Here is a 72,089-nt window from a genome sequence, read left to right as displayed (position 1 = left end):
TTGAATCCTTCACTAATACTGCACTATTAGTGATGAATTTGTAATTCGTCACTAATATCCTACTATTAGTGACGAATTTGAATCCTTCACTAATACTGTACTATTAGTGACGAATTTGTAATTCGTCACTAATACCCTACTATTAGTAACAAATTAACTATTAGTGACGAATTTGAATTATTCACTAATATCCTACTATTAGTGACAAATTTGAGCAGAACCAATGTAGAATTTATAGTGACGGTATTAGGGCTCTAGTAACGATTATAATCCGTCACTAATACTGTATTATTAGAGACGAATTTTAAATTCATCACTAATTGTTTGTAGTAATCGCAGATATAGCAACTAATTTAAAACCATCACTAATGCTTATAAATTCGTCACTAATACTATTAGTGACGAATTTATAAGTTTTAGTGATAGATTTGATCCTTCACTAATATCCTGATATTTTGTAGTGTTACCAAACTTATCTAGGAGCCTTTTAGCAATGTAGAGTGTCGACACCCCAATTTTAATCAGGCCACCCCAAAAACGTCCGATGAAATGAGATTTGACTTTGAGCCCTGAATAACCCTAAGTTTCAAAACTAAGACTCTAAGTCCTTGTGATGCCCAAATTTGAGTCATTTTGATGTCAACCCGAGTTTTGTAATTTTCATTTGAGTCCTTGATAGAGTCTATTAAGTTCTTAAATTTCGCAAACAGTTTCTTCTCCCTAAGCACCCATAGCACCAACCTCAAATGAATTGTATGCTCTTCAGGACTCCTCAAATAAACCAGGATGTCATCAATGAAAACAACCACGAATTGATCTAAATACTCGTGGAACGCCCTGTTTATCAAGCCCATAAATGCTGCTAGAGCATTGGTCAATTCGAAAGGCATAACCATAAATTCATAGTGGCTATACCTAATCCAAAATGCAGTCTTCGGTACATCTTTGGATTTCACCTTTAGCTGATGATACCTAGATCGTAGATTGATCTTAGAGAAGATCTGTGTGCCCTGTAGCTGGTCAAATAGATCCTCAATTCTGGGTAACGGGTATTTATTCTTCACTGTCACCTTGCTAATCTCTCTATAGTCAATACACATCCTCATTGACTCATCCTTCTTCTTCACAAACAGCACCGATGCTCCCCAAGGTGAAACACTCGATCAGATGTAACCCTTATCTTGTAGCTCATGTAGCTGCTCCTTCAATTCCCTTAGTTTTGGCGAAGTCATACGATATGGAGCTTTCGAAATCAATCTCATGCTTGGAGTCAACTCTATAACGAACTCCACCTTATGATCAGAAGGCAATCTCAGCAAGTCCTTTAAAAACACATCTGGGAACTCACTTACTATGGGAATCTCCTCCAACTTAAGTTCTTCTCTCAGCGTTTCTTTCACAAACACCAGATTACCCTGGCATTCCTCTAGCAGTAACCTTCTAGGCTGAATAGATGAAAGGATACATGGTGCAAAACGCACATACAACCCTAAAAACTTGTATTCCTGCTCCCCAATAGGCCCAAATACTACCTCTCTCCTATGGCAATCAATGCTGGCATAACTGGATGCTAGCCAATCCATCCCCAGAATGATATCGAAGTTGTGCATATCAAATACAATTAAACTGACTGGTAGTACTCTCCTCTGAATCTCAACTGGAAAATCTCGAATCACCCTACTACATACAACTACTGACCCTGACAGTATAGTCACTGCTAATTCATCATCTAATAGTTATGCCTTTAACCCACATAATTTAACAAATCCCTGGAAAATAAAGGAATGTGTTGCTCCTGAATCAAATAGTACCATAGCTTTATTTGAAAGCATATAAATATTACCTATTACCATGTCTCCTGCGTTCTATGCATCACCAGGAGTTAGGGAATACACCCTCGCCTAGGTTGTACCTCTCTAACATTTGCCACGTGGTACCTAATATCTTCCCCGAGATAGCTACTGTGGGGGTGCATTGCTCCCTGGCGTGCCACAATCTCGTGCCAGATGCCCTGGCTTACCACACCGATAGCAAACACCAGATCCCCCCATACACTTCCCTACATGTCGCTTGTCACAAGTAGGACAAGCAGAGGAAGATGAGGTACCCTGAGATGTACCACTACTAGTTTCTTGCCGCTAGCCTCCACCACCACCATATTTCTTCCAAGTGTCCTGCCTCACACCTGAATAAGAACTAGAAGGTGTTGACCTCTTCTTCGGATTTTGGACCTCTATGTCTTTCTGTAGGCTCTCCTCTGCCACAGTGGCTTTATCCACTAGAGTAGCAAAGTTCTATATCTTTAGTATCGTTGTTTGCTTCCGAATCTCCTTCTTTAGACCCCTCTTAAAATTCCAAACTTTCCTTGCCTCATCTGGTACCATAAACGGAGCAAAGCGCAATAACTCCATGAATCTGATGCCATATTGTTGAACTATCAGCTGCCCCTGAGTCAAAATCATGAACTCCTCCATCTTTGCGTTCCTGACAGTGGTTGGAAAGTACCTCTCAAAGAACACCTCTCTAAAACGACCACATGTCATCGCCACCTATACTGGCCTCTGCTCCTCCAGCATCCGTACTGATTCCCATCACCTCTCGACTTCTCCAGTCAACTTAAATGTCGCGTAGAGCACTTTATGCTCATCCGTGCAATACAGAACAGCCAAGATCTTCTTGAACTCCCAAATCAAATTCTCTGCTCAGATCAAGTCTATACTCCATGCGAAGGTAGGAGGCTTCATTACGATGAACTGATCAATAGAACCTCCCAACTCAGCCATGGGACGATCCTGCCCCCTATAACTCTGCATGACCTCCACCATAAACTGCTGGGCGAAGTCCCGCAATACCACTATGGAGTCACTGCCAGCGTCATGGCCAGTCCCCTCACTACTACTGCCTACAGCGTTAGCAGTATTATCCCTAGACTCCATCCTAAAGAGACAATTGAGAAAATTGTTTAGAATCTTCGTACCTTACATATCGGCTACTACTACAATACTATAAGACTCATCTTAATAAACCAACGTCCCTAATGACCACGTACTCAGGGGTGGCAAAACGAGTCACCCGGCAGTGACCAGACTCGAATCCGCCTAACTCGTTTATTAAACAAGTTGGGTATAGGTTGACCCGCTTATAAATGGGTCAACTTGTATTAAACTCTTACCCGGGCGGGTCACAAGTTACCCATTGGGCTTCAACCCGTTTTGCCACCCCTACTGGTTAATAAGAAAGGTAGCAATTAAGAGCGCATCACACCCCAAAAATGATTAGGAACATTATGATTAAAGACTAAGCTACGATCACGAGTAACATCTAGAAGGTGCCGATTTTTTCTTTCTGCCAGACCATTTTGCGGAGAGGTGTGTAGTGTGTGCGCACGACATATGATGAATAAAGCTTTTTTCGATAAAGAATGTTTTGAAGTCATTATTGACATATTTTTTACCTTGGTCACTATGAAGTATTCTAATAGGGGTGGCAACACAAGTTAACGGGTCGGGCTTGGGCTCAGGCGAGTTGTAAACGGGTAAGAGTTAAACGGGTTTGGATTCGAGTTGACCCGTTTATTAATGGGTAACTAATATATAAACCCAAACTCGCCCGTTTAATAAACGGATCATAAACGGGTAACCAGTTTAAAAAATAATTCATTTATTTAGAAATTTTTTAAACAATTCATATAAAATGACATAAATTAAAAAAAAAAAAAAAAAAACCTCTCCTTTAGCCGTTGCTGCCCTTCAAAGTTCAGACGAATCAAACCTCTGCTCTTTCAAAGCACTTCGGACGAATCAAACGATGAACGTTCTACGCTTCAGCACCTTGATCTAGGAAACCTTCTACAGTTCTACGCTTGTCCTCAGGAGTGGTGCTGCCTTCATATCGAACCCTAGCATCCTCTTGCTGCCACTTGTGTGACATTATCGAAGTATAGAGCTACGGGGGGTTGACGGTGGCAGTGAAGTGGGAGCAATCGGGAAGAAGAGAAAGGTCCACGACAACCAACATGGAGATAGCAAGAAGAAGAAGAAGAAGAAGAAGAAGAAGAAGAAGAAGAAGAAGAAGAAGAAGAAGGCGGAGATGTGATGAAAAGAACTAAAATGGATTAGGAATGGTGCCAAAGATGACTAGCATGTAGCTGAGTCATCATGAAAATCAAACAAGCTAGCTAGCACCTATACCATGCATCTCACCTCCCCGCCGTATAAATAAATAAATATATATACTTATTTACCTGTTTCAATGCCTCGATGAGCGAACCAACCCAGGCTATGAGTGGTAATTAATCAAGTAGGGGTCTCCGTGTCTATGTAGGACTGGCAAAACAGGTCACCCCAACCCAAACCAGCCTAACCCGTTTAATAAACGGTTCGGGTCTGGGTTGACCCATTTATAAACGGGTCAGCTTGTATTAATCCCAAACCCGATTTAAACAAGCGGGTCACAGGTCACTCGTCAGGTTTCAACCCTTTTTGCCACCCCTATATTCTGATTTATGACAGAGATTTTGGATCATGTTGCAAGAAATAACAAACGGTGAAAAAACCTCAAATTTGTCACGCATCAAATATACCCACAAATGTCTAATGTGCTCATCTGTGAATGTTACAAACCAACAATAACCAAAGACAGAAGATATGCAACAAGGCCCCCACACATCTAAATGAATAACTGAAAAAGGAGTAGATGCTTTATTAGTACTTGAAAGATAAGACACCGATGTTTAGCTAATTCACAAGTAGAACAATGAAATTGGGATACATTAGAGGGCTTTATTAGGCTAGGAAACATTTTACTAAGAATGAGAAAAGATGGATGACCAAGTCTTATATGCCACAGCCAAGCTTCAGAAGGATCACCAGGACATTGCATTCCATGAAAACTTGCGAATTGTATCTATTGTTGGTGCCTGTTGTGCATCTTCACCAGGTTCCCATTTTCTTCCTCACCTAGACCACTCTTCTACATTGACGTCAAATCTTGAAAAAAACAACTAGATTCAGAAAAACACACAAAACAGTTAAGTTGCCTACACAACTTTTGAACAAAGATTAGGTTTGCTGATAGTCGAGGCACGTGCAGAACACAGGTAATGTCAACTTCCCTCCAAGATGAGTTGTTTCTTTTCCTGCAACTACTGATGTTGAACCATCAGCAATTTCAACTTTATGGCTACCAGGGCCAGGTTTATATGAGATAAAAACAGAGTTATTTCCTATCATATGATCTGAAGTACTTGAATCAGCAATCCATGTGTTACACTTAATAGAAGTAGTAGAGAGAGCACAGGATGTTTTACCACCCCTTGTGGAGTTAGCAATCTCGACACAGATTTCTAGTAACTTCATTAGTTTTGCAAGCTGCTTGTTGGCAAAAGCTGACTCAATCTTCTCCTGTTGTTGAGGTTCAGCCATATGTGCCTTACTCACCTTTTTTACCTTCATCTCTATTAGCTCCTGGCCTTCCATGTATCTCCAAACAAGTGTCAATAGTATGCCTCCATTTATGGCATCGATCACACCAAAGATTGTCCTTGTCGTTCCCTTTCTTCCTTTTATTAGGAGGTCTATGATATTTGCTGACTGCCATAGCCACGAATTCTCCACTCCGATCCTTAGTAATGGCCTTTCTTCTGCTCTCTTCACTTTGTACCATCAAGAAAGCTTCACTTAGGACAGGAAAGGAGTTCTACTAATCACCATGGAGCACACATTATCAAATTCAGATTGTAAACCAGCTAAGAATTTATATGTCATACCCTTCTCCATAAGGCGAGTAACTCTAATTGGCACATGAGTATTCTCAAGTTCTAAATTTTGATAATAATCCAGTTCCAACCATAATCCCTTCAGAGTATTGAAATCGGAGTTAACATCGGAATCACCTTGTTTAGTGTCTCAGATTTGATTCTTCAACTCATACATTGAACCATCATTACCTCCACTTGAAAATTCCTCTTTCACAGCTGCCCATAGATCACTTGCTTTCTCCATGAATGGGTAGTTATGCGCCTTATGCCCAATGTTTGGCTGCATAGTGTTGATCAGCCAAGCCAACACCTGTGAGTTCTCATCTTCCCATCTCTGTGCTGCAGCTTCATCTTCTTCTGGCCACTTCTTAAAGCCATCTAGATATCCCAACTTGCTCTTCCCTCTAATGGTCATCTTGACTGATTGTGCCCAATTGACATAATTGGCGGAATTCAGCTTCTCAAACACCATCGGGAGGTTGGATTGATCATGTTGGCTGTTCAATTGCATGGCTGACATGAGATGTTTACTGTCAACAGACATGGCGATTTGTGAGGTTTCTGGTTGCAGGCGGGTAGGGACGTGCGGCAGCTAGGGTTTTGCATGAGAAAGGGGTGGCGGTTGAACTTCTTTCTCAGCCTGAGAGGGTGGCAGCGGAACCTCGTGGCTGGACGTCTTTCTCAGCCCAATAGGGTGGCAGCTGAACCTCTTTCTCAGCCTAAGTCTGTGTGCTCGAGAAGTTGATAGTGGCTATGGTTTTCCCAGGGATGGGATATGCAGCTAGGGTTTTTTTAGGATTGTGAGGCTAGGGTGTTAAGAATCTTAGGCTCTGATACCAAGTAGAAAAAACTAAGGAATGACTTTTTGTATTATGTTGTGTATAATGTCATTACATACTGCTGCTTTTACATATAAATTCAGGTGCTTATAAATGAAAGAAATCAACTCACACTCTATACAATTAATTCTAGGAAATTATAGCTAATAAGGCAAGTCCAACTTAGGACACACTAATTGTGATTCTCAGCACACTCTATATTTAGAGTTGCCGAGAATGGTGGCTTTCCATATGCTTCAACACTACTTTTATTTCTTTTCCCTGTTTTTTTTTTTTTTTTTTTGTGGACTCCTTGTCCCCGCACGTTGTACCTTCGCTTTTCCTTATCTAATATACTTTCTTTTATTATCAAAAAAAAAAAAAGAATGGAATTGAATTAGGAAGTGGAATGTGTAGTTCCATTCTGTGCTTAGTTGAAGCATGGAATCAAGAACCAAATGGGATGCCAATTCCATCCCCTTGTTTGTTGTATGTAATAAAACTAGAGGAATGAAATTATTTTTATATTAAATTTAAAAAAGTGTCCTTTGGCCATAAAATATTCAACCAAACCAATTAATTTTAGGTAGACCCCAACCCGCCTATTTAAGTGGCTATTTACCCATTCATGAACCATATAATAAAATTACTTATACACCCATATTCAGCCCACATTAACTATAGATAGACCCCAACTAGCCATTAAACCTAGTAATTCCACTGAGATATTAAATAATTTAAATCCATTAATTATGCTGCAAAATTAATATTTTGACTTCATAACTTTTAAATGGCAATACAATTCTTGAAATGCCATAAATTCCCGGTTAGCCCTCAACTTTTTTCCCTATTAATACTCAAAAGTGCAGTCTAAAATATCACCATGATCCAATTAACTTTATATCAGCAAATAATGATGACGATAATAATCACGCATACTTCAAACTCAGCTTGAGCTATTGTTATTGAAGAAAAACAAGAGAGATGCTTGGATAATTACTACTTAAAAATCCAAAACCCTTTATATGAATATTCCTTCTAAGGTTAGATTAGAAAATTATAGTGCAATTGAAGGTGAAAACAAGGAACAAAAAATTGCAAGAGTAAAATTTGCGATTCCCAATTGAAATTTACCAAACCTAAACTTCAATTTTCCAATATGACAATTAATCTCATGTTGGGTTCTTCAAATAAATAATTCAATAGACAGACAAAATTTATTCAATAGTATGCTTTTGAGTTCTGAATATTAGAAGCAGAATTCTACATCTTTGGAGGTTATAATTTTCCTTACAAGTTTATTAAATTATAAATAAGTGTGGCCTTACGCTTTGGTGTTCAAATAATCCCTCTCCAAATTAGTATGTTTATCATCATCAACGAAACTCAGTACTCCAATTGGTTAGAAAGCAACGCCTTCGTTTTTTTGACCCCATTAATTTTTTCTTACTCTGAAGACAATAGCCTAATCCTCTGGTTAAGAGAATTAAGGAAAAGGATGACAGCTAACAAATCGGAAAACTATCCTGCCCAGTTGTCCCATCTCTAAATGAAGAAAGTGGAATGAAAGAAGAGAGATTACAAAAAATAATAAAAAATAAATAAAGAGTAGAACTATTTTTCAGAGTTAAATAAGCATCAGGATCCCATGTTGGGCAGGCACTGGGAAGCACCGGCAATTCAGGAATTTTTGGCAGTTCTGGTTTTGAGGGAGCACTTGGCAATTCAGGTTTGTCAAAGTTGGGATGTGGAAATATGGCAGCAGCTCCTGCTTCCAGGTCAACATGTGCATCTCTTTGAGAATTTCATCCGGTACCAGTGCAGTGGCTAGAACCCAGCAATGGAGAATGAGATTTACTTCCCAAGATTTTATTGTCAAACTCGGAGCATTGTTTTCTTTTCCTTTGAAACAAAAAAATACCGGCTTCTTTATTGAATCTTATTGAATTCAGGTGAAAACAACAGAGTAATATTTGATAAGAAAACTAACAAGGTTTTGTTTAATGGAAAACCTCAACCTAAAACATGATATTTGTATCGTTCTTTGTACTCACAGCTCTATTTCCTGTGCTGATGGTGGCTAGGGTTTTCCCAGGGATGGGATGTGCAGCTATGGTTGTTTCAGGACTGTGAGGCTAGGGTGTTAAGAATCTTAGGCTCTTATACCAAGTAGAAAAAACTAAAGAATGACTTTTTGTATTATGTTGTGTATAATGTCATTACATACTGCTGCTTTTACATATAAATTTAAATTCAGGTGTCTGTAAATAGAAAGAAATCAACTCACACTCTAGACAATTAATTCTAGGAAATTATAGCTAGTAAGGCAAGTCCAATTTAGAACACACTAATTGTGATTCTCGGCACACTCTATATTTAGAGTTGCCGAGAATGGTAGCTTTCCATATGCAGCAGATCTTCAACATTATTTTTATTTATTTTCTCTGTTTTTTTTTTTTTTTTTTTGGACTCCTTGTCCCCGCACATTGTACCTTCACTTTTCCTTATCAGATATACTTCCTTTTATTATCAAAAAAGAAAGGAATGGAACTGAATTATGAATGAAGTGGAATGTGTAGTTCCATTCCGTGCTTAGTTGAAGCATGGAATCAAGAACCAAATGGGATGCCAATTCCATTCCCCTGTTTGTTGCATATAATTAAACTAGAGAAATGAAATTATTTTAAAATTAAATTTAAAAAAGCGTCCTCAGGCCATAAAATATTCAACCAAACCAATTAATTTTAGGTAGACCCCAATCCGCCTATTTAAGTGGCTATTTACCCATTCATGAACCATTTAATAAAATTACTTATACACCCATATTCAGCCCACATTAACTATAGATAGACCCTAACTCGCCCATTAAACCTAGTAATTCCACTGAGATATTAAATAGTTTAAATCCATTAATTATACCGCAAAATTAATTTTTGACTTCATAACTTTTAAATGGCAATATAATTCTTGAAATGCAATAAATTCCTGGTTAGCCTCAACTTTTTTCCCTATTAATACTCAAAATTGCAGTCTAAATAGTAAATATCGTCATGATCCAATTAACTTTATATCAGCAAAGAATGATGACAATAATGATCCCGAATACTCTAAACTCAGCTCGAGCTATTGTTATTGAAGAAAAACGAGAGAGATGCTTGGATAAATAGTACTTTGCATGAATATTCCTTCTTAGGGTTAGATTAGAAAAATATAGTGCAATTGAAGGTGAAAACAAGGAACAAAAAATTGCAAGAGTAGAATTTGCAATTCCCAATTGAAATTTACCAAAACTAAACTTCAATTTTCCAATATGAAAATTAATCTCATGTTGGGATCTTCAAAGAAATAATTCAATAGACAGACAAAATTTATTCAGTAGTATGCTTTTGAGTTCTGAATGTTAGAAGCAGAATTCTACATCTTTGGAGATTATATTTTCCTAATGAATTTATTCACTTATGAATAAGTGAGGCCTTATGCTTTGGTGTTCAAATAATCCCTCTCCAAACTAGTATTTTTATCATCATCAATGAAACTCAGAGCTCCCATTCGTAAGAAAGCAATGCCTTCGTTTTTTTTGGGCCCATTAATTGTTTGTTGCTTTTACGACAATAGCCTAACACTCCAGTTAAGAGAATGAAGGAAAAGGATGAAGCCTAACAAATCTAAAAACTATCCTGCCCAGTTGTCCCATCTCTAAATGAAGAAAGTGGAAAGAAAGAAGAGAGATTACAAAACATAAAAATAAATAAACAAAGAGTATAAGTGTTTTTCAGAGTAAAATAAGCGTCGGGATCCCATGTTGGGCAGGCACTAGGCAGCACAGGCAATTCAGGAATTTTTGGCAGTTCTGGTTTTGAGGGAGCACTTGGTAATTCAGGTTTGGCAAAGTTGGGCGGTGGAAATATGGCAGCAGCTCCTGCTTTCAGGTCAAGAAGTGGGTAGTGAGGTCTCTTTGAGAATTTCATCCTCTATCAGTGCAGTGGCTAGAACCCCAGCAATAAAGAATGAGTTTTGCTTCCCAAGATTTTATTGTCAAACTCAGAGCATCGTTTTCTTTTCTCTTGAAACGAAAAAGTACTACTCACATGGAGAATGAGAGTTACAAAATACCGCTTCTTTATTGAATATCATTGAATTCAGGTGAAAACAACAGAGTAATATTTGATAAGAAAATTAAAAAGGTTTTGTTTAATGGAAAACCTCAACCTAAAACATGATATTTGTACCGTTCTTAGTACTCAAAGTCATCCTCTATCAGTGCTGATTTCGAAAGGCTTCCCTACTCTTGTTTGTGTGAAACCTTGGAAACTTCAGCAAATGTGTTTGTCGTCCTATTACTGCACGACCATTCCACAATGAGAACGACACCATCAATACTAATACTCATATTTTCACTAAAACCAAAACGGGAATTGTTTTAAAAAGTCGCAGAACATACGAATAAACCCAGTGGAGTAAAAACATCCCATGAATCATTAAAAGAAAATAAGAAGAAATAGATACCAAAATAGCTCAAAAGGAAAGGATGGCGACCAGACTCCAAATCAGCACTTGGGACTAGGACCTGCAATACTGCCCAAGCAAATACAAAGAATGCATCTGATAAGAGAAAAAACAAATAGCATTTGAGACATAAATTAGTAGAAGAATGACAACATTATATAAGATGAAATTGTCAGAAATTAACATTAACAAACGATTAACAGCGACAACAAACCAATATGGAAAAAAAAAAAAACAGCAGAGCCACAAATCAGAGATGCATATATTCAAGCGAAATCGGAAAGCAAATGCATATATTCGAGTGGAATTGGAATGAAGATCTAGGCAGAGAAATTGAGACTAGAAAGAGAGATGTCGAGCCCTAGAGATCGATAGTACGCACCTGGAATGAACTTGACGAGCTGCGGCCACCGTCTACGCACGAAACAGCTTAGATGATCCCATCACAATACAGCTTTGCATATTGGGGAGGGAGAGACTGGAAGAGGAGAGAGAGAGAGAGAGAGAGAGAGAGAGAGGCGTTTGATTTCGATGCGTCGTGATGGGGCTTTGAATTACACTTTTTGCATGGAATAAAAAGTTTTTAGGATGGCATTTTAGTCTTCTCATCGATAAAGGTCAAGAATAAGGGATAAATTTAAATAAACTATTAATAATTTTTGGCAATGCAAAATATTTTCGTTGCAAGTTTAGATAAATAGAGAGAGTAATTAAAATGAAATTATGTTTTCAATTTTTACTACTATAAAGTAAAAATCCTTAATAATAAGAACATATTTAATTTATAAAATACAGTAAATTTGTATTGTTAATTTACACACTTTTTATTACTATACTTGCAAAATATTATATTTATATAATATATCATCGTCATGCATTTTATAATAATAAATTATTAATTTAAATAAATAACTAATATAACATTATATTATAACAATGTAGTATTACTATATTAAAATGTGAATGACATAACTAATTAAAATACCATACAATAACAATACTACAATATATATAAAATATAATAATATAATATAATATTATAATGTAAAAATATCATCATAAATAATTGCACACATATATTATGATACTTTGAAAATCTTGTTAAAATATTTAATTATTTATATTTTGTTAATCTATTTATATTGTTCCATAGGTGTCAAGTGTTGCGGTGCAGGGTCCATGATCTCGAGGGCTAAAGGAAGATATTTGAGAGAGAGATTGTTTGGAACAAGTTAAAACTTTTATTAATTTTTCATCTCCGAACAAATGGTCGGAGATCCCTTATATAGACGAGCATGCTACTAGAGGATAAGCATGAGGTCTAAAATTAATTGAACTCAACTAATTTTAGAGACTCAACAAATTAAATCGTTGTGAAAGGGGGAAGACTAAATTAATAAAAGATCAATACCTATTCCGAGCTCCTCTTAACTTGTACGAAACTGTAGAAGGTATTCTTCTGATCTCACTACCATGTTGGTGCCTATGTAGTGCCTCTACTGCGTCCCTCCATCAGATTGTTCCAGGCAAAATATAACTTCAACCTCCACAGTAGCGTTTACTTAGAAAGGAAGATATTTTAGAGAGAGATTATTTGGAACAATTTGAACTTCTATCAATTTTTCCTCTCCAAACAAAGGGTCGGAGATCCTTTATATAGATGAGCATGCTACTAGAGGATAAGCACATTCTGCTTTCTCAAAAGTAGATGTCTAACAGATGTTGACATAAAGCAAAGATTTCTACTTTAATAAAGCTACTTTAATAAAGAAGGGGACAATACATGCTTTACTGATTCACCCTCTATCCTTTTAATAAAGTAAGATTTCTGTCACATAATAAAACAAAGACTCAAAGTTGACATATGACCACAATAATTAGTCTGATTACATGGCCTGGGATATGATGACTTTTTGGACTATCATCTGATAAAAATCTCATCCTTCTTCAGATATCTTCAAGTGTTTCGATAACTCCTTCATCGTTATCCTTTATAGTGAGTTTTGCCAAAACTAGTTGGAGATCATTCTTCATGAGTTGATGGGAGGTGACATTCCTAATTTCTGATATGGCTTACCACTTTTCTTTCTTCAATAGCATAATCTGATAAGCTTGCTTCTTCAGAAAGTTAGAGATGTTTTCCCTCAATCACAATTAAGGTTTCATAATCTCCAAAGAGCAAACAATCTAAAGCAAATCTTGCTTCAAGAAGATAAATTCCTTATAGATTTGAACTAATTCATAAAATTTTCTATGGTTTTGGAAATCATTGAAATCTGAAACCGCTCCATCTTTCGAATCCTCTGGAAATAGGTTCCAAAAAAGAACTTCACCTGTCTTTAATTCAATTGGTTCAACGTATCATGTCCACCACAACTTCCCTGGATTGAAATACATGTTTTACCAATGCTAGTAAGAAATTAAAGACTTGTCATGTTTTTCTGAACCCGAAAAAATAGACATCTTCCGTTCTGAGGGCTTTTTGAACCACTATTAAATTTTCAGGGTCTAAACTACTAGGAATGTGCAATTTTGGAATACATAATCCACTTCTCATCCAGTATTGCTTTAGTTTCGGGTATTCCTCAACTCTACCCATTGCTCTAATTGTCATCATTTTCTTTTTAAGTTGGATTTCCATTTCAACCTTTAGAACAATCTGCTGGTGAACGAGGGTAGCCATATTCTCCCTATAAATTTCTTTATAATTATCTGAAATAGTCTCAAATTCTTCAATTATTTCAATTACTTTTTTCATGCATCTTGAAAAAAGTGCACTTGATGAATTTACTAGTAACCCTTCTAGCAAATTTCTTTTTTCTTTCGAGATTTCTAAAGTCCTTCCCATAAAATCTTCAAGATCGACTCCTTGTTCCTTTATGGATTCTGAGTCACCTTCTTTAGTAGTTAAATCACATTCTTGCTTATCTCTTAATGCAACTACTCCTTCCCCTCTTGCTTTTACCTTTCTGGTTTTAGGGTTTTGAGCGCATTGAGTATTGTAATGCCCATACTGGATGCATAAAAAACATTGAATATGACTTTTGTCATTGGGTTTTTCATATTTTCTAGATGAATCACCTTTGTTAATCTGGCTACTTCCTGTGGCTCAAACTGGGACTGGCCTTTCTCGTTTCTGAGAAATACTACCTCTTCCTCCTTCTATTTTGAAGTTAGAAGTTAAATACCTATTTTCATCCATGAATCCACAATCGAGCATTCTGCCGGCCTGTGTCCTTATTGACAAATAGGGCATTTGATCAAACTGCTATTGCTGGCCATTAGTCCTATAAGCATTTAAATATTATGTTAAACAGTCTGCAATAATATTTTTCTCTCCTTTTATGTATTCTACATAAAAATAATAATATTGCAATTCATTTCTCCATCTAACTAATCTAGCTTGTGTGAATCGTCTAAGTTTGATTCCCATGAAATTCTTTACATAGGAATTGTCAATTCTAACGATAAAATGTTTTCCTATAAAAAATTCATTACTACGAATGTCTTTTACTACAACGAGAAGTTTTTTCTCGTGTATAGGATAATTTAGTTTTGCATTACTAAAACATTCACTCCAATATCTACTGAGATACTTTGTTTTATCCTCTGTTTTATCATCTTTTTTTATTTTTAAAACACATCCCCATGTTATATTTGTCACGCCCCAAACCTAGAAATAGGACCCAGGGGTGAATTTAGTAACCTAACCTGTCTATGTATCAATTAAAACATACATGATACAACATGAAAAGAGGGTCCGACCCCGTGGGGTGAACGGATACCCTATTTACATACATACATACATACCTCCATACTCATCAAAATACGGAGCAGAATATGGTCTTTTATACACAACCAGTATCATACCAGATTCTATACAAACTAGGATAACATACCCATATTACAAAACATACCCAGGTGTCAACAAAACTATCCCGACAACCTGGATACCAAAACTCGTACCTAAAAGGTACTAGCAGTAGTTAAGACACCCCTGCTCCCGAACGCTAGGATGCTTCTTACTGCTACCCGAAGGCCCTGAAAATATTGTACGTACATTCGGGGTGAGACACCCCTTAGTAAAGAAGAAAACAATTTATATCAATGTGTGGCATACCAGTGTCATTTTACATACTTCATAACACTATACATACGATATAGTTTGAAACAATTCGTACAGTTTCGTACAAATACATACAATTCCATTATTTTCAGAAAACCATTCAAGTTCATACGGTACCCAACATATATACATACATACATACATACGGTCAGTGTCGTCACACTAGTACGCAACTACATAAGGTCACCTCGTCTCACAGTGATTATATTGGTACAAACGCAACTACATTGTGACGATCAAAGCCCAATAGTGATTACATTGCTCCATACGCAACTACACAAAGGTCACCTAGTCTCACAGCGATTACATTACCACACGTGCAATGACGAAGCGACGACTCAGGCCCACAGTGATTACATTGCTGCATACGCAACTACACAAGGTCACCTAGTCTCACAACGATTACATTACCACATGCCCAACTACGCTGCGACAACCTAGGCCCAATAGTGAATCCATTGCTTCATACGATGTAGCATATAGCTCACACTACTTTGGCAACCACCGGAATTAGACAGGTGATATTTCACACCCTCGGATATAGAGCTGGACACTCTTGCCTACGGTAGTTAACTGATCCATGGCATAGCGTACGGTAATTAGCCGTCATATAGCTGTTTCGGCGTACAATAATTAGCCGCCACTAGCCAATTTCATAAAACCTAGAATCATTTTGGAACTCACGTCCCTATACATTTCAGCGTACAGTAATTAGCCGCCACATAGCTGTTTTACAAATACTTGGAACAAATTCATACATACCACACTTATTTGGTTTACGGCAAATCATATCATTTACAATATCAAGTATACAGTTTATACAAATATGGATTACGGTCACCTCACTAATACAGTTTAAACAAAACCAACAATTTCCCAAACAAAATAGATTTGATACCCGAAATCCCCAATTTTTCCGAAAAACTGTAACCCGAAAATCCCATAATTTACCCTATAGATTTCCCCAAATAACTTACCAAAACATACATACGATTGTAGCCTACAAGCTTATCGATCCTAATTTAAAAAATGGACTGATTATATTATCATCAATGTTTGGCTAGCATGAGATTTCGTGTATACATGTACTACTAACATTTAAATACATTTAATTGGCATTCTAAAATCTATATTGCTTTGTAAATCTGAAAATACATATTGCTAGCTCAATATAGCCCTTTCTATAGTAAATATGCCCATATATGCCTAGAAGATACAACTTGGTTTGTAGGACTAGCGTCATCACACCATCACATACACGTGTGACGTGCTTCCTCCCATGACGGGTTGTGCAGTCCGAAGGTTGGACCTAGCAAATAATCGGCTAACTAATGCTAAGTCAAACATAAAGTAGTACGATGGTGCCTACTCTCTCTGTGCCCGAATATTGACCAAAGGCTAAGTCATCTGGAATTACTACATCGAAAGGGGCCCCGAAATTTTTGCAACGGGGAGTACTTTACCTAGGCCACCAATTACCTTTCCCATCCACACTCTATCTGAGACGTGTGGTTGCACCCCTACATACATATAGTTACGGTACCATGCTTTTACCATGAGAACATAACAACAGGGCTCTACTATCATATATGGCAATTCACATTGTATAAAATTGTAATCATAATTCATTTCATAAATATGTATGTAATATAAGTTACCTGTGAAAAAATCTGCTAGATATTGACTTGGTAAAAACTGGTGTATCATAAACTTGGCATTTAGCCTTCATATCTCATATCTTGGCATATAACCATCATATCTCATATCTCAGCTCATAGATGTTACATTTCAGTATTACACAAAACCTACTTATTTAATGTCAATTAAAACTATACTCATGCCACACAATTTTTCATTTGGTAACTCATAAATAAATCATCTGCTTGAGAACACAAATACTGCTACTAAAACTGGGGTATAAATATCTCCAGGTTATTATTTTACTAAATATAGATATATAGCTAAATATGGAAAAAATGGAGATAATCAACTCTACTGTCTTTAGTTTGTTTTAAAAATGGCTTATAGTCTGAAATAACAACTTTCCAACTGGTGAAAATGTTCATAAAGTCCAATGCTATACTTTAAAAATATCATACTTAAATTTAAATGGTTGGTTTCGAAAATAAAGTCGGCTAACCAAACCTTAGGCCCGAAAATCCTAGAAAAGTCATAACTGTTTATCTAAAAACCGTTTTAACATTTTATTCAGTTAGAACTTATAAACATAGCTAACATAATATAATATCCTTGCCTATTTCCTGAAAAATGACCCGAGATGCTTGAAAATTGAACCCAAACTTTTTCCCGAGATCAAGAATCCACTCTACTAGACTTGTAGATATTCGCTCCCTGATCCTTATGGTAACTTCCGATCGTCGAAATGGGCAATGATTGGAAAAAGATCAAAAAGAGAGAGAGAGTGTGGGTGCAGGTTAGAGAGAGAAAGAGAGATATTTTCATTTCTTAAGGAAGAAGAAATCAAAATCCTATTTATAGCCCCTTTGACTTGGTCAAATTCGTCGACGAAGTGGCGCCTTCGTCGACGAAATACAAAAGATCATTCATTGACGAAAGAAGGGCTTCGTCAACGAACCCTAAGCCTGAAATTTTTGGTCGTTCTGGATCTCTTCATCAACGATGCTCTGAATTTCGGCCACGAACCTCATAAGGGCCTTCGTCGACGAGAATTGGGACTTCATCAACGAAGCCTGTTGTTCCTCTTTAAAATTTTCCTTTCCTCTTTTCTTATTAAATTTCCATATTTTCCTTATTCGAGTCTCTACATCTGTAGTACGATTTGCCTACCACAACCTAGTCTAGACTCTAGGGGCGGTCCACAACTCTTCACAAGCCAAATCGACTTTCATTACCAACACTCTTTCTTAGCAGTGTGGTTGCACTGACATATCATACTAGCCACGGTACCGTACTCTCAATCTGAACCAATCCATCAAGGTTCTACTACCATATAATACATTTCATGTAGTCAAATTATAATATTGTCACATTTTCATAAAAATGTATCAAATATTATATAATCACAATTCTGTATAAAATCTTTCATTTCATAACTCTTTATAAAATCATTATTTCATAACTCGGCACACAGTCATCTATAATTGGCACACAACCATCTGTAATCGGCACACAGTCATCTATAATCGGCACATAGCCATCTATAATCAGCACACAGTCATCTATACTTGGCACACAGTCGTCTATACTCATATCGTAATTCCATAATTTTTAAAATATTTTTTAAAATCAATATATATTCATGTCACACAATTTGGGTAATACTTCATAAGTTAATAACGGCCCAAAAAAAAATATATATATATATATATATTTTGCTAAACATTAAAAGAATCATCATCTTCCGGGATTTAATCAACTCAATATACCCATTTTCCTAAAAATATATACCTATAATAATCATAATTCAAAATCCTCATTTTCATGTACCTGAATATTCAAGAAATCATATATAGCATTTATGCAAACACATGCTTTAATTTAAACGGTTAATCTTTAAAAAACAATTGACGTAATTTATTCTCCACTCCAATTAAAATGTTCATGACAGAAATTGGAATCTAGGGATATTTTTCATTTTTCAATCGGCGCACTTTTCGTCGAGAAAATTGAGGAGAGAGAGAGAGAGAGCCTTCGGTTCGGAGGGGTTTGGCTTCCCACGAAACTTTCTTGATGAATCAGATTAGGAAAGTTTCCTTATGTGTGTGTGTGTGTGTGTGTGTGTATAATATTATAATATTATATTAATAATTCTTATTATTTATTTATTTATTTATTTATTTTTATTTCTTTATTTTTTTTAGGATTACACTTGTACACCTATTATTTTTTGGGTCATTACAATTAAATTCAATGATGTATACTCAAAAGGAATGATAAAATTATGATCACATAGAAATAAGATTTGGAATTATCATGGAGAGGTTACATCGTAGCCTAAACCATAATGATTCTAAAATTCACAATATTGAAAATTGTACAAAGAGAAGATGAAAGAAGTAAGAAAATTGTATGTAGATCGAGAATCTCGATCGTCAATAACTCCAATTCGGCCTCTCTCTTCTTCTTCTTTTTCTAAGTTTTGAATTCTTCTCTAATGGTGAAACAAATCCTCTCTTTTTCTTCCTAGCTTCGAATGTCCTCTTTTTATAAAGGTCTAGTCGTCCTCTCTTCTTATCTCCCCAAAACAAGATTATCCAAATCCTATCATTTTCTATTGCCGCCTTGATGTGCAATTTTATCTATCAAGATCTTTCCATCTTCAAAAATCTTCAACACAAAATTTGTGGGATTTTTTCTTAACTTTCTATAAATACCAAGATCACTTTGATCGCCTTTTTTTTTTTTTTTTCTAACAAAAGTTATATTCCAAATACTAAAAGTTGTCTCAGAAAATTTGGGAGAGGAATTTGAGTTTGATAAGGACTCTTGATAAATGGAATTTGAATTTAAAAAGGAAAGTTTCCTCCTTATCCCATGACTCCTTTAATTTATTTATTCCTAAAAAAAATTAAAAAAAATAAATTAAAACTCTAATAAATAATAAAATTAAACACAAACTAACATAAAATTAAATAAGAATATTAGTATGACAAAACTTGTATAGAAATAAAACTCATCAAGTTGAAAATTAAGAAAGGGAGAAACTACACATTTTGGAAAGGTAGTAGGTGACTGAAGGTTAAAAGAAAGTTGTAGAAGTCCATTAATAGGCAAAGAGAACACTTACCTTATGTTTAGAGAGAGTTTGAATTTAGAGTTGTATTGAATATCGATAAGATGTAGTATAAAATTGAATTAAAATCGTCCAAATCTACTAAAATTCAAATTTAAGATCAAAAATCCGTATTCCCGAATGCTACCTTAATATATGGGTTGATCTTTTTTTTTCTTCTTTTTGAATTGGATGATTTCTTTTTAATGTCTTCTACATGTTATGCATCTCAAACAATGTTTTTACTAATTTTCTTTCCTCGAGAAGCCATGAAGACTTGGATTAATCACCATTAATTAATTGTAGTACTAGAGCTAGCTTTATATCTTTGGCACACTTACAGAAAAAAAAAAATTAATGTAGAGTCACAATGTTTATTCAACAACATTGTCACCGAACATTGTCTCCTTGTCGTTTGAGAAAGTCCAGTATTTCCATTGGATGAGAGCGACTCACGAGTCAACTCAAAAAAAAATTAACTTTTTTTATTTTTTTCGATTTGTGAGTATTCTTCTTATTTTATTTTTTTTCATATATCACCGCAAATTAATTGATGATGAATTAACATTTGCAGAAGCAGAAAGGCCCGCAGTGGCCCTCCCAAAGAAATCCAAAGAATATTTCTGGCGCATGGTGGGGAAGAACAAACCCCAGTGCTTCTCCACCTCTGGCTCCTTCTCATTCTCATCAAACATCGCAAACAGGTACGTCTCTATTCCCTTTCCCGGCCGTTTCGGCGTCCCTCTGCTCACGTGACTCGCCAAGTTCGTGTTATAAATCCTCGCATTCTCCACCGTGGTCGCCACCCCGCCCCCCGACGGCCACCCGCTCTCCGAAACCACCACCTCCACCGCTCCTCCCCCCGCCCTCTCCAGCGCCGAGTACACCGCATCCACCATTGCGTCGAACAGGTTCCGGTACTCGCATTCCTGGTCCCGGACAACAGTGGCCGGCGCCGTGAACAGCGCGTACGGCAGGGGAATGTCCGTCGGGTTCCCGGCGTGGCTAAAATAAGGGTACACGTTGGCCAGCAGTGGGCCCTTCTCTTGTGTTAGGAACTCTATGATGGGGTCCATGTAGGCCCTCACGTCGTCGCGGAAGGCGCCGGCCGAGGGAGGGTAGGAGTTCCCGAGGAGCGTCATGTCGATGGCCGTTGACACCTTGATACGGCGGTTCCCGAGGCCGGCGGACTTGATGGCGGCGTTTATGTTTTGCATGGCGGGGAGGACGTACTGGGAGAGGTCGGCGGTGGGGGAGCCGGCGATTGGGCTGACTTCGTTTCCGACGGCGATGTAGCGGAAGCTGACGGTGGTGTGGGATTTGAGGTTGGTTTGGACCCAGGAGTGGGCGTTGGCGGGGGCGGAGGCGAGGGATTGGAGGTCGGAGTTTGGGACGCCAAGGAGGAGCTGGATGGAGGAGCCGGCGAGGGCGCGGAGGGCGTCGGGGTTGGGGTCGTAGAGTCGCATCAAACGGATGCGGCGGGATTCGTAGAGGGCGATGACTTCTTTTGCGGGTGGAAGATCGTCACCTAGCAGTCCGTAGCAGACGCCTACCGGCGGAGCTTGTTTCATGTGCACTTGTGCCGGACTGCGAGTGGGTTTTTTTTTATTGTAAGCACCTACATGCATGCATGCATGTATGGATCAATATATATATAGAGAGAGAGAGAGAGAGAGAAATGGAAATTTTGTTATTTTTAATATTTGTTTTGAAAATAATTTTTTTTTTTTAAATGAAGGCTTTATTTTTTTTATAAAAAAAATTGTATAGAATGTTAGGTTTCGAGATTTGGGTTTTAATACACTATCTTGTCATTTACATGGATAAGGATAAAGGAGCAAATTTATTATTCCGGAAAGTGAGTCAAATATCTAAAAAAATTGTAAAAATTAACATCTCCAATGAAAAAAGGAATAAAATTATTGAAAAGCTGAGAGTAAAATCTTTTTTATTTCTTAGTTTTCTTATGTAAATGTTAAAAATTTGAAAAAAAAGTAACATTTTTTAAATTATTTTAAAATAAAAAATAATAATTACTTTTTGCAATTAAACAGATAACAAAATATCATTAAGTGATGTGGGTGCACTATTTTTAGGATGGAGGCAAAATTATATAGAGGATCTTTCCTTCTGATGTTCTATTTCCTAAATTCTAACAGTTCGTTTGAATTAAAAATTTTATTTAGAGAAAAAAAAAGTTAAATAAAGAGGAAATTTATTTTCCATTATATTTTTTATATATAAAATACAATTAAAAATGAAATTTTATTTTCATACGATTAAAAAATAGAAAATTTTAAATATTAATGATTTGTAAAATTAATATTTTGATCATGAATTTGGTATGTTTATCATTTTCTTTCTCAAATTCTTCTTTCCTTTTCCTTATATTTTTCAAGTTCCAAACTAGACATAAGGTTCCATTTGAAACTCAGAAAGTACTAGGAAAAGGAAAGAAAAATATCAAAAAATCCACATTTCTATGTTTGGTTATCAAGAAAAGTGAGAAAAGAAATATAAAAAAAAATATACTAAATTTATGAACAAAATTTTGACTTTACATATAATTAATATTTCATTTTTCTTTATTTCTTATCATATTAAAATAACTTTTCGTTTTTGATAGTATTTAATAGACAAGAAAAATATAAGGAAAAATGAGTTTCTTCCTTATTTTCTTTTCCTTTCGTTTTTTTAAACAAAATCCTTAATCCAAACGGACACTTAAACATATTAGAAATGAGTTTTCTTTTTAGTCATATGTTTAATACTAATGAATATAGTACCAATTTGTCACATGTTTAACATCTAAAATACCAATACATAGAACACATGAAGATGAAGGTAATCTGTGTAATTTTTCCTCACCAACGGAGTCGCCCATTAATTGATAAATGTTTTTACTCAATGTTTTGACTTGGAGGATGAAGTCCACGAGAATTCTTAAGAAATTTCATATAGGTAAGATTTGTGTAATTTTTCAAAACAAATCAAAATGGATAGATGTCAAGAATTCTTAAATTACATTCTTGAAAATTCTCCAAATTGTAACCCAAAAATAGTAAAGACCTTTAACCCTAAATTAACCTAAATAGTATTTAGAGCAATAAATTTCAAGTCTTGGGTTTGAATTTATGTTACGCTAATTTTTGTCTAAACTTACAAAAATTCAAATTTAAAATCCAAATTCATACTCCGAAGCACAAAATTAGGATATTTAAGCTCAAATACTTCTATATATATATATATATATATATAGAGAGAGAGAGAGAGAGAGAGAGAGAGAGAGGACCTGTTGTTTGAAGTGTTGCCATTAGAATCACAAGAAGACGCACTAGGGCAGCCATTGGAGATCTGCAACTCACCCCGGAGAAGGTGGGCATATGTATGGCGAGAAAATTAATAAGAGCAATACAAGATCATTTAAGTAATCAAATAAAGGAAGTAAGTATACAACATATATATAAATTTCTCTTCATTAAGTTTCTCTTTACATAAAGATAGTTAGCTAGCGTGATCTGTGTGTGGATTGCTTACAATCCTAGCTAGGCTTGCCATTTTACTTTTATATTAATGTTGTCTAAAGTTGATTAGGTATGATATCTTCAAACGCATTGGTATAAGAAAGACATGCAGGAAAGCATAGGTGCTCCAATCTTTCATGATCTTAATTTCTTGATCCATTTGTTTAGAACTACTAGTTGATTTTTATATAACTCAGCGAATTATGAATGCACGAGACAAGAAGGAACACATTGAAGAAGACACGAATTCGTGTCCCATTGAAAATTTAAAAGAGAAAACATATATTATAGTACTTTCCCCAGCCATGCATGTGCCCTTTGTTCCCCGCATTTAAAAATTTCAACGATTTAAATTAAATACGATCGTATGTTTTTCGATAAACCAACTAATTAGACAGGTGAATGTATATATTAAAAAATATTTTAATCCTTCTTGTTTCTTTTATTTGTGCGCGTGTATATATATCAACATCACTCTTATAATCTTAGTATGTCGCCTCCTCATTTTGCTCATTAGCTATGAGACCTACTTAATTATATTAAAGATGTGAGTCCCAATTGTATTTCATGTGCGCCGTTCGCCATGCTGGTCACTTATAAATAAATTGTGTTACATAATAAGATTATTTCATTATAAACCCTTCAAGGTTCCTATTCCATGCAAATTTTTCTCTGATATATATAAAAGGATCAAAATCTTTTATAGTTCTGTCATAGAGTTTATAATTTTGTTGAGTTGAAAATTTGTATCACTATTTTTTTTAACCTAATCCTCTTTCTGAGAAATACAGAGTGAATTTGTTTGTGAATCACAGTAGCGCATTCCAAATTTGATAATAAATTGGAGTCAAAACATTTTATGATTTTTCTAGGGTTTGACATTTAACATTTTGCCTGCCTACTTACACTTTACAAACAATTCAAATCGGACAATGGGATCAAGTGATTTGAGAAGCCTTACGAGAAGTCAATAATCTAATATAGTATGAAAGGTAAGGTAGTGTTTGGGAATTCTCTATTGCTAACTTGTGTCTATTTACACATTCACATTTTCAGTAAATAAATAAATATGCAGCCATTGGAACATTTCTTTGAACATACATGTTTCAATATCCCAAAACATGGAAAAATGTTTCAAACTTTTCTTTTAAAGATAAAACCACCCAAATTAATTAAGCATGCATAAATTAAAATATATAAATGAAAAATATAAAAATCAATGCTCTTCAATGAGCAAATTTGTTATAAAATAATAAAAATGAAAATCGGCAACACTGTCACAAACACACCTTATATTAGAATATAGAAGATCAATCTAAGTAGGGACTATAGTATTAAATTTTCCATTGAATAACAATTTTTTTCCCTTTTTGTTAGTTGAAAGCCCACATCAAACCTGAACTACACTAACAACAGCACACCCCTATCTATAAGCATGTAATTTTTCCACCTCTCTTAAGATTGGAACCTCAGAACTTCAATATCTTTGGCAACATGAAAATTGAAAAGGCTAATTGCAAAAGATTAATAAGTAAAGGTCAAAGCCTCCATGTATGACATTTAATATAAAGGCTAATTGCAAAAGATTAAGTTGGTTAATTGCAAATGATTATGTACAATGTTTTGCCTTTGAAATACATAAGCAGTCCCAGAGGAGGCTACACAAAAAAGAGAAACTGCATGGGCTTCACTTCTCAAATTGTATCCTAAAAGATTTTACTAATCTCAGCCCCAATGAAAAGTAAAGGGAAAATTATAAGCCGGTAAGCAATAAAGAGAGTTGTCAATCAGAGGATCAGGTTTTTTACTTTTTTGGCGTTGGAAGATGACACTGGATTGGAATCTACAGGTACAGCAGCTGGATCACCAGGCACTTCCGAGACTTCATCCCCACCGTTAATGCTCGTCTCACTGAAACTTCGCTTCTGTGATGAAGAGCTCGGAGTCTCCTTTTCCTTCTCTTTCTCTGTTTGAGCTTCACAATTTGAAGCTGAAGGAAATAGAGGAGGTTCTTGGCCACTTAAACAACAGAATACTCTCTCAACAGTTTCACTGATTTCTTTCCCCAAACCATCACTGTCCAAAATCAACTCCCAAACTGATTTGGATGCCTTCTCAAGCACTGGAGCTCTGCATGAAATCACAAGCAAAGTATCATACACTCTATACTCGCAAATAAAATTGTTTGTCAGCAACATCATTACTCCGACACATGAATTAAACTGAACTGTGGGATTCATTGTGTGATAATCTTCTTTCATTTCGTTCCAAAGGGCACAAGGCACCTTGGGCTAATCACCCAAAACAGTGTAATATAAGACCGATGAATGCAAGTTCTGACTTTCCTATAGGCTATAGCCCATTAACCAAACAAATTATGCAGCATATCTAATCAGATGAGTCAAAGGGGGTAGTGACAGTACAACCACCACAGCCACTAAGCCTTAAAAGTATGGCTAGGTGGGATTGACTCAAATGGATCCTTTTCTGACATTATATACAATCCAGGGCAAACATTCTCATAAAGCTGGGACTATTGTCAAAACATTACTAGCTTCATCCAAATCATTCTACTGCCTCTCAGCATCCAATCACTCGTCACAAGAGCATTGTTTGGTTTACGTTGGGCAATGTCAACTGCATAATAAATTATGCATGGACAACTAATCAAAGGATTATGATTATGGAAGTCAAATTTTGAAATTATTTTGGGGGTAAATATATTTGAAACAATCAAGAAGACTGCACACTAACGCCCGCATACAAATTCTCCATCTAACACCCAGCAACCAGCAACACAATAGCTGTGCAAGCAAAATAACCACATAAAGTTCCCATCAAGCAGCAGGTTAGTGGCATTGTTGAAGTGCAGCCATAGAAGGGAACACCCCACCCCAAGGCAAACTCCCCGCGGGCCCCAACATGCAATCATTTGTCAGCTGTCTCTTTTTATATACATTTCCTGAGATGATGATTATTGACACAGGATTGGCAATCTCTTCTTTTTTTTTTTGTTGGCGGAAAACAGCAAAACCAACAAATGAAACCCCTATGAAAAGCAATTCCCAGGAAAATTTGTAACAATTGTATGGAAAAAATCCCAATAATATAAATATTAGACATAAAAAATGAACCTAAAAAGTTCATGTCAATCTGTGGCCTGTAAACTATTGCAAAGGCCCCTTACTACAACCTAGGAAGCATTGATAGCGATACAAATCATGGATATGTCAGAATACTGACAGCAATACGACAATTTCAAAAAAATGAGGAGACAACATGACAAGGATACGTTAATTAATTACCATTTATATATATTTAGGCTCTTTTTTTTTTTTCCCTTTTAGATGAAAAAATATTGTGGTAATTTTGATATAAAATAAAACAGAGGCACCATTCTCAAAATAATCAATCACAGAAGCAACAAACTACACTTATAAAATCATAACCGCATTCATATTATTAATATTTATCCAACATAATAAAAAAAAACCAACTCAAGGGCATGATCAACTGTGGGCAACAAGCATGGCTTGCTAGGTTTTTTTTTTTTTTTTTTTTTTTTTTTAAAGGGAGGGGTGTTAGATTTACACTTTGGGATGGCTTTAGAGGGGAGAATATTGGGGGCTGGGAGGTCTGATAGTGATCTATACTCTATAAGGCTAGCGCAGTGGTGCTACGGCTCCAAAATCCATCCGCTCTTAATGTCAAAGAACCTCTTGGGGTGGGCTTTGTTAACAGAGTTAAAGGGGGCAACGAAAGACAGCATTTTGGTGCTAGAAGTGCCCTGAAGGCATCCTCGCTGCATCAGGAAGCATCTCAGCCATGACCAAGATTTTGAAAAAAAAAAATTATTAACTTATGATAGTGTCATGGAGTGTTGGGCAGGTGTCGATATGCAACACATGATGAAAAACCAACTCTTGAGGCTTCTAGAAGTGACAGCATTTCCTAGCCAACGACTGAAGGATAGGAATGAAGCATTGTAATGCGGCACAATAATGGTACGAACTTTGCAATATGCAACATGCAATATGCAATAACAAACATAATAATGAGAAAAGAAACTCACTCAAGCTCCTGGCGAAGTGCATCAAACAGCTCCCTTTTGGTCTGTTTCTCTGCACCAGGGGTGTTGAGGACCTTACTCTGTTCTACCATCGTTATTGAGGTTTTCTTTAGCTCCTCCTGTGAGATAGAAGAGCAGTGAACACATAGCTATGCTTTGACCAAGCAAGACCCATCATTAAGGTCAAGATAATTTTTAGATCAACAGATTCCTTAAGGAGCCGCTTGGTATCATTGCCAAAAAATAAAAATAAAAAATAAAAAAATGAAAGCCAGAGACAAAAACTGAAAAATTGAAATTGAAAACTAACAGCATGTTTGGTTAATAATCCCAAAACTAAAACAAATTAGAACCTAATTGAAGGCAAGTTCACTTATTATCTTCAAAAAAAAAAAAACTATAAAATATGATTAAAATAATATAAATGAAAATAGTATAATTAAAATTAGAAATTAATTACAATTATTTGACTTAATTGTTATAATTTTGAATTCACTTTTTTAAGACTCCAATCTATAACAAATGAAAATTCTGAATAATTTATATTATTTAAAAAAAAAAAAAAGTAGACATTTTAAAGATATTGACATATCGTTATTTAATTATATTTTAAAATTTTATATTGTCATTTTATTTTTAATTTTTTATTACACTGAATATAGAATGATTTAATCCAAAAAACTAAATTCTAGATATTAAAATTTTGCGCCAACGCATAACAATAATTGAAAAATCATAAAACCTGATTCCCAGATTTTGCCTTGAACAGCTGAAAACCAACTATAGAAACAAGAAACCAATAAAGCAGACAACCCCTTGTTCTCAAATGCTTTTACACTGCCTTAGAGAAAGCAGAAAACGTATACATACATGATACCAAACCCCTAAATTAATAGCTTTCTGCCTTTCTTGTAAAAATTATAATCATAGATACACTAGTCACACAGGCTGACAAGGAAACACAAAATCAGACTAGAATTCTTGATAACAGCATTCAAATAGGAGACAAGTGATTGCCTGATACAGCATTATTTCACGCAACTAATGTGACCAGTAATAAGAACATCATGAACTTCTACACCTTGTGAATTGTAATCACAAAATCAAACACCCTTTCTCAGCAGAAACTTTACATTCTGATTCCTCCATTCAATATTTAAGATCCTTAATCACTCTTCTATTTTGTATATATTTCGTATATTATGAAAAACAGGTGTTGTTTCTTATCCCCATTGCAACACTTTCTATGAAATATCAAACCATGACGTTACAAAATCAATGTTTCATCAACAATTCTCAAGCTAGGCCACATGTACCAGGCTACAATCAATCCTATGGAAAATGAAACTTTTTTATCAAGCACCTCCACTCCACACAAATTGCCATCAGCAGCAGTGGTATAGTAAGATAAATTTTTAATTTTAAAATAAGTCTCAAAAAAAAACATTCAAAAAAAAAAAACTAAGAAAGAGATACAAGGATGATTTAGTCAGTAAATATTTTTTTTATAATAAAAGAAGATATATTAACAGAAAGAATAAAAACAAGAGGACAAGATATTCTCAAAAAAACAAAAAACACAAAACAGAAGACATAAAAAAAGACAACTCAAACCACAATTGCCTGCAAAACGTAAGCTTGAAAAAAAAATAAAATAAAAATAAAAACCCTTATTTCAAACCCTTCCCATCATAGTAGACAGATCACTGCAAATTAGCCATTTCCCACTGTCCCTTCCTAGCCTTGAGTTTAACCCCATCTAAATGGACTTCCTTTCCCTCTGAACCAGCTACTGCATACCCTTTTCATCCAACAAATTTTGAAAGCAAGACACAGAGGAAGGAGAAAAACCAGACTCATTCTGCTCAATCTTGTTTTCTCCCTCGTCCACTTTATCATTCCCCAAGCCAAGAACTCCCTCTATCATCCACTGGAGATGGGAGACTGCAAGGCAGGCACCAATAAAATCTAAATAACCTGATCCAAAACCTACTTGTTCATGAACGTCATCCATAAGTAGCCCTCCATCATAATCAAATCACTATTCAAATTACCCTTCTGCTCAATCTTGTTTTCTCCCTCATCCACTTCATCATTCCCCAAGCCAAGAACTCCCTCTAAATCATCCACTGGAGATGCGAGACTGCAAGACAGGCACCCATAAAATCTAAATAACCTGATCCAAAACCTACTTGTTCATGAACGTCATCGATAAGTAGCCCTCCATCATAATCAAATCAGTATCCAAATTACCCTTCTTGACTAATTCATCTCCTCGTTTCTTCTTCTCCTAGGAGTTTCTTCATTGATCTTTTTTATGTCTATTTTCGCCCCATTCAAGTCAGTGTAAAAATTGCCATCTCTACTCTATTTTTTTCCAGGAATTTAATTGGCTTCTCAGCAGCCCTGGAAGACCCCTCAACTGAATCAACCTTTTCCCCTACTCTTCTGCTCCCAACAAGTGCAGAGCCTTTGAATTTGCTGATTTTTCAGCAACCTAAGTGTTCATGCCATCCAACCTCAACTTGTTATTATTGGAACTTGCACCATCTTAATGTGAACAGCCATACCATTATCTTCCATGTGGGCCTCTAAGAAACCTCTATTAGGCAATTACTTTACCCAAAAGCTTAAGCTATTAGGTTGTGAGCCAATAATGTATATCAAGCTTTAACACTCCCCCAAACATGCAGCCCGATAGCAGGTGGAGAGACAAACACACAACAAATAACACCCATTACTGGGAATTTAATAATTTTTTCAGCACCATACAATAAACGCAGGCAATGAGACTAGAACCTAAGACCTCCTAGCAACCAACTACAATACCATGTTAGATTACCATTTCACCTAAAAGCTTAAGTTGTTAGGTTGTGGACCAACAATGTATCAAGCTTTAACAACCTCTCTAGCAAGCTCATCAATTTTTAATACTTCCCTTTCCACGTCTCTCAACCCACCAGAAAAAGATGATTTAGAAAGTAAATGTTACATGTATACACTCTAAGCCTCACATTATTTTGACTTGTCAGATCTCAATTTTACGAATTCGATATTCACAACGGCATCCGCTACGAGCAACAGGTCACATCCATACCATTTAGGTGTAGCAAAAAATAAGCAAACATGGGTTAAGTCATAACCCCAGAGTGATGCATACCAGGCATGGTATCAAATATGCTATGGTTCCCACATCATTCTTAGTGTCAGCCATGGTTTTAAATCGCAGTTGCGGGTAGCATAACATAACGATAACAAGTGTAACAGGAAGCCGGAGTAGTGGATGTTACATAACGGGAAGCGGGTGTAACAGCCATGAATTTTTTTGAAGCACGCACAACCTTGTGCATATTAGCGTACTTGCATGTTTTAAGATTTTAGCCCTTCTTAGAAAGAGTTTTAGTGTATTTTGGATCCTTTAATTCGACTAACTAAGTTATTTGGTAAGGGCAACAAATTTACATTTGTTTTAAACCACCATTCATAGAAAAATTATGTGTGCGCGTATTTATAATTCTCATTGTTCTTATCTATGATAAATTCTTATGCGTTATAAATTAATTAATTAAAAAAAATACATTATACACTCCATTAATCTATTAGACACATAAGACATACGAATAATACAAATATAAAATAGCTAGAAAAGAAAGAAAGTTGAAGTTGAAAAATATAAAACATAAATATCACATTACTAATATCATCAAAATAAAATATTTTCCTAACAAGTTAGTATTTTCAAATTGTTAATTAATGCATCTCTTGTGAGTATTTAATGAAATAGTAAATTTTATATCATTGTCATCCTCATTACAGTCTTTTCCCCCTCTCACCACATGGTATATTGAGAATGATTTCTGAAAGAGGGAAAAAGTGAGAAGAAAAAGTAAAAAATAAAATAAATTTTTTCGGCATCATAGTCCTATAGTGGTTACGTAACGGTCGCAGTCCGTAACGGCCGCTACAACCGTAATTTTTCTTCCCACCAATTTTGCAGTGTGTAACGGTATCAGTAACCCAAAAAACTATTACGTAACGGCGTTACGTAAAGAAGCTAGCTCAGAGGAAGAAACTAAGTGGGTAGGAGAAAAGGCTAAGGGTCTATTTGTTATTATTTCTATTTTTTTCTTTTATTTCTATAGAGTGAAGAAACAAATTATGAAAACGAGTTTGTTTACGTTACCAATGAAAATCCAAATTTTTAGTTGTTTTGCTTTGATAACTACTTGTCAGAATATCTTAATATCCAATATTAACTTTTGTGGATTGAATGATTCATTTTACACATAATTTTTAATTAAAACAAAATAAAATGGCCGCATGAATTTAAAATAAAATTTAAAATACTCATAAATTTTCAAAAAATAATGATGAAATCCATTGAAAAAATAATTTCTTACTCTTCAATTGTCACATAGAATAAGATTGTTCTTGTAAAATGAATTTTGAAATATAACAATTAAGTAAAATAATGATAATAATTTTTATTTTCATTATAATATTTTTCATATTTGTTCTTTTTTACTTTGATTTTTTAATAATATTCTTTAATTGTTATTTGATTCAAGGAAAAAAATGACCATTTGTTCAATCAAGTGTTTGACTTGTTTTGGTTTTAGATATATTAACCATTGGTTTTCTAGTTTTAAATTTTTGTTTCTCATTTTCGTACCAAAAGGCCTTTCAAGAAATTGAAAAATCAAGAAAGAAAAACATATGAATGGGTTAGAAATCATTGTAGACAAAGACCTAAAGATAGTTTTGTAGATGTTAAAAGAATAGGGAAGAGAATCATTAAAATCAAGATGATTGTTGACAAGAGATAAAAAATGTCATTCGTGCTTGTGCTCCTCAAATAGGTTTAGCCAAAAACCATAAAAAACAATTTTAGAAAGATATGGACAATATCAAGCAAATCACGGCACAAATCAGAGGCTAGCTCCCCAATTGGTTTAAAATTTATAAACACAGGCCTATACTGAAAATCCCTTCCCTTCCCACCATATTGCGCAACAAACAAATAAAATCCCTTACCTATTCACAAAGAGGATCCCATATTGTTCTCTAGACTAGGAAACACCAATACCTATTCAAAATACGAATAGGAGACAATACCAACACGGTGGTATGGTAATTTTGCAAAAACAAGGATAGAACATGGCCAGGATAGTTAGTTAATTAATATATAATTAAAAAAAAACACATATATTTAGGCATGTTTTTCCTTTTAAATGAAAAATAATGAGGTAAGAGGCATTATTCATGCTCAATCATGAATTGCATAATCATTAACAACACTCATATTAGAGGACTCAAGAAACATTCATCATTCATCAACAATAAAAAAAATGGACCAAAGCTTCCAAGAAAAATACAACAATATTTGTCCAACTACAATCTAATAAAAACAAAGTCATATGACATCCATCAACTATGCATCATCATTTTCACCATCACCATCTCTAACTTAATTTTTGACATACTAAAACATTAACATTAATTTTGTATTTAACTATCAAATAATCAAAGTCTCAAACATCAATTTCGTGCTTGGGCAATTATAGTTCTATCATATTATTCGAACTAGTAGAAAACAAATAAGGAGATGAGGAAGAGGGACAGGAGAAAGGAGGACTTACGTTGAGGAATAAAGACCCTTCGAGCCTTTGAGAGAGAAGAGGCTTCAAGTCTTCAACCCTTCGGCAAAGAGGGATTCAAGCCTTCAAATGTCAATAAAGGCCAAGATGCCTGACGATTGGAGGCTGGGAGAGAGGTTCAAAGGCTGAGATGCTTGGCAACTGGAGGGTGGGAGAGAGGTTTAAAGGCTGAGATGTCCAGCAACTAGAGGTTGGGAGAAAAGTTCAAAGGCTAGGAAGATGGATCCGAGAGCTAGGGTTCTAGACTTCCAGTAGTTCAATGAAGCTCACTCCTTACCATTTTTTTTTTATTTTTTTAGTTTTGTATAAAGTAGCTGTGTAAATGCAACATTTTTTATTTAAATGTGTCCCGAGCATATCCATTACGTGTCCCATGTCCAGTCAAGTTCAGAAATTAAGAGCAACAAAATTAATTTCTGACACATACCACACACGTACCCAGACATGTTGAGGCATATCTGTGTCCAATTCATGCTGAATATTGACATTCTGCCCCTTTTGGAATGTCCATGTTTCCTAGTCTCTATCTGGTGCCCACTATTTCAAGTGGAACCCTTGCCTGCTGATGAAGAGGACCCCAGATTATTTGCTAACTAGCCATAGTACCCTCGATTTTGAATCAAACCATCACCTGCCATTTTGTAAACTGCAATTTGGAACCAGGCTCTCTTCGACAATCATGGCTTCCTTCATCGGGGTAGAACAAAGAACTTTAGCATAAGAAGTATATGGCCTTCTCAAATGCCAAAAAACTTGTGTTTTCCTCAATCCTTCGCAAATTTTTGGAACCACAATCAGCACAACAGAAAATCGATCCTACATCCTTCAAAACTCTGTCTTCATGAGCAGAAAAAACCTTCAAAGCACAAAAGAGCTTCCACCATCCATCAACTTCAGAACCCTCCAGAATAAAGAGAATTAGCAGAACCTCCTTCTCTGTACCTTTCCAAACTCCACATATTCCAAAGCAACCTTAGATGAAGAAAACCTCCTTCTATTCTGAGCAATAAACCACCAGAATTCAAATCCAACCCACAAAGCCTCAACCAAAAATCCTTATTCTGAGTGGAGAAACAATGAAAGTCATTATTTTTCAGCACCAAAAAAGACAATTGGCTAGACGCGAACTCAAATATACAAACACCACCATTCTCTCACCTAAAACAAATTAAAAACTTTCCTTTCCACTTTGAAAGAATTGTGAGAAACCATGAGGATCTCAACTTCAGCTTTCCATAAATTAAAAAGAAGGAAAAAGATTTTAAAAGCTAAGAACAATTAAGGAAAAGTTTAAGAATATCATGAATAATGGTCAAGAGCTCACAAAATAACAATTAGCAATGGATAAGAAAAAAAGAGGCTCAAAAAATGATGATGAAGGATCGAAAATAAAGAGAACTGTTGGAAGATGGCATGGATGAGAAATAGGTGATGATGGAACTACACAGATTTCATAAGGTTCAGGAGTCTAAACCAGAGAAAGAGATAGATGATCAAAGAAAATGACAGAGCCGAAAGGCATTGTCAATTGAGAGAGAGAGAGAGTGAGAGAGAGAGAGAGAGAATTGGGTCTACTAGCAACTGGATTTCTTTGTTGCTCTTTATGTTAATTTGAAAATATTAATAATGTTAATTAAAAATACTTATAAGGAAATATTATTTAAAGGGTCGTTCTATACTTCTATTTAATAATATTATTATTCACATAATTCAGTAATCATATATTACTTTGTTATATATTATAATATATTAATTATATGTTGAACAACATTATTCATAAGATAGTAATATAAATTCAAATAACATGTGAGTATCCAAACACCACTAATTTTTAGATAACAGAAACTTCATTAATGTAATAAAGAAAAAATTACAAGAAAAAGAGGACACCCATCCTCCTTCGCAGCAAAAACAAAAAGAAAAAAGAAAACAAATTATTTACATCAATGCTGCCTTTCAATCCCTCTGGATGTTGGACAGCAGAATACCCCTAAAAACCCCAAAAGAATAAGCCCAAAATGCAGCAAAAATAAAAGCTTTCTCCCAAATCAAAGGCATAGGAGTCTTTTGATCTCTGAATATCCTGGTGATCCCTTCAAGCCAAAGAGTCCATAATATAGCAAAAACACAAAACCAAAACCAAACACCACTTATTTTATCAGCACTCATAATTAGCACTTAATTTTTTTAATATAAAAAGAAATTCATAAACAAGAATGACAAGAATTTACAAGGGATGGAGGATGAGAGATCCTCCTAAAAAACCAAAGAAACAAAAGAAATTACAGTAATGCTCCCCTCTAATTCCTCTGAAAGGTCTGGCAAAAGTAATCCTTGGAAAGAACCAAAAGAATGAGGCCAAAAAGATGCGAGGGAAACCACGCTGTCCCATCGGATACAAAGTGCGATCACTTTGCATTAAAAATCCTTGCATTCCGTTCTGTCTAAAGAGTCAAAAGAATGGCAAATATAGCACATCTCCATAGAGCCATCCCTTCCTTCTCCCATAGCCTCTATAACGCACTTTTAAGAAGGCTTCAACTGTACGTGGGAAAACCACATCCTAACCAAAAACTAAAAACAATCTAGCCAAATCTCTATATACAACTAGCAATGAAGGAACAAATAGTTGATAGTTTCATTAGAATCATAGCACATTAAACAAATATCCAAACTTATAGCTTTGTGAAGCCTCCTCATATACCGCAAACCATTGGCATTAAGCCGATAAAGGACCAAGGTCCACATGAAAGCCCTGAATTTTGGAAGGAACCTTAGCATTCAAGATGAGGTTATTCAGAGGGAAAGTGCAAGTACTATACAATTTCATAAGCTGAGAGAGAAGATTTGGTGGAAAAAGAACCAAAGGAATCCCCTACCCAAATCCTTAAGTCATCTCTCACAGTGGGAGGAAAAAAAATCCAACACTCTCAAAAAAATGGTTAAATCATCAATCCCTCTCATTAAGGACTCAAAAATGAAAGCCCAAGAGCAAGATCCCCCTTCCAAAGTGTAGAAATCAATAATCAAAAAAATATGTAACCTAGACAAACTTAAGAGATGGGGAACTAAAGACTCCAACAGAACCTCACCCACTCATGTATCTTCCCAAAAATGTATGCTATTTCCATTACCAGCTTGGAAACAAGTGAAAGGGTAGAATAAATGGGCCATACGGGAAATGAATTTCCAAGGGCTTACATGAGATGCGCAGCCAGTTTCTCTACTATCCCAGCCATTCCAGTGCAGACCTATTTACCTCTAATTACCATGTGCCAAAGGAAGTCAACCTCCAAGGGAAACCTCCAATGCCATTTTCCAACTAGTGATATGTTTTAGATGCCACTTCCAAAGATTGAAACCCCCTTCAAACTTAGGTCTTCTAATCCTATCACAACTAACTAGATGATCTCTCTTGCCTTCCCCAACTCCTGAACATAAAAACTCCCTCATTATCCTCTGCAAGGCCTCTTGCCACCGCAACAGGGACTTTGAAAAGGGAAAGTAAATATATAGGTATATTAGAACGAAGAGCATTAATAAAAGTAATGTGACCTCCTAATTAGGGGCGTTCACAGTTCACTTATCCAAACCGAACCTGTAATTGCTGAACTGACTGATACTTTCAGTTCATTAATTTTCAAACCAAAACCAAACTGAACCAATTGGTTAATTGAACTATCGATTATCCAACAGTTCGGTTTGGTTATCCGATATGAACTAATTATGACAAAATATATTGTTACAAAAATTATAAAATTAAAATATAGAAGCTACACTACAGCCCTTGATCTTATTCTCAAAAACTTTTTTTGAACGAATCAAATATCTTCTTCTCGCAAAGCTTCTCCATAATCCTGTTCCCTTCGAAAAAAGTTGATTGTATTCTTTCAAACCGCCTTGCTCTGAAGTCCTAAACCCATCTAAAACTCTGCATTCAATGAAGATTTCGCTATCCTGGGGAGGGAGAGAGAGAGAGAGAAAGAAAGAAAGAAAACCAAAGGGAGGTGTTGTACGCCCGCACACTGAGAGCAAGGAAGTGTACGATCATGGTTTTAAATAACGGCTGTTACATAACGAAAATTGAAGGCTCCAAAACCGATATAAGCTTATATTGCGGAGCGGAAAAAATTCACAACCGTAACGGTCGTTACCCAATGTTACACTTCATAACGGTCCGTTACACTGGCCGACAGCTTGCCAGTATTCCTAAATCCCTAAAGCCAAGCTTTCCACTGCTTTCCCCCTCTCCCAACCACCCATCTTCCATTCAATCTAACATTCAACGAGGAAAATAAAAATCTTACCTTGAAGTTTTGTTGGATGAAGCTAAATAAGAAGGCTTCACTTCTTCGAAGCCTAAGAGTGAGATCAGATCTACTCATCTATGCCCTCAAGCAGTCGCATTCGCAGCCTTGCAAGAGTTGCATACTTGCAGCAGCTTCGCGAGTCACCGGTGACAGCCCAGCAGCAGCTCCGCTGCCTGTGCGAGTCGCCGATAGCCCTTCAGCAGCTCCCTCCGCCAGTTGTCGCCACTCACCACCAGCCAGCCCTTCGATTTCAGCTTCAGACTTTGGAGTCATCGGCCGTTTGTGCTTCGACTCCTTTGAGGCTCCTCTCTCGGTCTCAGACTCTCTGCTCAGCACTCCACTCTCAAGACTCAACTTCTCCACTCTCCAGTGTATGAGATAAGTTTTAAGAGTCAATCAGTCAACACCCACTAGTCACTTAAACTTTTCATTATATTTTTCTTTTAAAAAAATTATATTTTGTTGTAATTGTAACTTGTATTATGTATGTTAAATTGAATTAAAAAAAAAGTAATTTAATACAGTAAAAAATTAGAAGGGCTATTTAGTACTTACTTATTATTTTTAATCAAATATTATATTTTATTTTTACGTAATAAGTATTTAAAATTAGGACTATTTAGTACTTACTATTTAATATTTACTAAATTACTAATTATATTATACCTGTCCTTTTTTTTTATAAAGGTTGTAACATTGTATTTTCTCTATGTTTTGTGTAGAGATCATCAAATCAAGTCTATCAAGATGCCACTTGAGAGAGGAAATGAGAACTTACCTAGTGAGGATATTGGATGGCATCTTGGTACTGCGGTGGAGAGTAATAGACATGTTATTATGTGTAAGTTATGTGGGAAGATAATTGGAGCACCTTTAGCCTCATCCATACGAAAACAAGAAATAGATTAAAGTACATGTGACTACAAAAACTTGTTTTCGTACATTACAACCTGAGGTTAAAGTTAAAACGTACAATGAGAAGAAGCCAACAGGAAATTGAAGATGGTTTCAATCCTATCAATTTGGACTACATTTTCGAAGAAGATGATCCTTTGAGTCAACAGTTAGAAGAGAGAGAAACACCACTACTCAATGGTCAGGACAATCCAAATTGGTTAAATGAAGTTGGCGGTACTGTAAAAGGATGTGATCAACCACCAATAAACGTGCATGATGATTCAAGTTCAAGCCCTGAACGTACACAAAGTGATGACAATCTTGGTTTGAGCCCACTAAGTGATGATAATGGTGGTAGTGATGTTGGAGCTGGGGTTGGGGGGGTGGTGGTGGTGGTGGTGGTGCTGGTAGGGGTGGTGGTGCTGGTGGTGGTGCTGGTGGTGGCGGCGGTGTAGAATATGATTATAGATATGACACAGGGACATCATTTGTAAGGGATATATAACCTTCTAATCGTTATGGACTATATGATATACCTGAAAATTATGACTTGGGTATTCCTCCAAGGAACCAATCTTCACAACCCAAGAGAAGGAGTGCTAGTGGTGACCCTAGTGATTCTGCTGAGATTCATATGGTGTGGTTCGTAGTTTTGGCGACTTTGGTTTAGATGGTTCATCATCACAATCATATGGATCTCATCTAACATATCCAAATTATGCATCTCGTGACTAACGTTTTTATCCTAGTGGATGAGGAATCTCAAGATCTAATGAGTCTTCTTCTACACACTAACCAGAGCCAGCTCCAGCCCCAACTTATGGATATTATTCAGAATATGGTCAAGGAAGAGATTATGCACCTCCTATATCAGTTGGATCTTCTTCGCCACTAGTACATTTTCAGGAGCAACCACAAAATAGCGTAAACATGGGTTCTTCAGTTATGTATTTCCACAAGGGTGGAGAGAAAACTCTCAATCCCAATCTCAAGATAAAGATGCAAATTATGAAGACCCTCCACATCATTCATTTTGGTGGTGACATGCGCATGTTATAAATTTGTAAAATTGTATTCATGTATTCAACTATTGATATTTGATACCAATCATTTTTCAAATTCATACATTCGTATATTAAGTATTGACTCATTTTTAGTAACTTTATGTCTTTAATTAATTGATTATTCATTTTAATTACATTTCTACATCTTTTTACCCATTAAAGTAATGCAAACTATAAAAAAATATGCCTTTTTTTGTATACAGCGCACTAAAATTAATATAAAAATTATATTACCTCTTAAAAAGCACTTGTAGGTTGAATAAAAGCCATCAAAATTCATTAAAAATCATGCATTAATAGATTTCATGCTTATTTTTCAATTTTGGCATGATTGTGCATGCATGAAAAAAATTCACGACCGTTACGCCCGCTTCCCGTTACGTAACACCCGCATCTCCCACGTCCCGCAACACTCGCGACCACTACGCAACATTACCCACGACTGCGATTTCGAACCATGTGTACGACCCATCTCACTTGCAGATCCTTGTATCACATCCAGCATCAAGGCTTGCTCACAGTTGTGCATCACCTCATGATGTGATCATCTACGATTTTCCTTTTGCTCTGTTTGGGAGAAGAGATGAGGACAACAGACGTGTGGAGAGGAGGGAGGTGAGGAGGGCAAAGAGCAAATGGGGTAGAGAGGAGGAAGGGAAGAAGGGTAAAGAGCAAATGGGGTGGAGAGAAGGGAGCGGAAGATGGTGAAGAGCAAAGTGGCGAAGAGGTTCAAATGAGAAGCATTAGGATTTGGGATTAGATTTTATGTTTTGGGTTTTGACTTGGTCTGGACACTCTATTTGTGTACACTTACCATTAAAAAATAGTCATATGTAAGAATCTATTTAATTTTAAGACCTTATATATATATATATATATATATATATATAAAATTTTATATAACATAATTTACAATATATTATATATTACAAATAAATATATATCGGTTCAGTTCAGGTAATCATTGGCTCATAAACATTAAAACTCAAAACCAAACCAATAACTGAAAACCACCACAAAAAAAAAGAACCAAATTTGGACCAAACAAATCAGTTAACCAAATTTTTGGTTCGGTTCAATTTTCAAATATTTTTTAATAGCCCTACTCCTAATGATAAGTAAGCCCTCTTCCACCACACCACCACCCTTCCCAAAATCTATTTGCCACTCTCCACCACAGGGCACCAAAATGAGGTATAGTTAGAATTACCACCAAGTGGAAGACCCAATACCCACATAGGGTCAGCTTCATACCATGTCCTACTAAAATTGACACTAGTAAAGTAGGTTTATGTTTTTATCCCACTCTTTTTATTGCTATTATCCCACTAGTCACATTTGAACAAGTATACGAGTCTATTGGCTCAATATCCCCAATGCCCACATAGTGGGGTTGTCCCAATCATCTCCTAGAAGGCCAACCGTTTGCAAGCCCCCACTTTTAAAGAAACTCTTTCGGCACAGAAGTGTATTATATATAGAAATGGATTGCTTTGGATTGGGAAGAATACCTTTTGGATTAGCTACACTAATCATTGGAGTCCCGAGAAGTTCAATCCCAGTGTTGCAAAATGTTGTATCTAATATAGGATCAAAAACTAAGTTTGGAATTTTTGAAGAGATGATAGGGAACAAAACAATCTTGGCTAGGTTCCTTAAAAAACAAAGCTTCACCTGGACCTCGAATACCCTCATCGTCTTGTATACCCTGATTGCCTCAATTAGGATCCTCTGTTTTCAAATTCTCCCCTTCCTCTTGTTGAGAAAAATTAAGAGCAATGAATTCGGAGGGACCTTTCTGATCATCGGTGACTCCTATTTTTTTGCAAATGTTTAATCACAAGTCCTTGTTTTCTAGGCAATACAAGGAAAGAAAAGCCACTCCTATCTTTGTTTTGATCACCTGGTATGGCCTTGAGAGTCATCATAATACCGGATGTTGTAATTTTTTACTTACAGCGCATGACCCCTCTGTCTTGTTTCCTATTATTTTACTCATTCCCCTTGAAACAACTTGGACCCAAGAAGGTTCAAGTTCAACTCTCATACCAGAAGCCATAACCTCCATATTATTCCACATTAAGTCTTGATTTCCTTGGATTTTAGAATGAGTTCATGCAGGGCACTTAATTGTTTGACGCAACCAAACAACACTTGCGATATTCAACACTTTTTCAATCTAGCACTTATTATCATCACTTTATAAATTCAGAACTTCTTCAGAAAAGTACTTTTTCATAACAATCCCTGTGCATTATGCCATTGTATGGAAAGCCACATGAAATGGTTGAAGATGTTATTGAAGGTATGAGGCTCTAGATGAGTATAGTAAGACACTTTTAGGAAAATTGTTGGGAAAACAAAAAAAAAAAAACATTATTTGAAAGATCTTTTGTGTTGCAGTCAAATGCAACCTTCCTGCTCAAGGCAGAGTACTGTATGTTACCCTATCCAAAGTGTCTTTTTGTGGGGAAGCGGGGGTGGGTATTTGGGGGGAGGGGGTGAGGACAGTAGCAAGTCACAAGTGTCGTTAATGGATCAATTAATTAGAAGAAAATAGGTGTGTCCAAGGGGAAAAAAATTGATAGCAGAAATCATGTCACAGTCCAATGAATGTTCAGTATTGTGGTTGTTGGGTTTTGCAACTTCATGGGTTGTCTTTCTCAAATTGTGTTAGGTGATGCTAATAACAAAAAGAAACCCATCTCCCGAAGCTTGTGTCCTTTGTTTTAGGAGTGGAGAAAACTGTTCTCACTTGTTTTTACAGTATCCCTTCTCTTAGGTTCCATGGAATAAACTTGTTGGAAATTTACGGTGGCTATTGGTTGTGACCTGCTTCTTTAGAGAGTTTTTGTACTATTATGTTTAGGGGTTTGGTGAGAGGAAAGAGAGGAAATCTTTGTGAAGCTATACAGTTGCAGCTATTATTTAGCGCATTTGGTTGGAAAGAAATGCTAGAATCTTTAAAGAAGCTTCCACTTCCATTAGTATGCTTTGGAGCAGAGAGGTCTTTCCTACATCCATTTAGTGCAGGGCAAATGAATTCTTTTGTCATGTTTCTTTTGAAGACTGCAACGGGATTGGTTGGCCTTATTTTAGTAAAATTTTCCTGCATTTACTTTCATTTTTTAGTTGTTTTCCTTTTGTAATAGAAGTATATCTTGTTCTGCCTGGTTTTTTCTTCCTTTTCTTTGTTGTACTCCTTTCTTCCTGATAACACCCTAGGGTTTTATCATAGAGAAATTAGGGGAATTAAAAGAATGGAAAAATAATAAGAGAGAAATAGGGTTTGATCACTTCGAGGGGATCTACCTCAAAATTAGACAAAGGCTATGAATTATGTTATTGCTTCATTGCTTGCTTGAATACCAAAAGCCCCGTAGGAGTCGCAAGTATATAGGGCAGAGAAACTTACTCCTATTAGGACTCTAAAATATCCCTCGAATCCTAATTGATTTGGGAATCCTAACAAACATTAAATAATCCTACATTAAACAGAATCCTACTTGATTTGGGAATCATAATAAACATTAAATAATGCTACTTAAATAGAATCCTAATTGATTTGGGAATCCAACATTCCCACCTCCTATCAGGCAATCAACCTTGTCCTCAAGGTTGAGCATCAATGAACTCCAAGAATCTCTCCACTTTGTAGTTGCATGCACAATGACTAGCATCTCTTTGTCAGTCATGCCAATGTGGGATGGAGAAAAATCCTTATTGGTAAAAGCAAAGGGGCATCTATCTTGCATTAAAAGTGCACCAATGTCATCTCCTGATGCATCAGACTCGATAAACACCTCGTTGAAATTTAGCAAGGTGAGAACTAGTGTGGTGGACATTGCTTGCTTGAACTTGACAAAGGCTTGTTCATCCTTACTCCATTTGACAAATGCATCCTTTTTCAGTAGAGCGGTCAGCGAAGCGCTAATCGTTCCATAATCCTTGACAAACTCGCAGCAGTAACCAGTCACGCCAAAAATCCTCATAGCATTTTTATTGTTTGTGGAATAGGTCAGTGTAGGTAAGGTCAGAAAATGTCATTCATGAGACTTTGGAAGGTCAAAGGTCGAAGGCGCATTGATTAACCCAAAAGGCATAACCAAGAACTCATAAGGCGAGTTCTAAATGCAGTCTTCTAAATGTCATCCTCGCGTACCGAATCTAATGATAGTCTAATCTTAAGTCAAGTTTGGTGAACTGTTGGGCACCTCCCAACTCATCTAGCAATAGAGGAATACGATGACCATGTGTTCGCTAAGGTGGCAATCCGTGTGGCTCAGAAAATAGGTTAGAAAATTCTAAAATAAGAGATTCTAGCCCTTCATCCAGCCCAGATTGATGTTTTAACTCCTATTATGCTTGAAGTTGCACTAGGCAGACATGTCGCTCCTTTTTAAGGAGCATCTCCATACGATGGCTTGAAATTGTAGCGACATTAGCACAACGTTTGCCTTTAAGAGTCACTCTCTGGCCATTCATGGTAAACTTCATAACCAGTTTAGAGAAATTCCAAGCTATATCACCTAAAGTCCTTAACCATTCAATACCCAAAATTACTTCATAGTTTTCTAGCGGCAGCAAAAATAATTCAACATATAACCCATGATTTTGCATAGTATGTTTAACCTTCGGACACTTGCTTTGACATGTCAAGGTCCTTCCATCTACAACCCTCACATCAAACTTTTCACATTGCTCCACAGGATAGGCTAGTAATTTAGCAATTTTAGCGTCCATGAAATTATTAGTGCTACCCATATCAATTAAGATAGTAACAGGTTGCCATTTTAGGAAGCCACTAATTTTTATGGTTTCAGGATTAGCATAACCAACTAAAGCATGAAATGAAGAAGTGATAGATTCATCATTAACATCAAATTTCATACCTTCCTGGTCTGAATAGGGGGTTCATCCTCAACGTCTTATGGCTCCTCTACTAGTTCAATCATCAAGAGTTGTCCTTTTTTGCAATGGTGCCCTCTATGCCACTTCTCATCACAATGCCATCACAAACCTTTTGTCATTCGCTTCTTAAGTTCCTCTTGAATCAATCATTTGAAAGGAGGTGATGAGCAAGTGGTGTGATAGTGTTGCTAGCATTCTGCTTGCTAATGGTCGTAATGCAGTAATGTCGTTCTTCTCCCAACTTCTCTTCTTCTTACCGTGCAAAGGAAATTGCAGCAATCATAGTCCATGGCCAATGCACTTTGACCTTAACCAAATGTTAGGTAGGAGACCTTCAATAAAAGTACCCACGAGTTGGCTTTCATTCCAATCTTTAGTCCTATTTGATAGCCGCTCAAATCATGTATGGTATTCCAAGACAGTGCTAGTTTTGCGTATTTTAGCAAGCTCTCCATAGATATCCTCATATCCAGTCGGCCCAAATAGGACAAGTAATCCAGAAACAAATTCTGCCCATGAAGGCATTCCATAATGAGCTTCAAACCAGTCATACCATTGAATAGCATCGCCATCTAGACTAATAGAGGCAATCTCAACTTTAGATATTTCTGGAGTGCAGTGAAAACGAAAGTATTTTTCAGCTGTAGAAACCCAACCGGTAGGGTCATCATTGTCCCAGCAAGGAAATTCCACCCTCATACAAGAAGGAACATGATCATGCTCTCCTTGGTAACCTCCTTCACGCATGTACATCTACTCCCTACAATTAGCTGAAGTATAGACATCATCATCTCTCTCTTCATGAAAAGATGTACTGAGCAATTTAGAGAGCAATGTCTGGATATCTTCAAATTGAGACTTAAACATATTCCTAAGTTCAACCTTTAGCCTAGCTTCCATCTGGGACTCTGCTGAATTTTCTGAGGCCATTGCGTATGAGTGAAGATCACAAATTCCAAGATCTTGCTTTTTTGTTTGCGGGTTAATTGCATTCACAAGAACTCCGACTATGATACCAAATGATAAGACCCTGGGTTTTATCATAGAGAAATTAGGGAAATTTAAAAATGGAAAATAATAAGAGAAGTAGGATTTGATCACGTTGAGGGGATCTACTTCCAAATTAGCCAAAAGCTATAAATTATGTTATTGCATTATTGCTTGCTTGAATGCCAAAAGCCCTATAGGGATCACATATATATAGGGTAGAGAAACTTTATAGGGTAGCGAAACTTACTCCTATTAGGATTGTAAAATATTCCCTCGAATCCTAATTGATTTGGGAATCCTAACAAACATTAAATAATCCTACATTAAATAGAGTCTTAATTGATTTGGGAATCCTAAAAAAAATTAAATAATCCTACATTAAATAGAATCCTAACTGATTTGGGAATCATATTAATTAGAAATCCCAATTGATTTGGGAATCCTAACACTTCCTTTAATATATTTCTTTGTTTAACAAAAAATTATGCAAAGAACAATTTCAGTGCACATTTTCTTCTTGAAATATTGAGGTGGTCATGACCAGCTGGTATGCCATATTCAGCCGCCAGTGCTGCTTTACTTTTATAATTATTTTATAGCAAAAGAAAAGTTCTTAGAAGAGCCCTCAAAATATTCTATTCATTTATTTATTTACTTTTTCATCTATAGGACTTTGTACACCTTGGGAGTCCATAACCTCACCTTTCAGTTTTCACTAAGATAAAGCTTTTGTCTGCCTAAGATCAAAAAGCATCTACATAAAATTTCTTATAACATAATAAAGTAAAATTTTGGTAACCATACTGGACTTTTTTTTATGAAAGATAGGAAAGGGAAAACAATAAATTCCACATAGAGATTTGCAAATAAGAATAAGATAAACAACAAAAACAAAAAAGCAAATGGGATATTAATTTCTTTACTTACATTAGCTTTAAGCTGATTGATAATCTTCAATCTGATAGCATCTATTGTACCATCATTCATCAATGTCTCCAAAACATCCTCAGGAGTGATCACAGAAGATCCCATTATTGTTTTCTATTTTATACTTCCAATATATCAAGGAGAGCACGCTCAAAAGGTCGCTTTTGAATGCAATTTTCCTAATTGATCATCATAAATGGAACAATTAGCAACTAAATTCCATGTATGGTACTTTACAGAATACAAGAATCTCAATTTTGTATAGGGAAGTCAGATTGTTCTACACATTAGAAAACAGCATGCTCTGTTAGGGTTTTAAACTTTTCAAGGTTATGTTTGATGAAAAAGTTAGCAAAAGAGAAAAGAAAACTAAATTACTTTTAAGGTCGCATTTTAAAAGTATATCTTGGGTTTCAAAAGCAAAAAAATTTTAAAAAAAAAAAAGAAAAGCAGAAGCAGTGACCTTCTCAGTTCTATTACCTGGTTTTAAGCTCACCTAGGTAGTCCAAATGGGATGGTTGCTTTTGTATAGAAACAAAAAAGTCGTATCTGTTCCTGAAATGGATTGAAATGAAAATTTGAACAAAGATAACGCAAAAACCAAGCGACAAATTCAATTCCATTCCATTCCTACATATCAAAACTATAGATCCCTTGGCTGGATTTTCCTCATTGTTTGGTTGATAGTAAAATATTCTCTTTTTTTTAGGTTAAACAGTAAATATTTTTATGAAAATTTTTTTCCCTCTTTATGATAAAAAATATTTTTTAGTCCTCTGGCCCCCAATAAATTATTTTTCAATGTTGCTTTTTTCATCATATATATCATCATTATCATGTTGAGAAATTTCAACAAAAAAGCTTATCTAGATAACTCTTTTGTGTACTACTTTCAATTACAAGAAATCATATTTCCTTTCTTCAACATATTTAACTTCTCTGGTGAGAATTTTTATAATGTAAACTAAGCAATGGAAAAATATGCAAAATTAAGCTCAAACCAAAAAACAACAATTTGGAGTATTTAAAAAACAAAGTTGCTAAACAACTCTATCTAGGTTAGCTCAACGGAGATTCTGGGGATATGATTTATAGGCTTTAATATTATTTTTAAACTTCTACTGTTAGTTAATCAAGAGAAAGCAAAACTCCATTCAAATTGAAGTAGTTCTCATGGCCATGGCTAAGACTATTAGATGAACTGAGCTATTTTAACTCAAGCCAAATTTAAATATACTTCATGCAAGTGCTAAAAAAAAAGGGGGGTGTCCCGGCCCATAAGGCTTCCTGCTTCATGAGGGTAAGGGAAGGGTCGTCACAGTGTACGCAAGTGCTAAAAAGTAGGGGTAAGGCTGTGTACACTGTAACAACCCTCCCCTTATCCTCGAGAAGTGGGGAGCCTTATGGCCCGGGGACACCCTTTTTTCTTCCAGCACTTGCACAAAGTATATTTAAATTTGGCTCGAGTTAAAACAGCTCAATTCATCTAATAGTCTTAGCCATGGGCATGAGAGCTACTTCGTGCAAGTACTAAACGAGTCAATATATAGACCAACAAAATCCTGTTCTCATAAAAAAGAATTGGACACAGCAACAGAAACTAAGTTGTTTTGAACAAATAGAATTGTAGCGATCCAACTTCAATTTGGTATTTTCTTGCATTCTGGGGTTGACTGAAACTATGCAGTAAAAAATATTAAACCTGGTGGTACAAAAAATATGTAAATCTCACATTCAGATAGCGACATATGAAGCATATAAATTAGATCCATTTAACAAGCTCCAAATAATTCATTAAATGTCATCCAATATGTACAAGCAGCTTAATTCAAAGCATGACCCAATTTAATATGTTGAAATTTAATGCAACATAAGACCTGTCACAATTTCAAAACAACCAACCGGCTTGTCCATGGCAAAATAAGTACCTTATTTCAAAACTTATCAGCAACCATTCATTGTGTAAAAATTCATCTAAACTCAATATTAGCTCAAGTAAGTCATCATCATATATTTCTCATGAGTAGTTTAAGTTGTGCTCCTTACACGTTGAAATTGATTTTTCAATTGTGAAAAGATATTTGACATACAATTCACAAACTTGAGCATACAGAATTTCTAAAAAGAAAAATTAAAGGGTTTTAGAAAAAATTTATAGATAGTAATAATTAATAATTCAATTATTGTGAACACTGAGGGAGGACCTTGGATCAATGATAAGGTTGCTCCCTCGTGGCAAGTTTGGTCACGGTTCTGAGTTGAAGGAAACAGTCTCTCTGCATAGAAGCAGGGGTAAGGCTGCATACACTGTGACGACCCTCCCTCTACCCTTGCAAAGCAGGGAACCTTGTGGCTAGGGAACGCCCTTTAGTTATTGTGAACACTCATAACTTTAGATCTTCTATGTTTTTTACATCAAGTCATAAAAATGTCTTAGCATCAGTATCAAATAAAGTAATTCACGTCATGATAGTGATATTAGCAATATTTACTCTTACTTGTAATCCAATAGGTGTACATCTTTTGGCAAGCTGTGACTAAATTTTGTGATTCACATATAGGCAAATCTCAAGTGTAGAATGCCTGCGCTTGATTACAATTTCATTTTGAAAGCAATTATTACAGAGTAATGTTCTTTTGCAATCGTCAACCTTTTGGAAGTACGATTCGCATACATAGTCCTGATGACTATACATACAACCAAAGCTGTAACTTAAATAAGTTACTCATAAGACTTGAGCTATACGTGTATATTTTGAAAACAGAAAATTGTCTCGTTCTTTTCTTTTAGAAAGAAATACTGTCCATTTATTAAAGTTAAGAACATTATAATTACCTGGTGTCAATTGAAGTTAAATCTCAAGACACACTCTTAACACCATCCTGCTTTCTAATGGTGGTTACTAGTTTTCCATTTCATATTTTATCACACAAAAAATCAATCTTTATAGCAGCTTCTTAGTATAAAATGTTAATTCAACTCTCTAGGTTGACCATTGACTATGACTGACAAAAATTTGTCAAGCTCAAACAACCTTTGATACATTTTCTCCACCCTTCCCCAAACTCTTTACTACTAATTACCTTATACATTATCCAAGAAGCCCCAGTTAACCATATCATAAGCTTTCTCAAATAACGCTCAAATTTATGCAAGTCACCCCACTCTTAGATGGAGTTGCTCATTAATCCAAAGATCTTCTCAAAAACATTGAGCAAGGTAATGGCATTGCAAAATTTATCAACACTGTCCTCGAGAAACAACATGGTATCACTGCACACTGGAGGTGAGAAACCCCAGATCCTCCCTCGCCACCCATGCAAAGGCGTCTAACAACAAAAGAACAAAAACAAAAAAACCAAGCCTTAGTCCCACTAAGTGGGGTCGGCTATATGAATCATTTTCCGCCAATTTATGCGATCATGGACCATTTCTTTTGATAGATTCAAGGATATTAAATCCTTACTCACTATCTCTTCCCAAGTTATTTTAAGTCTACTCATACCCCTTCTACTACCCCCCACAGTAACTAAGTCACTCTTCCTCACAGGTGCACTATAAGGCCTACGTTGCAAGTGTCCATACCATCTGAGTCGTCCCTCCCTTATCTTATCTTCTATAGGAGCTACACCTAACTTACCACGAATATGTTCATTCCTTAATTTATCTTTCAATGTTATACCACTCATCCATCTAAGCATCCTCATCTCGGAAACTTTTACTTTTTAGATATTATGTTTCTTTGTCACCCAACATTCCGATCCATATAGCATAGCTGGTCATATAGCTGTCCTATAAAACTTCTCTTTCAATTTTAAGGGTATTTTAGAATCACATAGCACACTTGAAGCACTTCTCCATTTTACCCAACCTGCTTTAACTCTATGCATTACATCATCTTCAATTTCTCCTTCAGCTTGCATAATAGATCCAAGGTATCGAAATCTACAAGTGCTATTTATTTCTTCATCATCAAGTTTAACTTTATCTCCAATATTCCTCCTATCATTACTAAAATTACATTTCATATATTCTGTTTTATTTCTAATTATCCTAAAGCCTCTAGATTCCAAAGCTTCTAAGCCTCTAGATTCCAAAGCTTCTCACCATAATTCTAACTCCGCCTCTATTCCATCCCTAGTTTTGTCAATTAATACAATATCATCTGCAAACAACATACACCATGGAACCTCCTTTTGAATACTCTTAGTCAATTGGTCCATCACTAAAGTAAAAAGATAAGGAGCAGATCCTTGATGTACACCTATGGTAATTGGAAATTCTCTAGTTTCTCCATCTACAGTCCTTACACTAGTCATTACTCCATCGTACATATCCTTAATGACATCGGTATACCTACAACATATACCCTTTTTTTCTAAAACCCACCATAGAACTTCCCTAGGTATCTTATCATATGCTTTCTCAAGGTCAATAAATATCATATGCAAGTCCCTCTTCTTTTCCCTAAACTTTTCCATTAATCTTCTTAAAAAATAAATAGCTTCTGTGGTAGATCTCCCAAGCATAAAACCAAATTGATTTTCTGAGATCTTCATTTCTAACCTTAATCTTTGTTCAACAACTCTTTCCCATAGTTTCATCGTATGACTCATAAGTTTAATTCCACGATAGGTATTACAATTTTGAATATCTCCTTTATTTTTATATATAGGTATTAAAGTGTTTTTCCTCCATTCATCTGGCATTTTCTTAGTTTTTACAATTGTATTAAATAAATTAGTTAACCATATAATTCTGTTATCACCCAAGCATTTCCAAACCTCAATTGGGATGTTATTTGGTCTCATAGTTTTCCCGATTTTCATCCTTTTTAGTGCAAACTTAACTTCGTTAACTCTAATTTTGCAAATAAATCTTATATTTTTAGTCTTTTCCTCATTTGACAACTCTAAGTTGAAGCCTTCTATTTGGTTTTCGTTAAACAACTTACTAAAGTAATTTCGCCATCTTTTTTTAATATCTTCATCCTTAATCAAGACAATATCATCCTCACTTTTTATGCATTTTACATTTCCTAAGTTCTTGCTTTTCCTTTCTCTAACTTTAGCAAGTTTAAATATATCTCTTTCCCCTTCTTTTGTGCCTAATATATCATACAAACTATTAAATGATTTATATTTAGCTTCACTAACGGCCCTTTTTGCATCTTTTCTTGCCTCCTAATATTTTTCAAAGTTATCTCTATTTCTACATTTTTGCCACGTTTTATACCAAATTCTTTTTGTCTTTATGACTTTTTGTACATCTTTATCACACCACCAACTTTCTTTGCTATTCGAGAATCTTCCCCTTGATTCACCTAAAATCTTTTTTGCTATTTTTTAATAGAACTAGTTAATCTATTCCAAAGGGTACTTGTATCTATCCCATCCTCTAAGGTCCAATCCCCATCTTTGATCATTTTATCTTTAAATTTTATTATATTTTCTCCTTTTAGGTTCCACCATCTAGTTCTCCTAAATCCTGAGCCTGAGCATCCTAGTCAAACATCCACCTCAAAGAAGGAGAGACAAAGGATCCCTTGCCTAAGCCCCCTTAGAAGCTCTAAACCACACTCTAGGTTTATTGCTGACAATGACTGACAAATTAATAGAACTCAAGCAACCTTTGATCCATTTTATCCACCCTTCCCCAAACTCTTTCCTACACGTTACCTTATACATTATCCAAGAAAGAGAGATAAAGGATCCCTTACCTAAGCCCCCTTAGAAGCTCTAAACCACTCCCTAGGTTGATCATTGACAATGGCTGGCAAATTAATAGAACTCAAACGACCTTTGATCCATTTTATCCACCCTTCCCCAAACTCTTTCCTACACATTACCTTATACATTATCCAAGAAGCCCTAGTTAAACATATCATAAGCTTTCTCGAAATCTAGCTTGAATAAAGCCCCCTCCTCCCCTTCCCCTCAAATCCTCCACTACATTGTCAGCCACAAGCGCAGCACCTAAAATTTGGCTCCCTATAATAAATCTTGATTGCGTCATGGTTACTGTAGCCCTAAAGACTTAAGTCTCTTTGCTATGACCTTGGAGAGAATCTTGTAAAGACTTGGGACACAACTAATAGGTTTGAAGTCCCTCTCTCTCAAAGATCTCTCCTTTTGGGGGATTAAGGCTCGAAAGGTAAAGGTAGAGTTCACACTATTGCCAACCACCCCGTTCCCGTGAAACTTCTCAAAATATCTCAAAATGTCCTCCCTCAAAATCTCCTAATTTTCCTCGAAAAAGGCCACTATGAACCCATCAGGCCCAAAAACCTAATCCTACTTATCTTTAACACCATTTCCTTTATTTATTTGGCCTCGAAAGGTACCCCCCATTAGACTGACTGGCCGAGTTTGGCCTCAGTTGAGCTCAAGTCAATGCCTTTCACCATTAATTTGTTCAAAAGCTCTTCCCAAAACAAATGTTACTTAGTATGCCCCCTCACTGCAATCCTTGAATCACACTCCAGCTTTTTAATAAGGCCTTTCCTTCTTTCGCTGGCCACTCTATGGAAAAAGAAAAAAAAAAACTCATGCCCTCCCTCAGAAGGAGCACCTCCAACCAAGGTCTTAAATTCGATTTCGACAAAAATTTTGAGGCTTCAAAAGTACAGAAACTTCAACTTTGATGTCAATTTTTATTTCGATTTTAAAAAAATGATTGAAGCATGACCTAAAGCACGGAATTCTTTTATAAAACTTTAGAAACCATAAATAGACATAAAAATGCAAGATTTAGAATGAAAAAATCATAAATAAAATATGTACGGATAGGTATGTTGTGTATAAAATGAAATAATTGCAATATAATAATGATATTAAACATGTCAAATTAATATAAATGAAAACAAATACAAAGACTTTAGGCATAAATGTTGACGTAAAATGTTGTAGCTAATATCTAAGTTTATTTTTCATAAAACAAAAGATTTCCATATCCTTCTTGCAATAATAATAATTAGTATCAAGAAGAAAAGAAAATAAATTAACAAATAAATTTCAATTTGGGTTTTGAATCTCAAATTTGAATTTCAAGAAAATTTTATTATGCAGTTAAAATTTTGACAATTTTGCTAATTTCAAAATTTCAATAAATCTAGGGTGAATTGTGGAAATTTCAATCAAAACTTAGTAAAATGGAATGACAGCCACTTCTATTTCATGGGAGGTGGAATTAAAAATTACAATAGAAATTTCAAAAATTTTTTGGAGTTGAACACCATGCCTCCAACTCATTGCACAAAGCAATTCTTATAGCCTCCTCATCTAGTAAACCGCACTCCTTGAGTCTATCAAAAACAATAATTTTGGAAAAAATGTTTTCTGTCTCTTTAGTATTCCCAAAGATCTCTTTGTTCCATTGTTTCACCTTCTCCTTGACATATTTCAATTTTTTCATCAATTTGAAACCCTCCGTTCCCTGGACCTGAGCCTCACCCCACCAAACTTTTGCACTCCCAAAAGGATGCCTTAGCCACATATTTTCAAAACAAAAAGGGGTGGACCCACTAAATTGGGTTGGAATCGAAGGAGTAGAAGGCAGTCATCAGAGGATGGTCAAGGCAGAATTTCCTGCCCAAATGTGGAAAGGTGTCTTCCATGGTTGGTGTACAAAAATCTATCAATAAAAGAAGAAGCCTATCCGTCCCCACACGCTAGCCAAGTAAAGTGGTTGTTACTTAAAGGGATATCTCTAAACCCACAATCCCGGAAAAGAAAATCAAACCTTCTCATGCACGTAGAGATCCTCCACCCCCCAAGTTTATCACTTGAGCTTAGAATAACATTGAAGTCTCCTCGACCACCCACAGTGCCAAAAAACATCAGCTAACTCATCCAAGAAAAAGTTTCTCAAGGATGACGAGTTCGGACCATAAATTGACCTGAATCACCACTCTCGACCCCTCTAACTTCTAACAAAAGAAACAAAGAAAAAGACCTCTGGAGGCCCCAAAAGAAGCTAACATCACCCAATCTTTGCTCCTACAACCCCAAATACTTACAAGGAGGAAAGTGTTCACTTCCCTCAGTTTAGTTTGTTGAAGAAACCAAATATCAGGGTTGACCTTGTTTACTAATTCATTAACCACTCTCCTCTTACCCCGATCCCTTAACCCACTATTCAACGATAAAATCCTTCTTTTACACTACTATGGACCCTCAAGGACTTACTTTCGTTGTCATAGTTAACTGATGATACCTTTCCATACAACTCCCTACTCAATTTCTTAGCCCTTTTCCTCTCCCCAGACTCACTAGACTGCAGCCTATCTTTCTCTCCTTTAGAATTCACCAACTCCAAACCCAGGTCATCTAACAGATCCTGAGCCACCTAGTTTCCATCTCATCATCTAAAAGATCCACAGTTTTGAAAAAATTCTCTTCATTTGACTCTTTATGGCATACAGGTGACTCAAAATTTTTATGAATCCAGGCTAGCAACTCTTGCTCTTACCTTATGGCACACAGGTGCTCCTCTGGCCCCTGGTCTGTCCTTCACTTTAATTTAAAATGAGATGTGGGCATCAGTCCTGCATAACTCTCGCTCTACATCTTAATTCCCATCCAAGCCCACAATCCTTTAGAAATTGAATCAACCATGACCCGAAAGATACTCTACATGGAAAGAGCCACAGCACACACAATTCCTTAGTACACTTGCAGCCAAGAAGAAGATGGTTAATGGTTTCAGCCTCAAAATTAACAGAGATAACACCAGTTCACCAGTATTTTTTCCATTTTTTAGAAGGTTGTCTATGGTCAAAATGGATATGTTACTACAACACCGCTCTACAACACCGCATAAATGGATATATTACTAAAAATATGCATGCATAATATCCACTTCAATCAAACTCTTCCAATTTGTTGGGAGAATATTGGGTTTGTCCTCATTCTTTAGAGGCATTCTTGTGGATTGATTTTAGAAGCTTTGTGAGACAAGAATGCACAGATTTGTGTAGTGCACACTCAAAAAATTATATGTAACACCTGCTAACATAGCCCATATTTCTACATGTTCAAATCACAAAATTAGTATTTCAAAACGTCAAGGTAAGGATGCGTAAGCGTAAATACTCCTGATATGGCACAGGAGCCCTTTGCACTGAGTGTTGATTTTCTTTTTTTGTTTAGATTGCCTTTTGAATAGAAGATAAAATTGCCATATTACTACTAAGTATTAAGCCATGGTTTTTAAGTATAAATCTAGTTGTACAAAGCTCAAGTTTTAACTTGCTCAACGAATATAAAATATTTATTCTGTTTCAGGGATTCAACAAAAACTATTAAATCCGCTCTTCAAAAACAATCAAACATTAATCAAAGCTGATGTAAATTGGACAACTATTGGTGGGCAACTAATTGTAGAATAGAATATAAATCAGGAACAGAAATTCATCAAGGACAAAACACACACACAGATGTGCATATGAAAAGCATAGTCAAGAATTGATGCAGCATACCTATCATTCGATGAAGAAAACCCAAGAGATCTAAAATTAGATTGCAACAGTGGTGCTTAGTGATGTAAATTATATCCAATGCCTGAAAACAAAAGTTGAGAAACACAAGATGACAACAAATCAGGAAGCTATTATTTTGCACAGTGCATTAGCCATAAATAAGTAAAAATTTAAACAAAAATAATAAATAAGGTGCTCTCAATCACCAAGATTAAAGATGAATAGAATAAAGCAGCCTGTCCAACAGTTCTAAAATGCCAAAATAAAAATAAAGGAAGCAAATCTATGAAATCTAGAAAAGGAGGAAGAAATTGGATAATAGAGGGAATTCATCGAGCAGTGAGTGGCGCACAATCGCATGGTAGAGAAGGATTTCAAATGAAAAACTCTAGGGCAAATGGAAAGAGGAAGAGGCAAAAAAATATTAGGATTCAACATTTAGAGACAACAATTGTGTGTGTTAATACTAGGAAGGGGGAGTGAAGAACGAACCATGGAGGAATGCTTGGGAGGAACTCTGCAGGTTACAACTTCCATCGCCGAGAAGGAACGGTAGGGATATTATTAAGCCAAGAGAATTCCTAGAGTCTTCCACCTTTCCTCATAATGGATTTTGTGAAAGGATCTTCAGAAACACGACTAAAGTTAACTTGTATTCTCCTAATCAAATATCAATGATATATGAGGGTATTTCAGTAATTCAAAACATAAAGTCAAAAATAGCTGTAAGAATAGTACAGCAATAAATATAAATAAATATATATATATATATATATATATACACTAAAGAAAGGCAATTTCCTTAGAGGATTTTAGTTGTTTTGAAAAAGTCAAAACTTTCACAAATGATCTTTTCTAGAATTTTTCTAAAAGATAATAGCAATATATTTGGGGGGGGGGGGGATTCAATTTTCATTAAGAGAGAGAGAGGAAAACAAAATTATTGGCAAAATTTATGGATAATTTTACTACGTACAAATGACTATGGCCGCAAATATAATTGGGTTACTAAATGAAACAAACTTCAAGTGGTTGCACTTATTGTCATCAAAAGTAATCAAATTGTTAGCAAACATTAATCATTGGCTATTGTGTTGTTTATCATGCACTTGCTTAATTGTCCTCTAAAGAACATTGTTAAAGCTTACGACTTTCACATTGGAGGTCTCGATTTTGAATCTCGGAAGGCGCAGGAAGGATAATGGATGGAATATGCTACCTCCTGTTGTGTCTTCCAAAAAAAAAAAATCTTGTTCAATTGCTTTTAGACCTTATAATGCAATCACAATTCTATTTGTTTTTATTTTTGTATTCCCTACTAGACCATAATGTTCGTAAATAAATATGCAACAAAAACAATGTCATTTTTTAAGTAATTAACTTCAGCGAATTCTAGAAGTAAGAACTACTGAAACCAAGAGTCATAAAAGCTACTTCTAATGGCTAGTTTGGTTCACAAAATGGAGTTGAGAGAGGAAAAGAAAGCGTTTGAAAAGGGGTTTTCTTGGTTAATTATATCTAGTTTCATGCTCTATTTTCAGTTTTTTGTTTTTATTAGTAGAAAAAACTAACAAATGACTTTTTGTATTATGTTGTGTATAATGTCATTACATACTATTGCTTTTACACATAAAGTCAGGTGCCTATAAATAGAAAGAAATCAGCTCACACTCTAACAATAAATTCTAGGAAATTATAGCTAATAAGGCAAGCCCAATTTAGGAAACACTAATTGTGATTCTCGGCAGACTCTATATTTAAAGTTGCCGAGAATGGTAGCTTTCCATATGCGGCAGATCTTCAACACTCCCCCTTAAGCTAGCGAATACATGTCAATCATTCCAAGCTTGTCCACCAAAACTTCATAAGTCTTCCTATCTAACCCTTTAGTAAACAGATCTGCCACTTGTTGAGATGAAGGGATATATGGCATACACACTTCTCCAGACTCAATTTTCTCTCTAATGAAGTGTCTATCAATCTCAATATGATTAGTTCTTTCATGTAGTACCGGATTGTGAGCTAATGAGATTGCTGACTTGTTGTCACAGTAAAGCTTCATGGTTCCATTGACGTTCATTTGCAGGTCCTTCAGGATTAGTTTAATTCACAGTATCTCATCTAATCCTTTAGCAAGGGCTAGGAATTTTGCTTTTGTACTGGATCTAGCAACAACATTTTGCTTCTTACACTTCCATGTAACCAAGTTTCTTGCCATATACTCACAATATCCTCTAGTGGATCTTCTATCATCCAAACATCCTGCCCAATCTGAGTCAGTATAGACTTCTACATTCAATGTATCATGTTTTTTGTATAGGATGCCCTTTCCTGGGCATGACTTCAGATACCTTAGGATTTGATTCATAGCTTCCATATGTTCTTTACCATGGCACGGCATGAACCTGCTCACATAACTTACAGCAAAAGCAATATTAGGTCTAGTATGTGATAGGTAAATTTATCTACCAACTAACCGCTAATATCTTCCCTTATCAACTGCTTCACTCCCTTCATTCACTCTTAGCTTGGCATTTGCTTCAATTGGAGTTCTTGCTAGTCTACTTCCTTCCATCTCAACCTCTTTTAATAGATCAAGAACATATTTCCTTTTGAGTGAAAAAAATACCCCGCTTAGATCTAGCAGCTTCTATTCCCAGAAAATAGTTCAGATTTATGAGGTCTTTGATCTCAAATTCTCGGGTCATCCTCAATTTCAGATACTCCATTTCTTCTTTATCATTCCCTGTAACAATATTATCATCTACATACACAATCAAAACAGCAATCTTGTTACTTGTAGAGTTTTTGATGAATAAAGTATGATCACCTTAACTCTGCCTACAACCCATTCCTCTCATGAACCTTGTAACTCTCCCAAACCACGTTCTAGGTGACTGTTTTAGTCCATACAAGGATTTCTGAAGGTGACACACTTTCCCCTTTACATCTTCTCTTGTTAGCCCTGGTGGAATTTCCATGTAGACCTCTTCCTCAAGTTCTCCATAAAGAAATGCATTCTTAACATCATACTGTTTCAGTTCCCAATCTAGATTTGCTGCTGGAGACAATAGGATGCTAACTGTATTAATCTTAGCCATGGGAGAAAAAGTTTCAAAGTAATCAACACTTGGAGTTAGAGTATATCCTTTAGCTACTAGGCGTGCTTTGAACCTTCCAACACTTCCATCTGGTTTATACTTTACTGCAAATACCCATCTGCAACCAACTGCCCTTTTACCTCTTGGTAGTGTGCACAACTTCCACGTCTGATTCTTTTCTAAGGCTCCCAACTCTTCAAATACTGCTTTCCGCCAATTGTCCTATTGAAGTACCTCTGTGACATTCTTTGGAATGGAAAGAGTTGTTGAGCTGGTAGTAAAAGCTTTAAACACTAGTCCAAGTCTATGATAGGATACATAATTTGACAGTGAGTGTTTAGTGCATGTTCGAACCCCCTTCCTAATAGCAATAGGCATATCAAGTTCTCTATCCATGTAAATCTAAAGCTGAGTTTGTACCTTTAGATATACTTTCTTCTATTGCATCCAAGGAATCTTGTGAGCAATGAATGGGTTCAATCATGCCTGGTACTTTTTCTGGTATCTGTAGTGTCTTTCTCCTTCTCTGGTATGTCAAAACTCTGCTGTTTTTGGCAACTTAGAAGAGTCAGTCTGTTGCAGGTTGTCTGTGGGTTTAGGTTCAGGATGCAAATAGGGGTGACAAAATGGGTTAACAGGTCAAGTTCAGGCAGGTCATAAACAGGTCGGGGTTAAACGGGTACGGGTTCGGGTTGACCCATTTATTAACGGGTGACTAATGGGTAAACCCAAACCCACCCATTTAATAAACGGGTCATAAACAGGTCGCCCGTTTAAAAATATAATTTATTTATTTAAAAAAAAAATTAACATTTCATAAAAATGACACTTTTAAAAAAAAAAGTAATAATTAAAATAAAAGTAAGACAATGAGAAAAGAATAATGAAGAGGAGAGGTACACAGATTTTAGAAAAATCTGAAGCCTCCTTCAATTACAAAAATCCATTGCAAATTTGCAATTGCATGTATCCTATTTTATTTCACAAAGCCATCAATGTTGAGCAGATACTATTGATCAAAAATTAATATAGGAAAAGAGGGAAAATGCATTAGGTCATGGGATTCACCTTCACAGGAGTTTCACGACTGCTGCCCTCCCCTATTTCTTTTTTTCTAATACTTCTCCTGTTCCCTTCTCTCTCAGATCACCGTGTGGGGGGATAGCAAGCTACAGGTGGTTGCATCGTTCTGGTCACTCCCGGCGATGGTTTCCAGCTAGTATTCATAGGAGTATATGAGATGGTCGCTAGGGGGGATCAAGGTGGAAGCGTCATGGGCTGAAGTGGTGTTGGAGCTAGGGGCTGTCGGTGAGAGTTCAGCCGCCGGCATCAGAGATGTGATAGAGGGAGGATGATGGAGGCTCTGATCTATTTTTCAAAAGATGGAAATTGAGGTTGTGCCCCGTGAGTGGGGGTTCTGAGGTTGAGGCTGAGGCACAGACGCGGTGAGGGTGAGGGTGAGGCTGAGACTAAGAGTGAGGGAAAATTGGGAGATCAGCAGCACAGAGGCAGTAAGGGTGAGGCTAAGACTGAGAGTGACGGAGAATCGTGAGGGTTTTGATTGTATAATGCATATTATATATATAATAAGTTAAAGGGGTCACCCACCCGAACCCGCCTAACCCGTTTAATAAACAGGTCGGGTCCAAGTTGGCCCGTTTATAAACTGGTTAACTTGTAATAAACTTCAAACCCAGTTTAAAGGGGTGGGTCATGGGTCACCCATCGGGTTTGACCCGTTTTGCCACACCCCTAGTTGCAAAGTGTCTGGTGGTAGGATTTCTCCAAGTGCATGTTCAGATTACAACAGATCCAAGACGCAGATCAGGGTGGTCAGGCTGTTCAAGCCGCAGATCAGGGTGTTCAGGCTACAGGTGGTCAGGCTGTTCAAGCCGTAGGTCAGGGTGTTCAATGATAGTTTCATATTCCTGCACGTAAATAGGCATAGCAATTTCCCTAGAGACTTGATCTAGACCTTGATTAGGACTCCAGAACTACTCAAGATTGACCCTATTTTCCCCCTGCCGAGCAATAGGGAGGCAAAATGGGACCAACTCATGGAAGGTGACATCTCTACTAATAAACAGCTTACAAGTCTGTGGACAATAACACATGTACCCTTTGTGAAACATCGAGTAGCCAAGGAAAATACACTTTGTTGCATGAGGTTCTAACTTACTAATATTGCTTGACACATTCTAAATAAAGGCAACACGCCCGAAAACATGTAGTAGGGGATCATAAGAGAATTAAACCGTGAGGTAAATAGCTTTGAGTTTGTCCAATGGAGATTCAAAGTCCTATTAATAGGGGTGGCAAAATGGGTTAACGGCCCAGGTTTGGGCAGGTCATAAACGGGTCGGAAATTAAACGGGTTCGGGTCACAGTTGACCCATTTATAAACTGGTAACTAACAGGTAAACCCAAACCCGCCCATTTACCACACAGGTCACCCGTTTAAAAATATAATTTATTTATTTTAAATTTTTTAAACAATTTTTTTAAAAAGCACTCCTTCATTTGACAGCATCGGCTCTCTGAGTCTCTTTCTCTCTCTGAAGAACCAAAGAAGAAATGTAGCGTCGGTAACTGTGCCGTTATAGAAGAAGAGGAAGAAGAAAAACGAGTGGGAAAAGGAAGGAGGAGGGAAGTGAAAAGGGAGGGATCTGGATTGGATCGAGGATCTAGAAATTGGGGCTCCTCGTATGGAGTTGCTGCAGCTGCAGGAGTTTGGGTGGGAAGAGCTGAGGAAGGAGGCTTGAAAGATTGGGGGTACTGCTGCGAGCCTGCGAAGGGCCAACAGGCAATGGTTGCACCCCTGCGTAGGTGAGAATGAGACCTAAGTGGGGGCGTTGGCCGCTGCTACAAGAAGAAACTACCCTACTGTTGCTAGTTTGAAACTACCCACGGCGCAAAATAGTACAAAATAAAGGGGAGGAAGTGAGGGGTGCGCCGAAGGACATTGGACACGCTCACATGCTAATTGAGACAAACTAACAGGTAGACTATCCCCTCCTTGATCGAGAGACTTCATTGATGAAGCCCAGCTGTAACCCAATCAACTTACGCCCCTCCCATGTGACTCTCTCAGGGGTGGCAAAACGAGTCACCCGGCAGTGACCAGACTCGAATCCGCCTAACCCGTTTATTAAACGAGTTGGGTCCAAGTTGACCCATTTATAAATGGGTCAGTTTGTATTAAACTCTTACCCAGTTTAAACGGGCGGGTCACAAGTTACCCATTGGGCTTCAACCCATTTTGCCACCCCTACTGGTTAATAAGAAAGGTAGCAGTTAAGAGCGCATCACACCCCAAAAATGATTAAGAACATTATGATTAAAGAGTAAGCTACAACCACAAGTAACATCTAGAAGGTGTCAATTTTTTCTTTTTGCCAGACCATTTTGAGGAGAGGTGTGTGGCGTGTGCGCACGACATATGATGAATAATGCTTTTTTCGATAAAGAATGTTTTGAAGTCATTATTGACATATTTTTTACCTTGGTCACTATGAAGTATTCTAATAGGGGTGGCAACACAGGTTAACGGGTAGGGCTCGGGCTCGGGCTCAGGCGAGTTGTAAACAGGTAGGAGTTAAACGGGTTTGGATTCGGGTTGACCCGTTTATTAATGGGTAACTAATATATAAACCCAAACTCGCCTGTTTAATAAACGGGTAACCAGTTTAAAAAATAATTCATTTACTTAGAAATTTTTTAAACAATTCATATAAAATGACATAAATTAAAATAAAAAAAAAAAAACTCTCCTTCAGCCGTTGCTGCCCTTCGAATTTCAGACGAATCAAACCTCTGCTCCTTCAAAGCACTTCAAACGAATCAAACGGTGAACGTTCTACGCTTCAGCACCTTGATCTAGCAACCCTTCTACAGTTCTACACTTGTCCTCAGGAGTGGTGCTGCCTTCATATCAAACCCTAGCATCCTCTTGCTGCCACTTGTGTGACATTATCGAAGAACAGAGCTACGGGGGGTTGATGGTGGCGGTGCAGTGGGAGCAATCGGGAAGAAGAGAAAGGTCCACAACAACCAACATGGAGATAGCAAGAAGAAGAAGAAGAAGAAGAAGAAGAAGGCAGAGATGTGATGAAAAGAACTAAAATGGATTAGGAATGGTGCCAAAGATGACTAGCTTGCAGCTGAGTCATCATGAAAATCAAACAAGCTAGCTAGCACCTATACCATGCATCTCACCTCCCCGCCGTATAAATAAATAAATATATAAATATATATACTTATTTACCTGTTTCAATGCCCCGATGAGCGAACCAACGCAGGCTACGGGTGGTAATTAATCAACTAGGGGTCTCCATGTCTGTGTAGGGCTGGCAAAACAGGTCACCCCAACCCAAACCAGCCTAACCCGTTTAATAAATGGTTCGGGTCTAGGTTGACCTATTTATAAACGGGTCAGCTTGTATTAATCCTAAACTCGATTTGAACGAGCGGGTCACAGGTCACTCGTCAGGTTTCAACCCTTTTTGCCACCCCTATATTCTGATTTATGACAAATAGATTTTGGATCATGTTGTAAGAAATAACAAACAGTGAAAAAACGTCAAATTTGTCGCACATCAAATATACCCACAAATGTCTAATGTGCTCATCTGTGAATGTTACAAACCAACAATAACCAAAGACAGAAGATATGCAACAAGGCCCCCACACATCTGAATGAATAACTGAAAAAGGAGTAGATGCTTTATTAGTACTTGAAAGATAAGACACCGATGTTTAGCTAATTCACAAGTAGAACAATGAAACTGGGATACATTAGAGGGCTTTATTAGGCTAGGAAACATTTTACTAAGAACGAGAAAAGATGGATGACCAAGTCTCATATGCACAGCCAAGCTTCAGAAGGATCACCAGGACATTGCATTCCATGAAAACTTGCGAATTGTATCTATTGTTGGTGCCCGTTGTGCATCTTCACCAGGTTCCCATTTTCTTCCTCACCTAGACCACTCTTCTACATTGAGGTCAAATCTTGAAAAAAACAACTAGATTCAGAAAAACACACTAAACAGTTAAGTTGCCTACACAACTTTTGAACAGAGATTAGGTTTGCTGATAGTCGAGGCACATGCAGAACACTAGGTACTGTCAATTTCCCTCCAAGATGAGCTGTTTCTTTTCCTGCAACTACTGATGTTGAACCATCAGCAATTTCAACTTTATGGCTACCTAGGCCAGGTTTATATGAGATAAAAACAAAGTTATTTCCTGTCATATGATCTGAAGCACTTGAATCAGAAATCCATGTGTTACACTTAATAGAAGTAGTAGAGAGAGCACAGGATGTTTTACCACCCCTTGTGGAGTTAGCAGTCTCGGCACAGATTTCTAGTAACTTCATTAGTTTTGCAAGCTGCTTGTTGGCAAAAGCTAACGCAATCTCCTCCTGTTCTTGAGGTTCAGCCATATGTGCCTTACTCACCTTTTTTACCATTATCTCTATTAGCTCCTGGCCTTCCATGTATCTCCAAACAAGTGTCAATAGTATGCCTCCACTTATAGCATCGATCACACCAAAGATTGTCCTTGCCGTTCCCTTTCTTCCTTTTATTAGGAGGTCTACGATATTTGCTAACTTCCATAGCCACGAATTCTCCACTCCGATCCTTAGTAATGGCCTTTCTTCTGCTCTCTTCACTTTGTACCATCAAGAAAGCTTCACTTAGGGAAGGAAAGGAATTCTACTAATCACCATGGAGCACACATTATCAAATTCAGATCATAAACCAGCTAAGAATTTATACGTCATACCCTTCTCCATAAGGCGAGTAACTCTAATTGGCACATGAGTATTCTCAAGTTCTAAATTTTGATAATAATCTAGTTCCATCCATAATCAATTCAGAGTATTGAAACCGAAGTTAACATCGGAATCACCTTATTTAGTGTCTCAAATTTGATTCTTCAACTCATACATTGAAGCATCATTACCTCCACTTGAAAATTCCTCTTTCACAGCTGCCCATAGATCACTTGCTTTCTCCATGAATAGGTAGTTATGCAGCTTATGCCCAATGTTTGGCTGCATAGTGTTGATCAGCCAAGCCAACACCTGTGAGTTCTCATCTTCCCATCTCTCTGCTGCAGCTTCATCTTCTTCTAGCCACTTCTTAGAGCCATCTAGATATCCCAACTTGCTCTTCCCTCTAATGGTCATCTTGACTGATTGTGCCCAATTGACATAATTGGCGGAATTCAGCTTCTCAAACACCATCGGGAGGTTGGATTGATCATGTTGGCTGTTGAATTGCATGGCTGACATGAGATGTTTACTGTCAACAGACATGGTGATTTGTGAGGTTTCTGGTTGCAGGCGGGTAGGGACGTGCAGCAGCTAGGGTTTTGCATGAGAAGGGGGTGGCAGTTGAACTTCTTTCTCAGCCTGAGAGGGTGGCAGCGGAACCTCGTGGCTGGACTTCTTTCTCAGCCTGATAGGGTGGCAGCTGAACCTCTTTCTCAGCCTGAGTCTGTGTGCTCGAGAAGTTGATAGTGGCTACGGTTTTCCCAGGGATGGGATATGCAGCTAGGGTTTTTTCAGGATTGTGAGGCTAGGGTGTTAAGAATCTTAGGCTCTGATACCAAGTAGAAAAAACTAAAGAATGACTTTTTGTATTATGTTGTGTATAATGTCATTACATACTGCAGCTTTTACATATAAATTCAGGTGCTTATAAATGAAAGAAATCAACTCACACTCTATACAATTAATTCTAGGAAATTATAGCTAATAAGGCAAGTCCAACTTAGGACACACTAATTGTGATTCTCAGCACACTCTATATTTAGAGTTGCTGAGAATGGTAGCTTTCCATATGCGGCAGATCTTCTACACTATTTTTATTTCTTTTCCCTGTTTTTTTTTTTTTTTTGTGGACTCGTTGCCCCCGCACATTGTACCTTCGCTTTTCCTTATCTAATATACTTTCTTTTATTATCAAAAAAAAAAAAAAAAGAATGGAATTGAATTAGGAAGTGGAATGTGTAGTTCCATTCTGTGCTTAGTTGAAGCATGGAATCAAGAACCAGATGGGATGCCAATTCCATCCCCTTGTTTGTTGTATGTAATAAAACTAGAGGAATGAAATTATTTTTATATTAAATTTAAAAAAGTGTCCTTAGGCCATAAAATATTCAACCAAACCAATTAATTTTAGGTAGACCCCAACCCGCCTATTTAAGTGGCTATTTACCCATTCGTGAACCATATAATAAAATTACTTATACACCCATATTCAGCCCACATTAACTATAGATAGACCCTAACTAGCCATTAAACCTAGTAATTCCACTGAGATATTAAATAATTTAAATCCATTAATTATGCTGCAAAATTTATATTTTGACTTCATAACTTTTAAATGGCAATACAATTCTTGAAATGCCATAAATTCCCAGTTAGCCCTCAACTTTTTTCCCTATTAATACTCAAAAGTGCAGTCTAAAATATCACCATGATCCAATTAACTTTATATCAGCAAATAATGATGACGATAATGATCACGCATACTTCAAACTCAGCTTGAGCTATTGTTATTGAAGAAAAACAAGAGAGATGCTTGGATAATTACTACTTAAAAGTCCAAAACCCTCTATATGAATATTCCTTCTAAGGTTAGATTAGAAAAATATATTGCAATTGAAGGTGAAAACAAGAAAAAAAAAATTGCAAGAGTAAAATTTGCGATTCCCAATTGAAAATTTACCAAAACTAAACTTCAATTTTCCAATATGACAATTAATCTCATGTTGGGTTCTTCAAATAAATAATTCAATAGACAGACAAAATTTATTCAATAGTATGCTTTTGAGTTCTGAATATTAGAAGCAGAATTCTACATCTTTGGAGGTTATAATTTTCCTTACGAGTTTATTAAATTATAAATAAGTGTGGCCTTATGCTTTGGTGTTCAAATAATCCCTCTCCAAATTAGTATGTTTATCATCATCAATGAAACTCAGTACTCCCATTGGTTAGAAAGCAACGCCTTCGTTTTTTTGACCCCATTAATTTTTGTTACTCTGAAGACAATAGCCTAATCCTCTGGTTAAGAGAATGAAGGAAAAGGATGACGGCTAACAAATCGGAAAACTATCCTGCCCAGTTGTCCCATCTCTAAATGAAGAAAGTGGAAAGAAAGAAGAGAGATTACAAAAAATAATAAAAAATAAATAAAGAGTAGAAGTATTTTTCAGAGTTAAATAAGCATCAGGATCCCATGTTGGGCAGGCACTGGGCAGCACTGGCAATTCAGAAATTTTTGGCAGTTCTGGTTTTGAGCGAGCACTTGGCAATTCAGGTTTGTCAAAGTTGGGATGTGGAAATATGGCAGCAGCTCCTGCTTTCAGGTCAACATGTGCATCTCTTTGAGAATTTCATCCGGTACCAGTGCAGTGGCTAGAACCCCAGCAATGGAGAATGAGATTTACTTCCCAAGATTTTATTGTCAAACTCGGAGCATTGTTTTCTTTTCCTTTGAAACGAAAAAATACCGGCTTCTTTATTGAATCTTATTGAATTCAGGTGAAAACAACAGAGAGTAATATTTGATAAGAAAACTAAAAAGGTTTTGTTTAATGGAAAACCTCAACCTAAAACATGATATTTGTATCATTCTTTGTACTCACAGCTCTATTTCCTGTGCTGATGGTGGCTAGGGTTTTCCCAGGGATGGGATGTGCAGCTATGGTTGTTTCAGGACTGTGAGGCTAGGGTGTTAAGAATCTTAGGCTCTTATACCAAGTAGAAAAAACTAAAGAATGACTTTTTGTATTATGTTGTGTATAATGTCATTACATACTGCTGCTTTTACATATAAATTTAAATTCAGGTGTCTATAAATAGAAAGAAATCAACTCACACTCTAGACAATTAATTCTAGGAAATTATAGCTAATAAGGCAAGTCCAATTTAGAACACACAAATTGTGATTCTCGGCACACTCTATATTTAGAGTTGCTGAGAATGGTAGCTTTCCATATGCGGCAGATCTTCAACATTATTTTTATTTATTTTCTCTGTTTTTTTTTTTTTTTTGGTGGACTCCTTGTCCCCGCACATTGTACCTTCACTTTTCCTTATCAAATATACTTCCTTTTATTATCAAAAAAGAAAGGAATGGAATTGAATTAGGAATGAAGTGGAATGTGTAGTTCCATTCCGTGCTTAGTTGAAAGCATGGAATCAAGAACCAAATGGGATGCCAATTCCATTCCCTTGTTTGTTGCATATAATTAAACTAGAGAAATGAAATTATTTTAAAATTAAATTTAAAAAAGCATCCTCAGGGCATAAAATATTCAACCAAACCAATTAATTTTAGGTAGACCCCAACCCACCTATTTAAGTGGCTATTACCCATTCATGAACCATTTAATAAAATTACTTATACACCCATATTCAGCCCACATTAACTATAGATAGACCCTAACTCACCCATTAAACCTAGTAATTCCACTGAGATATTAAATAGTTTAAATCCATTAATTATACCGCAAAATTAATATTTTGACTTCATAACTTTTAAATGGCAATACAATTCTTGAAATGCAATAAATTCCTGGTTAGCCTCAACTTTTTTCCCTATTAATACTCAAAATTGCAGTCTAAATAGTAAATATCGCCATGATCCAATTAACTTTATATCAGCAAAGAATGATGACAATAATGATCACGAATACTCTAAACTCAGCTCAAGCTATTGTTATTGAAGAAAAACGAGAGAGATGCTTGGATAAATAGTACTTTGCATGAATATTCCTTCTTAGGGTTAGATTAGAAAAATATAGTGCAATTGAAGGTGAAAACAAGGAACAATAAATTGCAAGAGTAGAATTTGCAATTCCCAATTGAAATTTACCAAAACTAAACTTCAATTTTCCAATATGAAAATTAATCTCATGTTGGGTTCTTCAAAGAAATAATTCAATAGACAGACAAAATTTATTCAATAGTATGCTTTTGAGTTCTGAATGTTAGAAGCAGAATTCTACATCTTTGGAGATTATATTTTCCTAATGAATTTATAAACTTATGAATAAGTGTGGCCTTATGCTTTGGTGTTCAAATAATCCCTCTCCAAATTAGTATTTTTATCATCATCAATGAAACTCAGAGCTCCCATTCGTAAGAAAGCAATGCCTTTGTTTTTTTGGGCCCATTAATTGTTTGTTGCTTTGACGACAATAGCCTAACACTCCGGTTAAGAGAATGAAGGAAAAGGATGAAAGCTAACAAATCTGAAAACTATCCTGCCCAATTGTCCCATCTCTAAATGAAGAAAGTGGAAAGAAAGAAGACAGATTACAAAACATAAAAATAAATAAATAAAGAGTATAAGTGTTTTTCAGAGTAAAATAAGCGTCAGGATCCCATGTCGGGCAGGCACTAGGCAGCACTGGCAATTCAGGAATTTTTGGCAGTTCTGGTTTTGAGGGAGCACTTGGCAATTCAGGTTTGGCAAAGTTGGGCGGTGGAAATAGGGCAGCAGCTCCTGCTTTCAGGTCAAGAAGTGGGTAGTGAGGTCTCTTTGAGAATTTCATCCTCTATCAGTGCAGTGGCTAGAACCCCAGCAATAAAGAATGAGTTTTGCTTCCCAAGATTTTATTGTCAAACTTAGAGCATCGTTTTCTTTTCTCTTGAAACGAAAAAGTACTACTCACATGGAGAATGAGATTTACAAAATACCGCTTCTTTATTGAATATCATTGAATTCAGGTGAAAACAACAGAGTAATATTTGATAAGAAAACTAAAAAGGTTTTGTTTAATGGAAAACCTTAACCTAAAACATGATATTTGTACCGTTCTTAGTTAGGACTCAAAGTCATCCTCTATCAGTGCTGATTTCGAAAGGCTTCCCTACTCTTGTTTGTGTGAAACCTTGGAAACTTCAGCAAATGTGTTTGTCGTCCTATTACTGCACGACCATTCCACAATGAGAACGACACCATCAATACTAATACTCATATTTTCACTAAAAGCAAAACGGGAATTGTTTTATAAAGTCGCAGAACATACGAATAAACCCAATGGAGTAAAAACATCCCATGAATGATTAAAAGAAAATAAGAAGAAATAGATACCAAAATAGCTCAATAGGAAAGGATGGCGACCAGACTCCAAATCAGCACTTGGGACTAGGACCTGCAATACTGCCCAAGCAAATACAAAGAATGCATCTGATAAGAGAAAAAACAAATAGCATTTGAGACATAAATTAGTAGAAGTATGACAACATTATAAGATGAAATTGTCAGAAATTAACATTAACAAACGATTAACAGCGACAACAAACCAATATGGAAAAAAAAAAAACAGCAAAGCCACAAATCAGAAATGCATATATTCAAGCGAAATCGGAAAGCATATGCATATATTCGAGTGGAATTGGAATGAAGATCTAGGCAGAGAAATTGAGACTAGAAAGAGAGATGTCGAGCCCTAGAGATCGATAGTACGCACCTGGAATGAACTTGACAAGCTGCGGCCACCGTCTACGCACGAAACAGCTTAGATGATCCCATCACAATACAGCTTTGCATATTGGGGAGGGAGAGACTGGAGAGAGAGAGAGAGAGGCGTTTGATTTCGATGCGTCGGGTTGGGGCTTTGAATTACACTTTTTGCATGGAATATAAAGTTTTTAGGAGGGCATTTTAGTCTTCTCATCGATAAAGGTAGACAATAAGGGATAAATTTAAATAAACTATTAATATTTTTTGGCAATGCAAATATTTTCGGTGCAAGTTTAGATAAATAGAGAGAATAATTAAAATGAAATTATGTTTTCAATTTTTACTACTATAAAGTAAAAATCCTTAATAAAAAGAACATATTTAATTTATAAAATACAGTAAATTTGTATTGTTAATTTACACACTTTTTATTATGCAAAATATTATATTCATATAATATATCATCGTCATGCATTTTATAATAATAAATTATTAATTTAAATAAATAATTAATATAACATTATATTATAATAATGTAGTATTACTATATTAAAATTTGAATGACATAACTAATTAAAATACCATACAATAACAATACTACAATATATATAAAATATAATAATATAATATAATATTATAATGTAAAAATATCATCATAAATAATTCCACACATATATTATGATACTTTGAAAATCTTGTTAAAATATTTAATTATTTATATTTTATTAATCTATTTATATTGTTCCATAGGTGTCAAGTGTTGCGGTGCAGGGTCCATGATCTCGAGGGCTAAAGGAAGATAGTTGAGAGAGAGATTGTTTGGAACAAGTTAAAACTTTTATTAATTTTTCATCTCCGAACAAATGGTCGAAGATCCCTTATATAGACGAGCATACTACTAGAGGATAAGCATGAAGTCTAAAATTAATTGAACTCAACTAATTTTAGAGACTCGACAAATTAAATCGTTATGAAAGGGGGAAGACTAAATTAATAAAAGATCAATACCTATTCCGAGCTCCTCTTAACTTGTACGAAGCTGTAGAAGGTATACTTCTGATCTCACTACCATGTTGGTGCCTATGTAGTGCCTTTACTACGTCCCTCCATCAGATTGTTCCAGGCAAAATATAACTTCAACCCCCGCAGTAGCGTTTACTTAGAAAGGAAGATATTTGAGAGAGAGATTGTTTGGAACAATTTGAACTTCTATCATTTTTTCCTCTCCAAACAAAGGGTCGAAGATCCCTTATATAGATGAGCATGCTACAAGAGGATAAGCACATTCTGCTTTCTCAAAAGTAGATGTCTAACAGATGTTGACATAAAGCAAAGATTTCTACTTTAATAAAGCTACTTTAATAAAGAAGGGGACAACACATGCTTTACTGACTCACCCTCTATCCTTTTAATAAAGTAAGATTTCTGTCACATAATAAAACAAAGACTCAAAGCTGACTGATATGACCACAATAATTAGTCTGATTACGTGGCCTGGGATAAGATGACTTTCCTTCTTCAGATATCTTCAAGTGCTTCAATGACTCCTTCATCGTTATCCTTTATAGCGAGTTTTGCCAAAACTAGTTGGAGATCATTCTTCATTGCCTGAGTTGATGGGAGGTGACATTCCTAATTTCTGATATGGCTTACCACTTTTCTTTCTTCGATAGCATAATCTGATAAGCTTGCTTCTTCAGAAAGTTG

At 36.1% G+C, this 72,089-nt stretch overlaps 2 protein-coding genes and 1 long non-coding RNA gene across 13 annotated transcripts; all 3 read right to left on the bottom strand.

Annotated features, from left to right (window-relative positions):
- Positions 1-10,678: 10,678 nt before the first annotated feature.
- Positions 10,679-11,627, bottom strand: LOC131151763 (uncharacterized). 2 transcript variants are annotated; one of them, XR_009135759.1, is made up of 3 exons: positions 11,465-11,627; positions 11,083-11,178; positions 10,679-10,916 (listed from the first exon to the last, which is right to left on the bottom strand). It is a non-coding gene; the product is annotated as an uncharacterized LOC131151763 (long non-coding RNA). The 2 variants fall into 2 exon arrangements; XR_009135758.1 differs by having other exon boundaries at positions 11,083-11,151; positions 11,465-11,622.
- Positions 11,628-20,309: 8,682 nt separating this feature from the next.
- Positions 20,310-23,308, bottom strand: LOC131152000 (lichenase-like). 2 transcript variants are annotated; one of them, XM_058103551.1, is made up of 2 exons: positions 23,245-23,308; positions 20,310-21,516 (listed from the first exon to the last, which is right to left on the bottom strand). In XM_058103551.1, exons 1-2 carry the CDS (start codon positions 23,306-23,308, stop codon positions 20,498-20,500), a joined length of 1,083 nt encoding a protein of 360 aa, XP_057959534.1. In that variant the 3' UTR covers positions 20,310-20,497. The 2 variants fall into 2 exon arrangements, with proteins under 2 accessions (XP_057959534.1, XP_057959535.1); XM_058103552.1 differs by having other exon boundaries at positions 20,310-21,522; positions 23,254-23,308.
- A 1,753-nt stretch (positions 23,309-25,061) lies between these two features.
- On the bottom strand, positions 25,062-70,536 carry LOC131151998 (uncharacterized). 9 transcript variants are annotated; one of them, XM_058103545.1, is made up of 8 exons: positions 70,390-70,519; positions 70,011-70,079; positions 69,730-69,844; positions 55,790-55,871; positions 46,791-46,865; positions 46,311-46,489; positions 27,558-27,673; positions 25,062-25,615 (listed from the first exon to the last, which is right to left on the bottom strand). In XM_058103545.1, exons 6-8 carry the CDS (start codon positions 46,413-46,415, stop codon positions 25,273-25,275), a joined length of 564 nt encoding a protein of 187 aa, XP_057959528.1. In that variant the 5' UTR covers positions 46,416-46,489; positions 46,791-46,865; positions 55,790-55,871; positions 69,730-69,844; positions 70,011-70,079; positions 70,390-70,519; the 3' UTR covers positions 25,062-25,272. The 9 variants fall into 9 exon arrangements, with proteins under 9 accessions (XP_057959528.1, XP_057959533.1, XP_057959529.1 ...); XM_058103550.1 differs by having other exon boundaries at positions 46,807-46,865; XM_058103546.1 differs by lacking the exon at positions 46,791-46,865 and having other exon boundaries at positions 69,730-69,838; positions 70,011-70,106; positions 70,390-70,536.
- Between the last annotated feature and the right edge of the window lie 1,553 nt (positions 70,537-72,089).

The sequence above is a fragment of the Malania oleifera genome, chromosome 3 (assembly GCF_029873635.1).
Source record: "Malania oleifera isolate guangnan ecotype guangnan chromosome 3, ASM2987363v1, whole genome shotgun sequence".
In the NCBI taxonomy this organism is placed as follows: Eukaryota; Viridiplantae; Streptophyta; class Magnoliopsida; order Santalales; family Ximeniaceae; genus Malania; species Malania oleifera.
The sequence above is the reverse complement of the archived record's forward strand: the minus strand, read 5'-3'. Positions and strand labels throughout refer to the sequence as shown.

Excerpts from the sequence above, each read along its gene's own strand:
- LOC131152000 (XM_058103551.1), bottom strand. The coding sequence starts at position 23,308 with ATGGCTGCCCTAGTGCGTCTTCTTGTGATTCTAATGGCAACACTTCAA. Across the intron at positions 21,517-23,244 it reads TCAAACAACAGGTCCTCTCT|CGGTAGGCGTCTGCTACGGA; the intron begins CTCTCTCTCTCT and ends AACAAGCTCCGC.
- LOC131151998 (XM_058103546.1), bottom strand. The coding sequence starts at position 46,415 with ATGGGATCTTCTGTGATCACTCCTGAGGATGTTTTGGAGACATTGATG. Across the intron at positions 27,674-46,310 it reads TCAATCAGCTTAAAGCTAAT|GAGGAGCTAAAGAAAACCTC; the intron begins GTAAGTAAAGAA and ends TCTATCTCACAG. Across the intron at positions 25,616-27,557 it reads GCACTTCGCCAGGAGCTTGA|AGCTCCAGTGCTTGAGAAGG; the intron begins GTGAGTTTCTTT and ends GATTTCATGCAG.